We start from the raw sequence: 71723 nt of genomic DNA, 5'->3' as shown, positions 1-71723 counted from the left end.
AGCACACATTATTTCTGTACTTTAAGTCTCTCCGAATGCGAACCTGTGAAAAACACGACGTAGCTTACAATAGATCGTAGCATAGCGTGTCTACGTTTTCTTGTGGGCAGATAACCTTCCTGTCGGCTTTCAAGCGCCCTGCTCAGCCGCCATCTTCTTTGGGCAGGAAAGTAGCCTGCATGATTTTTTACTTCGATCCTGTCTTCGCTAAGCTGTGTACTTTGACGTCTTCGTGAGAATTGGAAGACAGCCTTAGATATGAACATCCGTACTACAATTGCCGCATCGTTTTGCACAAACATACAGCAGAGACTACTGTTGCACACACTGCTATCATGAATTCGGCTTGCCAGTACTTCGCGTTTTTACAGCTAGATGCGGCGTATATGGTTTGCGTTAGCGTTTTGCTCCGTTCCGCTATTCTACGAGACTGGTTTGTGCCGCGCAGCGCAGCCTTTTTTAGCGTTAGCGTTGCGTCACACATTAACGCTAACCTAAGCGTTTTACTCTATAGTAAAACTGTCTATTAAACTAAATTTCTTGAAGGGACGCACATCGAAACGTCGCGCAAAGGTGCTCGCCTTGAACGAGCGTAATGCGACAAGCGCCATTTGAAAACTGTCTATATCCTCCAAATAAATGCCCGTGCTCTGGCTGTCTCAAGAAAATGCGAAAGGATGCTCATGAAACGAAACTGTAAGCCAAGTGGACGCGCGCTGGCGCGCCTCTTGTAGGTTAAAACCGTCATTACTCGCGAGGCATGGTGAACGCAAGGCGCGCGGGCGCGAGCTTTCACGCGCCGCCAAGCATACGTGTAATTTGGCCTCAAATTGCTCTATCAATAAAAAAAAGCTGCGTTTTCTACACTGCACTTGCAACATCCTTAAGAACAACATATGTTAAAACAAAAGCAGACGGAGCCGAAAGTTCCATATTGTGAATACTGGTACTTGATTCGCTGACTTAGGAAGATAACATTGATATAAAGCTGAATAAAGCAGCAAAATTCGTTGTTTCGTTTGACAACATTGCCTCATACCAGTGTTACCCTTGCGTGTCACCTATTTATCCACAATAGAGCTACAAAAGCTCCTAGCGGCAGTGCACCTGCGTCTTGAATTCCTGAAAGCCAAGGCATTTAGATATACATTCTCGCCGATTTTATTTATGCCCATTCCAGTATTCCAAGTGGAGATTGTCCTTCGAGATTGTGGACTGAGATGAAGTGATAGCAGTGTGCGCAACAGTAGTCTCCGCTGTGTGTTCGTGCAAAACGATGCGGCAGTTGTAGAACGGATGCTCATATCACAGTAAAGTACGTGCAAAATGAACAGAGGATGTCTCTCCTTATTAATGCGAAAGCGTCAGCTCGCTCATTGAGTGAAAAAGTCGGTGTCTGTAGCAGCGAACCGGCTCCTAAATTCCCCATTTCCTGCGACGCCTCGGAACGAGCGCGCGTCGACGGAGCAGAGCGTGATAAGGCGAACACCTTCTACCGCAGTAGCGCGGCTGGTGATGCGTGAGGGGAGAAGGCACTACCTCGACGGCCCGTCACCCGCACTCTCGCTCTAGGAAGCCTGTGTTGTCCGCGTGTTCCTTGTCCGCGTAAGCTCTCGCGTGCGTTCCAACTGCGCCTCTGTAAGGCCAAATGAAAACGCGCCAAGTGTTTCAACGCGCTCGATTGCCATTGAGGACTTCGTAACTTGAAGGACCGCTCAGCGGCCTTCGAGTTACGAGTTAATTGGTCATTAATGCTTTCGCTTTATTGACCAATTGACCAACTCATAAGTGCTTAGATGTCCCCCAAACTTCTTTTTTTTTTTTTTTTTTACAGTGGAGCTGTTAGGATCTCGCTCGGTTACTCTTTGCGTCCGCAGCTTCTCCGAGCTGGGCGACAGAGAGCTGAGAGTGAACGCAGAGTATACAAACAGCATCGCGAAGCGTAGCGAGACGGCGAGGGTGGCTGCAGCCTAGCGAGGGAGAAGCAGCGCCGCGGACGCGAGCAAGGAACGCGGCACGGATGCGTACCCTCTCCTCTCATATCGGGTTGAATCTCTCATACCAACACGCGGGTACACTAGTAGAGCAGCAGCTTCCAGGTTTATTTTATGCGGACGACATTGTGTTGCTAGTTAACAAGCAAAATGATTTCCATTGTCTGGCTAAGATCTGTGGACAGGAAAGCAACAATTTAGGTTTGAAATTTAGTGTTAGAAAATCCGCTGTTATGCTATTCAATGAGAACAGTGAACAGACAGTGGCAATCATCATCATAATAATAATAATAATCATCATCAGCCTGGTGACGCCCACTGCAAGGCAAAGGCCTTTCCCATACTTCTCCAACTACCCCGGTCATGTGGCCATGTTGTCCCTGCAAACTTCTTAATCTCATCCGCCCACCTAACTTTCTGCCGCCCTCTGCTACGCTTCCCTTCAATTGGAATCCATTCCGTAACTATTAATGACCATCGGTTATCTTCCCTCCTCATTACGTGACCTGCCCATGCCCATTTTTTTTTTCTTTATTTCAACTAATATATCAATAACTTGCGTTTGTTCCCTCACCCAATCTGCTCTTTTCTTATCCCTTAACGTTACACTTATCATTCTTCTTTCCATAGCTCGTTCCGTCGTCCTCAATTTAAGTAGAACCCTTTTCGTAAGCCTCCAGGTTTCTGCCCCGTACGTGAGTACTGCTAAGACACAGCTGTTATAAACTTTTCTCTTGAACGATAATGGCAACCTGCTGTTCATGATCTGAGAATGCCTGCCAAACGCACCCCAGCCCATTCTTATTCTTCTGATTATTTCAGTCTCATGATCCCGATCCGCCGTCACTACCTGTCCTAAGTCGATGTCCTAAGTCCCTTACCACTTCCAGTGCCTCACTACCTATCGTAAACTGCTGTTCTCTTCCGAGACTGTTAAACATTACTTTAGTTTTCTGCAGATTAATTTTTAGAGCCACCCTTCGGCTTTGCCTCTCCAGGTCAGTGAGCATGCATTGCAGTTGGTCCCCTGAGTTACTAAGCAAGGTAATATCACCAGCGAATCGCAAGTTCCTAAGGTATTCTCCATTAACTCTTATCCACAATTCTTCCCAATTCAGGTCTCCAAATACCTCCTGTAAACACGCTGTGAATAGCATTGGAGAGATCGTATCTCCCTGCCTGACGCATTTCTTTATTGGGATTTCGTTGCTTTCTTTATGGAGGGCTACGGTGGCTGTGGAGCCGCTATAGATATCTTTCAGTGTTTTTACATACGGCTCGTCTACAGCCTGATTCCGCAATGCCTCTATGACTGCTGAGGTTTCGACTGAATCAAACGCTTTGTCGTAATCAATGAAAGCTATATATAAAGGTTAGTTATATTCCGCACATTTTTCTATCACCTGATTGATAGTGTGAATATGGTCTATTGTTGAGTAGCCTTTATGGAATCCTGCCTGGTCCTTTGGTTGACAGAAGTCTAAGGTGTTCCTGATTCTATTTGCAATTACGTTAGTAAATACTTTGTAGGCAACGGACAGTAAGCTGATCGGTCTATAATTTTTCAAGTCTTTGGCGTCCAATTTCTTATGGACTAGGATTATGTTAGCGTTTTTCCAAGATTCCGGTACGCTCGAAGTCATGAGGCATTGCGTATACAGAGTGGCCAGTTTCTCTAGAACAATCTGCCCGCCATCCTTCAACAAATCTGCCGTTACCTGATCCTCCCCAGCTGCCTTCCCCCTTTGCATAGCTCCCAAGGCTTTCTGTACTTCTTCCGGCGTTGCCAGTGGGATTTCGAATTCCTCTCAACTATTCTCTCTTCCAATATCGTCGTGGGTGCCACTGGTACTGTATAAATCTCTACAGAACTCCTCAGCCACTTGAACTCTCATCCATATAAGTAATGATATTGCCGGCTTTGTCTCTTATTCTCTTCTGATCTGATTCTTGCCAATTCCTAGTCTCTTCTTCACTGCTTTTAGGCTTCCTCCGTTCCTGAGAGCATGTTAAAGTCTATCCATATTATACTTTCTTATGTCAGCTGTCTTACGTTTGTTGATTAACTTCGAAAGTTCTGCCAGTTCTATTCTAGCTGTAGGGCTAGAGGCTTTCATACATCGACGTTTCTTGATCAGATCTTTCGTCTCCTGCGATAGCTTACTGGTATCCCCGTCTAACGAAGTTACCACCGACTTCTATTGCACACTCCTTAATAATGCCCACAAGATTGTCGTTCATTGCTTCAACACTAAGGTCCTCTTCCTGAGTTAAACCTGAATACCTGTTCTGTAGCTTGATCTGGAATTGCTCAATTTTCCCTCTTACCGCTAACTCATTGATAGGCTTTTTATGTACCAGTTTCTTCCGTTCCCTCCTCAGGTCTAGGTTAATTCGAGTTCTTACCATCCTATGGTCACTGCAGCGCACCTTGCTGAGCACGTCCACATCTTGTATGATGCCAGGGTTAGCGCAGAGTATGAGGTCTATTTCATTTCTAGCCTCGCCGTTCGGGCTCCTCCACATCCACTTTCGGCTATCCCGCTTGCGTAAGAAGGTATTCATTATCCGCATATTATTCTGTTCCGCAAACTCTACTAATAACTCTCCCCTGCTATTCCTAGTGCCTATGCCATATTCCCCCACAGCTTTGTCTCCAGCCTGCTTCTTGCTTACCTTGGCATTGAAGTCGCCCATCAGTATAGTGTATTTTGTTTTGACTTTAGCCATCGCCGATTCCACATCTTCATAGAAGCTTTCGACTTCCTGGTCATCATGACTGGATGTAGGGTCGTAGACCTGTACAACCTTCATTTTGTACCTCTTATTAAGTTTCACAACAAGACCTGCCACCCTCTCGTTAATGCTATAGAATTTCTGTATGTTACAAGCTATGTTCTTATTAATCAGGAATCCGACTCCTAGTTCTCGTCTCTCCGCTAAGCCCCGGTAGCACAGGACGTGCCCGCTTTTTAGCACTGTATATGCTTCTTTTGGCCTCCTAACTTCACTGACCCCTATTATGTCCCATTTACTGCCCTCTAATTCCTCCAATAGCACTGCTAGACTCGCCTCACTAGATAATGTTCTAGCGTTAAACGTTGCCACGTTCATATTCCGATGGCGGCCTGTCCGGAGTGGCAATACAGGGCCAGGAAATACCTCGGGTAAGAGAATATAAATACCTACTATAAATAAACGAAGGCAATAGATATATGGAAACACAGGAAAAATCAAGAAGAGTGAAGGGAAAAAGAAATTCAGCCATAATGAAGCACAGAGTGCAATGGGGATACAACAGGTACGAGGTGCTCCGCAGTATGTGGAAAGGTGTAATGGTTCCAGGACTTACTCTTGGAAATGCGGTTGTTAGCTTTAAATCAGGGGTGCAATGTGGACTCGATGGGAACCAAAGGTCAGTGGGACGTCTCGCACTGGGCACTCACGGGAAGACTACAAATGAAGCTGTGCAGGTTGGTATGGGCTGGACTAGTTTTGAAGTGAGGGAAGCTCACAGCAAAATTGGTTATAAAGAACGAGTAAGGAATATGGAAGAAAGTTATGGGCTGGGAGAGTGTTGAGATAATTGTACAGAAAAAAAACATTGATTCACAGTGGAGGAAAAGAACTAGGAAGCTTACCAGCAAATACGCGGCCTGTAGGGTGAGCAACACAGCAGAAAAGAACGCAAGCGGAAAGTCAGAGAGGCTGAAATAATCTCATCGGTGGCGACAGTGCAAAAGGGACCTGCCATGAGTAACTAATTAAGCAGAAAACGAAATCAGGAAAGAAAACAATTGATGGTAACTCAAAGGGAAGCTCATTACTTTTCGAAGCGAGATCGGGATGCCTTAGAACACGCACCTATAAAGCGAAATATAAGAAAGAAGAAGAAGCATGTGCTCGCTGCGGTAAAGCTAGGGAAACGATGGAGCATGTTTTATTAGAATGTGAAGATTTTTGCCCAGCGGTCGATCTTGGCACCAATGACCCCCTTTGAGCCCTTGGGTTCAGCGAGAGCAGGGGAAAAGTAAACATGTCCGCAGTAGAGATTAGTAAGAGCCAATTGGAAGATCGGTGGAAGAAAAGTAGGGAAACGACAAAAAACGGAGACGTACAAAAGCAAATTTCGCTATAGGGGATCAGAAAATTTGGTTGTGGAAGTTCATAGTGTTTTTTTAACCTAGGTAGGACATTAAGTAGTATAATAGCAAGAGCTTGGTGGCGCAACCCACCGCCCCTTTCCAAAGGGGACGCTCATAACATCCATCCATCCATTCCATCCATCCAAATTGTGGCGCATGAAGAAGGGGGTCAGGCGAGGCAAGAGAGACGTCCTTCTCCGGCGGCTGCTAGGGTGCCTCGATGTCCTCCTCGCCCACCGCTCCGTACAGAGTGGAGACAACCGTGGCGTCTACTACGGCGCTGGCGTAGCGATTCGCAGACGCCGTAGTAATCGCCTTTTGCGCACGCCGTAGAGACGCGTTGGCGGCGCTCGCGTGTCTTGTGTACGGTTTGGCACTACTTTACTAGCCTTCCCCCAGCTCCACTGGTCCCTAGTGTTTGCGACATTTTTTTTTCATTTATCTGTTCACTTGTCATCGATAGCCTCTGCGGGAAATTTGACAGTCCAATTTGTCTCCTGCAGATAATCTCAATGCCACTCGTACTATCACACTCATAGTGAACTGGACCGTGCTTCGTTTAGGCTCAAGAGCTAAAGAGCCGAACCACGCCTGTCCGGGTACGGGCCAGGTTTTAATTAAAACACCTGACCGGGCTGCGACTTTACAATTGCGAGTAGGCAGAGCGGAGCGCGGCATTTCCGGAGGCGCCAGACGTTTGTGCGTGTGCGTGAGTAAGAGCAGGTGCCTGAGAGAAAATGTAGGGCGTTGCTGCTTGAATATGTGACTCTGCCTAGGCACTACGGAGAAGTTTCTTTGCTCGTGTTCTACGCTTTTGTCCATAGGCGTGCTGGCATTCCGGACTGGGGCCGAGTTTACGCTCGGACGCTGGCTGGCGGTGCAGTGAAGCAGATGAAACAGTGGGCACTGACACCCCATTTGGTGATCGCTGTGAAGGACCGACTCCTTCGCGCCTGCGGCGCTCGTGCTGGGTCAGTAGTGCCAGATTATACCTTTCTGGCGCCTTATGGTGCTCTACCTTCAAAGTAATTTACCTGATTTTACCGGTTTGAGGGTGGGGGAGGGGGGCAGTAGGAACCAAGAGGGTTTTAAAGAAAAGCTGGAGTGATTGCCCCCCGTAGTTCCCTGCGAGTACAGTTAAAGCCAGAGTTTGCCTGTACTTCTACTCTGGAACAGGGCCGCGAAAGCTGAAACTCTTCATAGCTCACGTCCTTTTGGTCAGTTGTTGGAAATGCTAGGCGTATTTCAAAATAAAAGCTCGAAGTTATTGCCAAAAATGTTAGATTTGCCTGCACACTGATATCCACAAAATTAGAAAAAAAATTTTAGGCTTCCTTCTGAAACCAGTGACAGAAAGAAAAACGTCAAACGATATATGTACTGCTAAAGCATAGATGCATCCTAAATAGCGCGGGGTGGGAGGAAAGCACTTCGTATATTCCCCGCTATTTACTAACGTTACTTCTTGCCTGTGGTAAGTTGGCGGCGGTTCGGCTTCACTTTTCAGACCGCATCTTCACTCCAAAAATGTTTTTCAACCTCCTTCGTAGGGACCGTAGTTGAGGGCGGGCCGAATATACTGAAAATCTAGAACGCACAGCGCCCCAGCAACCGCGGTTGAATGCGACCGGCTGGAAGGCCGCTGGTGACGCCCGACGCACCCCTTGCAACCGCTTTGAGAGTACGCCGCGGAAACCTAACGCCTTTTACGCTAACCTAAGCTAAGATGGGCTACGCGCAAGGCCAATACTCCTCACGGTGTGACATCAAAGCTTCACCGGCGGCGTTTCAAGCACTCGCGTTCAACCACGGTTGCTAAGGCAATGTGGGTTTGTTTCACTCAAAGGGGACCACACAACATTCTCACGAAAAGTCGCGGACAGCGGCATACGAAATGCCTGCCAAGAGTGAAGATACTGCTCCAGGAGAGCAGGCCCTGTCTGTACTACTGACCCTATACTGCTCCCCCGGGAAAACAAGTGACGATATTTTGAAGGTAGAGCGCCGTGAGGCGCAACAAAGATATAACCCGGCATGACTGACTCAGAACCAGCGCCACAGGCGCGAGAATGTCTGTCCGACATACCTTTAGCTTCTGGTAGTCGCGCACGTCAGACGTAAAAAATTTTAGACACAGCGTTCACCAAATGGCGCGTCTGTGCCCACTGCTTCACCTCCTTCACCGTGCCGGCAGCCAGCGTCGGAGCGTAAAGTCGACCCCATTCCGCAGTGCCGACACACCTAGGGACAAACGCATACAACACGAGCAAAGAAACTCCTTCTCCGTAGTGCCTAGGCAGAGTCAGACAATCAAGGAGCAAAAGCCACCGGGTTTTTTTCCTCTTGCACCTGCTCTCCCTCGTGCCAGTGCAGAAACGTCCGGCGCCTCGGCAAAGGCCACGCCCCGCTGTGCTTAGCAGTAAATGTAAAAACGCGGGCACGTTGGGGCCCACCGGCGAATAGCACTTCCATGCATTGGCCGACCCCAAGCGATCAAAAAAACGACCACGTGGCATTCGACTTTAGGTGCCCATTAAAGCGCCCCAGCTGATGGAAATTAGTCCGCAACACTTGACTGCAGTTTCCCATTTCGGGCATCAAGCAGCACAATTTATTTTTTTACATTTCTATGGTGGCTGTAAGTGAGTGCCTTCCAAGCAAGGAATGTTTCCTTGTGAGGGTTACACTTAATTTAAGCTGCGATCACAGGAAAACGGCATACGCGCGTTCTGTTTACAAGGAATGGTTTGCCTCCGAAAACAAAAAAAAACAAGCAAGGTAAACATTACCAGCAGGTGGTTGCAGTAGTTGTAAATGCAGCGAGCGCATCTTCAAAGGCCCCCGCGTGCGAGCATTTGTACCTGTACAGAGTGCCATTAATAGCTCTCTTTGGAGAAGGTGACAACCTACCTGAAAGGGATGCGTAACTACGCGAATGATAGATGCGCGCATTCATAGTCGTCGCGTCTTACCGTTAAAAGGGATGCTGGCGCTTTATTAAATGTAACGTCACCTTTGCACACGCAGTTTCAGCCGAGACTAATAAAGCTCAAAGAGTGGAAATGAAAGATTGGCCGTGTAAACGCGAAATTTTTTTTTAGTTTCATAGCGCATACTCGTGTGTTTGCCCAAGCGACATGCATTAGTCTAGCTTAGGGAGCAGTAAGGAACTTACCAGGTCTGAGATGAAATCCAGGAAGACTTCGTGATCTAAAAAGCATGAAAAAGCTGTTTTTTATTAATATTTAGTTACTTAATAGTCTTTCGGCGTCCATCTGGGAGTACCTCGCTCACTTTGTTCGAGACGCGCAAGAAAACATTTCAGGGTTCACGTGAGCTCATCAGGCAGCCCGGCCGCGGATAGAGTTTTGATATATTGTCCAGTACGAGGATTCCGGGCTTGTATAAAACAGCCACCGTGTTTGCCATTGCTGTGGCCGAACGATACACCGCCCGGACAAGGACCATTCATTTGTGCGCTCACCTGGACAAGTACGTAAGTCCGAAAAATGGCTCGCTTCAGCTGTAGGTGTCAAAGCGACATGTGCGCTAAGATTAGCATCAACTTAGCACATTGGAGCGACGGAAGCCTGCAAATGCCGGTAAAAGCAAGCTAAGCGGAATCTGAGACTTGTATACAACACTTGGGGATGTCGTAATTCGAGCATGGTTTATGGTTAAAATCAGCGGACAGCGATTAAGCGACTTAGATGAGCTAGTTGGTTGCTGACTTGATGGAACACGGTTATAATGAGACGCGCAATCTTTACACGTGTCTCCAATCTTGCGCGGAGCAGGCCGTTCAGTAGGGATGCATGACATGATGACCTCCTATTGTGATTGCGCTGACAATGTGCGCGGTGGCTCTGTTTTTTTCTCTTTTTTTTTTCTTTTTTTTTTTACAGCGTTTCTGCGCGGCAACTGCTTGGTTGTGCAATTTTTCCGCAGTAAAGCTTCGTTGAAGTTTGGCGATTGGGGGGAGGGTCCTCCGTTCATTCTTTGTGTCCCGTCCTCACGCTCTCCGCTATAAGCACGTTCCATCAAGTCACGGGAGCGCCATTCAGGGTTTTCAGCTCGTATTGACACACCCGCTGTACGTCATTTGGGCTATATTAGCAGTCAATATAATGCATTCTGTTCTGCATCATAGACACCATACATGATGATGGAAAACAGAGGAAAAATCTGGCGAGATTGACAGCATGATGTAGGCACAGGTCCCTCTATAAGGTACATAGTTGTGTGAAACGCCGAACACCCGGGGAAAAACAAATATTTCGTGGCTGCATCGAGCCTAAAGCAAAGACGATGTGGTCCGCGTTTCTGCCGTATTTGTGGTGCCGTGTGTGCCTACCTTGTCCAGATTTCATTTACGCCAAATAACCTCACTGCGTTTCATGTGCCTATGAAGTAAAACTGATAGTTCATGCTATTGCCTCACGCTCGTGATCACAACGCGGCTACCTCGCGGCGCAAAACTCACGTTCCTGAATATGGCGGTGCAACCGGGTAAGTATGTCTATTACGCACTTCATGCGGTTGGCCGCTTAAGGAAGGACTAAGCTGCCATTGGGAGCCAGTGTGCAGGATACTGCCATCTTAACGCAAGGAGCCCACAGTGCCGGCAGGACGGTAGCGCAAAATGTATACAACTGAGACACAAAAGGCGAGCGATCAGCCTCCTTGGCTCTGTAGTCTTTGTCGCGTTACATTTCGCGTTTGCACCGAGATCTTCATTTCCCAATCGACCCCGTGCTCACGAGAGAGTCGGTCAAATGACACTGTGCACCGCGCTGCAAACATGGTGCCTCTGTTATGTCTTGCACTTTTACTTAGAAGCACGCCAAAATAGTAAGCTCGAACGTATATATGCACGGGTGACACAGCTCTGTGTTACTTCTATAAGACGCGCTGGTGCGCCTCATCAATCTTTGCTGAAGTGATCAGCTTTGGTGCACACAGTACGAGCGACCTTCCTCCTATGCCACTCTTCGACCCTTTTGTTCATTCGTTTATTATTCTTTCGCAACTAATCGTTATTTCTAGTGACTGTCTAACCACACTTGTGAGCCGATACTGAGGATAGGGTCTAACAAAGCATTAAAAAGCGTGCATTGGTACCATGCGCTACCGCACGGTGGCGCGACGATAAGAGGAGGTTTCTGGCATTCTTCGCTCTTGACAGCTAGCGTTTCTTTTTTTTTTTTTTTTTTTCGAGACGCTGTCGTTCGAGACGCTGCACAACTGGTAACAGACGTTGCACGTGGTTCCGAGCTGGTCCTTGAGAAAGTGGCGCTCGATGTAACGCTTGGCCCCCGCGGACGACTAAAGACCAGCGATAAGGGGAGCGCCGCCCATAACACATGCAGTGCAACAAGGGCCAGAAGTGTCCACCTCCAAGAGCCTACCTAAAGACATTCTTGGACAGCAACCTGGTTTGGTCGATCAGTCTTTTTATTTACTTTCATATAATACTCAGTCAGTTTGTTTTAATTCAGTTGATCATCTTTATCGTGCCTTAAACAACCGTCGCAGGAGACTTCGATTTCACCACCCTTCCGAACATTTCTTCCTTCGCCAGAATCGTGCAGCCATGACACCGAGGCGACCTGCAACGACATGCGTACTGCTCGCCCTCATCCTGCTCCTCGGCTTCCTCGCCTCGGCCAACGCATGCGACCAGCTGGAGTGCGCCCACCGCTGCCACACCGCCGCGGCCCATTGGGGCTCCTGCATTCGTGGCATGTGCACTTGCGGAGAGCTGGGGCCGCCCACCACCGCCGTGCACCTGCCGCCTCCGTTCCTCGGAGGGCCGTTGTTTTAGAAGCCGCCGCATGAGCTGGCGCCTTCGTTTGACCGCACTTCAGACGAATAAAATTCGCGCCCAACTCGTCTGCGATGACTCATCCGAGTATGTTAATAGCGTGACTTTGAGAGCACGATCGGCCCTGTTTCTTTACCTTGCTCGGTACTAAGTCCGAAGTGCCAGTTCATCTTTATAGGGGACCTGGATCACACTCGTGCGCTGAAGTTGCGGCTCTAGGGCGTTCGGGTTGCTTCGCGAAAACTGTTATATAGGGACCATAACAGGCCAACTGTCCCAACCTTGGCGCTCGACCATCAGCGATTTCCTTGTAAAAAAAATTGAGGACTACATATGTAAAGCAAGAAGTCTTTCTGTAAAACATTTTTGCGAAAAAAGAACATTTTCAGCACCGCTAGGAACATGTGACGTTTCATAGAAAGCTCGAAAGTATGAGTCAAAAAACGCATTGTCAAAAAATCTTCTCGTAAATAAGACGAGCACACTATTTTCCCTTGAGAATGAACATAGGCTTTTCACTTAAATAAGATGTTATCGATCTTTACGTTCCCGTTAGTTTTTATACGACGCTAAACATGCAAAATTTGGTGCATATTGAAAAATTTTTTACAGAAAGATTACTTTTACCGAAAGGTTATATTTCATAGTAATTAATTGCCAGCAAGTTGTACTGCAAACGAAAAATAATTTGGGACGAATATAGCGTGAAATGGCCTGTACAGCTGACGACAAAGTTCTAAAGAAGTTAGTTTTAGCCTATGTTTAGTCGTAAATTTAGCATTGAGGTGGTCAGGACAAAAATACGCTAAATAGTGTATTTATTAGAAACAGCTATTGTCTATAAAATAAGCAACCTTTATCAAATTACTTTTTGTGTTAGGCAAGAAAAAAGATTTTGAATTTGTGTTATACCGGTCTCTGTGCTTGCACGTGTTTCCCCTTCGTGGGAAAGCGCCCTAGCGGTAAGTAAAACTTGCGCGGACGCAACATTTCCCGAGTCGATGGACGTACATCTAGACAAGATAATCAGCTCCTCAAGTTTTTACTTCAGTGCTTTATTAGAAATTATTAGCCCAGCCAATAAAAAACGCGAGCCCCAATAGAGCGCATTTAACCGGATGTCACCGTACACCGACGGCCTGCATAGCGTCGTGACGCGGCATTGGAAAGTTACGCCGGTGAGTACAGAGTGCAGTAACGTGCAATAAGATTTAGAAATGGGTGAAAACGTTGTGAATAAGGAAACAATATGTCACTTTATTACGACAAATATGTAGCAAATATCAGTCAACACAATCGTGTTTTAGCGACCATGTTGGCAATGAAGTTAGAGGAGGTATGTCGACTCGTCATTAAATGTATTGGCATGTTTAAGTTCAAACTACTGTGCGTGTGTGCGTGATGGACACACACACACACGCACACACACGCGCACGCACACACGTACAGTCAACCACAGAGGTTTACGGACCACGGGATGTCAGAAAACGCTCAGTTGCTAAACAGTAAGTAATAGTAAGCAAAAATGAACATCGCAATATTGCTTATAGAGAGTGTAAATGCGAATACTAGGCAGCGTTGTGAGGCCGCGCACGTATTTAGCTTTTTATCGCATCTCACATTCCCTAAAGTCTTATGGTTGACTGTACACATACGCGTGTTTTCACAGTGTTAGTGCAGCGTTAACCAGATTTGGAGTTACGTGGCAAAACGATAATCTCCGTCACTACGCACAACCGCGTAGTGAGGCGCGCCGTTGTGACGGACTCCGGACTCATTTCAACGACCTTGGTCTTTTTAAGTGCACACAACGCATGGTACACGGACGCCTTTGCATGTCGCACCTTTCGAGATGCGGCCGCCACAACAGGGAATTCATCCCGCGACCTCGTCCGTAGCCGCACAAAGTCGAAGTCACTAAGCAACCACGGCAGATCTTCTTACAGCTTGCAGTTATGATTGAAATGAAACACATAAAGTTGTGGTTTTGCTATTTAGTAAGTCAACGACTGAATGAATGAATATATAAATAATGATTCAATCAGTTAACAATGAATCATTAGCTTTTCCCAGCAGAAATGCATTTCTCGAATCCATCGGAACGGACACCGTTCTGCATGCTAGCTACATAAACACAAAGGAATTCGTCTTGGGCAAGTTGGTGCTTAGATTTCCTAGGTATACTTTGTGGCGCAAAATACATTTCCTCAAATGGACAGAAGAAAGGAAGACAGTGAAGCGCTTCACTGTCTTCCTTTCTTGTATCCCTTTTAAAGAAAGGTATTTTGTGCCACGAACTATACCGATGAAATCTACATAAACCAGTAGCTTCGTTTTCTCTTGTTCTCGACACATGGCCACTGCTTGCGTGACTTCGTCTTCTCTCCTCTCTCCGGTTCGGCCAAACCTTCCGATGGTCAGGTGCCAATGCTATGGCCTACAAAAAAAACCCTGCTATCTGTTAACCCAGTGTAGCTGAAGGAACATTGAGTTTGGGGCTGCCGGCGATGTACGTTATTGCGGCTCGCCACGTGAACACACAGTGTCCACAGCTGTACCACCACATTAAGCGTCGGAATGTCGGCAGGATAAACGACAAAAGCGCCACCACCTTTATGAATTGTGTCGTTTTACGCATGCATTTGTTTCTCCCCGGGCAAGAGGAGAGAAGTTTACTGTGCAAGCCTTCACACTGCTCCAGCCATCAACAGGCAAAAAAAAATAAAATAAAATAAAAGTAAGCGCCGAGTAATATTCGTGCAAAACTGTACGTGCTGCACCGGCATACGTACCGGACACACTTTTATTTTTTGCGAGCAGAAAACAACGTTTATTAATAACATAAAGCTTCCATGCCACACGTACACTTCTGCGGTCGAGAGTTTGAAAACCATGACGTCATATGTCGTGCAAGCTATGCGTGAAATAAAACCCCAGACGTGTGTGAAGTTTTGATATTCTATTCCTTTCGGATATGTGAGTAGTTCCTTTGAAAGAGTTAGCCAGGAAAGAAACATATGCCGCGCCAGATGCGCAGTTCAGCCACAGAAGTAAACGCGTATGCACGAGCGAATTAGGCGTTCTAATGGTGATTCTTGCATACATGTTCCCTACTTTCAATTTAGCCACCTTTATCTCGGGAACACTGGCGATTACTTTGCATCCTGACTTGAGGTCATGCTCCGGTAATTAATGCTTTTTGTACTGCAGGACTTATTTTTTGCTTTAATCATCAAAACACTAACGATTAGGTCGCCTCCTGACTTGGATCATGCTGAGGTGTGTATGGCTTCTGATACAATGACACTTGTGATGCGGTATACATGTTTGATTAGTATGATGCTGAATGAAAACCTGCCCAGGAACTTCCGCAGTGGTGTGAGGCGCAGTGAGGGTGCTGCAAAAGGCAACAAGAAAGCAAAGACGTAGTTGCAAAAATGTATTAAATGTTTTACATATACTCCCCTCGCTAGTACTGTATCCCGAGTTCTTGCGACCATATTCTGCAAGCTAGTATATGACAAATCAGGCAATAACAGTTTGATGTACTGAGTGTAGTGATCTTTATGCATCGTAGTAGGATAGAATGAAGTCTTTCTTGAGTATGCGTTTATTCCGCCCGACGTTCAATCATTTCTTCTTCCATTCCTCGTATTTTAGTTCGACTGGCATGGTAAGAGTCATCATCATCAGCCTGGTTACTCCCATTGCAGGGCAAAGGCATGTCCCATACTTCTCCAGCTACCCCGGTCATGTATTAATTGTGGTCATGTTGTCCCTGCAAACTTCTTAACCTCATACTTCCACCTAACTTTCTGTCGCCCCCTGCTACGCTTCCCTTCTCTTGGAATCCAGTCGGTAACCCTTAAGGACCATCGGTTATCTTCCCTCCTCATTACATGTCCTGCCCGTGCCCATTTCTTTTTCTTGATTTCAACTAAGATGTCATTGACTCGCGTTTGTTCCCTCACCCAATCTGCTTTTTTCTTATCCCTTAACGTTACACCCATCATTCTTCTTTCCATAGCTCGTTGCGTCGTCCTCAAATTAAGTAGAATCCTTTTCGTAAGCCTCCGGGTTTCTGCCCCGTACGTAAGTACTGGTAAGACACAGCTGTTATACACTTTTCTCTTGAGTGATAATGGCAACCTGCTGTTCATGATCTGAGAATGCCCGCCAAACCCACCGCAGCTCATTCTTATTCTTCTGATTATTTCAGTCTCATGATCCTGGTCCACGGTCACTACGTGCCCTAAGTAGATGTATTCCCTTACCACTTCCAGTGCCTGGCTACCTATCTTATACTGCTGTTCTCTTCCGAGGCTGTTAAACATTACGTTCTTTTCTGCAGATTAATTTTAGACCCACCCTTCTGCTTTGCCTTTCCAGGTCAGTGACCATGCATTGGAATTGGTCCCCTGAGTTACTAAGCAAGGCAATATCATCAGCGAATCGCAAGTTACTAAGGTATTGTCCACTAACTCTTATCCTCAATTCTTCCCAATCCAGGTCTCTGAATACCTCCTGTAAACACGCTATGAATAGCATTGGAGAGACGCTATCTCCCTTCCTGATGCATTTCTTTATTGGGATTTTGTTTCTTTCTTTATGGAGCACTACGGTGGCTGCGGAGCCGTTATAGATATCTTACCGTATTTTTACATACAGATCGTCAACACCCTGATTCCGTAATGCCTCCATGACTGCTGAGGTTTCGACTGAATCAAAAGCTTTTTCGTAATCAATGAAAGTAATATATAAGGGTTGGTTATATTCCGTACATTTCTCTATCACCTCATTGATTGTGTGAATAAGCTCTAGTGTTGAGTAGCCTTTACGGAATCCTGCATGGTACTTTGGTTGACAGAAGTCGAAGGTGTTCCGGATTCTATTCGCGATTACCTTATTAAATACTTTGTCGGCAACGGACAGTAAGCTGATCGGTCTATAATTTTTCAAGCCTTTGGCGTCCCCTTTCTCATGGATTAGGATTATCCTAGCATTCTTCCAAGATTCCGGTACGCTCGAGGTCATGAGGGATTGCGTATACAGGGTGGCCAGTTCTTTTAGAACAATCTTCCCACCATCTGATCATCCCACCACCTAATCACCAGCTGATCATCCCCAGCTCCCTCCCCCTTTGCATAGCTCCCAAGGTTTTCTTTACTTCTTCCGGCGTTACTTGTGGGATGTGAAATTCCTCTCGACTATTCTCTCTTCCATTATCGTCGTGGGTGCCACTGGTACTGTACAAATCTCTATAGAACTCCTCAGCTACTTGAACTGTCTCATCCATATTAGTAATGATATTGCCGGCTTTGTTTCTTAATGCATACATCTGATTCTTGCTTGTTCCTAGTTTCTTTTTGACTGCTTTTAGGTTTCCTCCGTTCCTGAGAGCATGTTCAATTCTATCCATATTATACTTCCTTATGTCAGCTTTCTTACACTTGTTGATTAACTTGGTAAGTTCTTCCAGTTCTATTCTATCTGAAGGGTTAGAGGCTTTCATACATTGGCATTTCTTCATCAGATCTTTCGTCTCCTGCGATAGCTTACTGATATCCTGTATAACGGAGTTACCACCGACTTCTATTGCACACTCCTTAATGATGCCCCTAAGAATGTCGTTCATTGCTTCAACACTAAGGTCCTCTTCCTGAGTTAAATCCGAATAGCTGTTCTGGTGCTTGATGCGGAGTTTCTCTATTTTCCCTCTTACCGCTAACTCATTGATCGGCTTCTTATGTACAAGTTTCTCCCATTCCCTCCTCAAGACTAGGCTAATTCATTTCTTACCATCCTATGGTCACTGCAGCGCACCTTGCCGAGCACGTCGACCTCTTGTATGATGCCAGGGTTAGCGCAGAGTATAAGGTCTATTTCATTTCTAGTCTCACCGTACGGGCTCCCCCACGTCCCCTTTCGGCTATGCCGCTTGCGGAAGAAGGTGTTTATTATCCCCATATTAATATTTTCTGCAAACTCTAGTAATAACGCTTCCCTGCTATTCCTACAGCCTATGTCATATTCCCCCACTGACTTGTCTCCAGCCTGCTTCTTGCATACCCTGGCAATAAAGACGCCCGTCAGTATAGTGTATTTTGTTTTGACTTTACCCATCGCCGATTCCACGTCTTCATAGAACTTTCGACTTTCTGGTCATCAGGACTGGATGTAGGGGCGTAGACCTGTAGGACCTTGAATTTATACCGCTTATTATGTGTCACAACAAAACCTGCCACCCTTTGGTTAATGCTATAGAATTCCTGTATGTTACCAGCTGTATCTTTATTCATGAGGAATACGCCCCGGTAACCCCGGAAGTGCTTTTTAGCACCGTATATTGTAACCAGCAGTTACAACAGCCATTTCTACGGAAGCTGATTTATGCTGGGCGAACCTGTGCCCGTCAACAAAAACCGACTGAGCACTTGACAACAACAACAAAAACGTCCCTCGAGCTTTGCTCCTTCGAACGTCATTCTCCTCTTTGTCGCCTCCTGTCGCGTGCCAATCGTCCGATTCTCGCGCACGAGCCACCGGCCTGTCAGCACCGGCCGAGCGTTGCCTTGCGGTGCTTTGCTTGACGCTCGTGGTGTGGCGGCTACGCAGTTGGGATATGTCGGTCGTCTTTGTCTTCTCGCAATGCTGGCGGCAATATGCTTCTTTTGTCCTCCTAACTTCACTGCGCCCTATTATATCCCATTTACCGCCCTCTAATTCCTCCAATAGAACTGCTAGACTCGCCTCACTAGATAACGTTCTAGCCCTAAACGTTGCCAGGTTCAGATTCCAATGGCGCCCTGTCCGGACCCAGCTATTCCTAGCACGCTCTGCTGCGTCGCAGGTCTTGCCGCCGTCGTCGTCAGTTGCTTCGCAGCCGCTGGGGACTGAGGGCCGGGGTTTGATCGTTGTATTCACATAGGAGGTTGTGGCCAAGTACTGCACCAGGGTGGCCAATCCCGCTCTGGTGAAGGAGTGCGTTACCGGTTCTGGTCACCGGGATCAGGCCGCACTCCAGGCCTGTTTATGCAACTTTTATCCACACGCGAATTTTTTTTCTAATCCAGTGGAAAATTCCAGTGGATTAGAAAGATTAGATTCCAGTGGAAAATTCCAGCTAGCAAACGCCGCGGCCAATCGAAGGATGCGCCAAAGAGAACTTTGCTTTAAAAGGCAGAAAGACAATATGTGACAGTTGATTTTTCGAAATGTGTTCAAGCATAAAGAAGACAGGCTGTAAATAACAGTAAACGTATTCATTGGCATATCAACGAATTAGGACTGTTTGCTGCAAACCTCGAGGTATGATCATCATCGTCGGTATACAATGCACGAGCAGTCACCTGCGCACGCAGAAGAAGAGCAAGCGAAGGATGCGGTCATCAGTAACGACGCGGTCAGGCAACGCAATGTTTACAGCCATGCCTCACCGTAGTTTTACCGATAAAGCTCACAGTGGCCTCAGCAGCGGTTCTTTTGGATTCGTCCGGGAGCAAGAACGCACACGCTCGGAGCTCACAGCTGAGAGCGTGGTCATCTTCGGTAATGGTGCATTCCAAGGGCTCCTGGTGGCGTTCGCACAGGTTGCCATGTTTGTGTCCCACACTACGATGTCGGTCCAGGCGGGGACTGCAAAGTCATTATACTACTGGTGCCGGCCCCCGTCCGAGTACTCGTACATGTCCACGGCGCAGTGGTTGAACTCCGGCATTCCGCGGGGGCCCGATGGCAGCTACAGCCACTGCTCAGTCTACGAGCGGCCCCGCTTACCGGGTTCCATGCCTAGAGTCGCCGAGGTGCCCTGCAAACACCGGACCTACAACATGACCTCAAGCGGCTACACCGTAGTCGAAGAGTGGGACTTGGTCTGCGATCGCATTTGGCTCTTAGTGCTCGCCCGTGCCATCTTGCTGTGCGGGAGAGTCGTGTGCGTGCCTCTCATGGGGCTCGCCTGTGACAGGTACGGTCGGCGACCTGTGCTGCACGCGTCAGTCGCCGTACTTTACTGTTCATGCGTGGCTCAGTGCTTCACCTCGACACTGAGCACTTACGTCGGGCTAGGCTTGTTGCAGCCAGCGTCGTCTAGTGTCCTGGAGCTCACCACTAGCATCCTGCTGTTCGAGTCAACGCCTCTACGTACACGTGAGGGGTTTTTCGCGCTCGCGGCAAGCGTCCCTATGGTGCTCGCTCCAGTCTACTACAAAGCGGTGTCCTCGTTAGCGGGCTACTGGAGAATCCTGCATCTGGCCGTGGCTGCGCCGTCAGTGTTACTAATCATCTTTGTATACCTGAGTGGGGAGTCCCTCGATTGGCTCATCGCCAGCGGCAAGTTTGAAGACGCCGAGCGGGCCGCACTGTGGGCAGCGGAACTCAGCCACGAGGAGCCTGAGGTTGTTAAAAAACGGCTGGCCGGAATCACGGCGGGGCTAGCAGATCCCGCCGAGCGACCAGCGAGACCCGGAAGGTTCGCCTTCTGCGCCCTTTTCAGCGGACACGGACGCTACGCGTATTTCATCACCTTCGGCTGCTGGTTAACCATGCAAGTCGGCTACTTCTGCCTGCGCGTTAATGAAGTCGGCCGGCATCTCTAAGAGCTCACATGGACCGCATTGGCCCTCAACATGTTCGGAATGTCCTCGACGTATTTCATCACCAAGAGCTGTGGTTACCGTGACCCGCTCGTCGTGCTGTCGTTCTTGTGCGCAGCTACGGTGGCAGCACAGTTAGTTATGACCGCCTATGGTCTGATGGTTCCATTGGCGTGGGCATTCAGGCTGTCATACGTGATCTTCAACATGTCCTACGTCTCCCTTTCTATCCATACCGTGGAAATTTTCCAGACGCGAATGAGAAGCATGGGCTTTTCTTTCGCCTTCATGTGCGGCTCCCTGGGCGCTGTGATGGGGGCACTCGTGAAGTACATGGAAAGGGTGCTGCCAATACACCTAAAGCTCATCCCGAGAGGCCTGTTTGCGGTGGCCATCGCAAGTTTTTACATAGGTCTCGTACTTGCACGAACAGATGCGAAAGAGTAATCGACTGTGGTTCCCAGTGAAACGGCTTTCGGACGCCAACGATCAAGCTCGCACGTTTCGCTGTGCGAAGAAAGTGAGCAACGGCGGTTATCGGTGCGCGTTGGCGAAACGCTTAAATGTTTTCAACGTAGACCGAGAGTACCGCCGGTTTAGATTTTTCCATATCTGCCACCAGCCATTTATTTGGCATGTAGAACGTGTTCTTTTCGCCAAGATATTTCTTCAATAAACGTGCGTACGTATGGTTTGCATGTTGTAGATCGGAATATATATTTGTACCAATACAGTTATGATGGACGAACTGTCAGCTCGCCGGAAGCGCGATATAGGTCTTTTGAAAGGCAGTGGTTTTCTTTTTTACTTTGCCTTTTGATGCGGAGGATTGCGCCTTCGTATGTAGGTTGGGCAATAGGGTGTGCTACACTCCTACCAGTTTAACCAGTTCTTTACGGAAATCTTGTATTTATGCTGACGCTAAAGCACGAATTATTTCAAGCCTTTGGATGCGCTGTCGCGGCGTTTGGCAAGTTGCCTTAGCTCTTGCCTGCACACTCCCTAAAACGTTTGCGTGGGTTTCCGCTGTGATGGATGGCAACCAGTCAGTTGTACATTTGTGGTACGTTACTTAAATCCACATCCGCCCAGAACCACACAAAACCGAAGACGCTCATAGCGCGACCGTTACGAGCCTAGCCAGCTAGTGATGATGATGCCACAGATTCGCCCCCCCCCCTCCCCCTATATATGCAAAAGCGCTGGAGGACGGCGCTGTCTCATTGAGCACCGCAGAGGTTCAATTCGCAGAGTTGGAGAGTCTTCTCTATGCCCTTCCCAAAATCCCTGACGGGGCGTTACTCTATCGGTGTCGCACAATTCTGGAGCCGAAGCATTCCGACGTCGCCATTGGTCATGAGGCCACCGTTCTGTTCCTTGAGCTGCGTCCATTGTGACCACGTGCTTTCCCTGTAAAACGCGCACGACACCAAGTATCCATTTTTTTCCTTGGCTGGAAACCTCGAGTCCACATACGCTGTTCAACCTGTCATTGCTTCTGACGCTCGGTGCACGGCTCTGGGTTTGCTGCTGCGGTGGTCGACGTGATGCACTCGAGCTTTGTCCTTATTTGATATCACAGCAAGACCTCTGCTGGTGACTTGCCTTTCTTCAATAGCGAGCGAACATAACCGAACAAAAAAGTATCAGGTCTGTGCGGCAAAGACAGCACAGTCACAGCGTAAGCTTGAGGCACTATACATGGCACTATACGGCGCTGTTGATGATGATGATCATTTCTTTGTTTACCCGTTGAAAAGAGGCGGTGACAAGTATTCAGCTCGCCTGCTTGAGTTGCCCAGGTCCAGCTACATCACGCGTGCAGCTGCTACATGCAAGTGCTACATGCCGACCCTGCGTGGCGCGCATCTCACATCCCGTTACAAGTGGCACGAACCGATGCAAACGATCACAATAATGATAATGGCGACAATGATTTATTGACATCCCCTCTCAAACGAGGCAGCGACAAACAGCCTGCTTGATTTATTCAGTTAATAAAATACGTATTTTCAATTCTAGAATTTTTTGTACATCTCCTTACTCTTCTTTTTTCTTTAAGACGTAGTCCTGCGTGACGTCAAGCTAATCAGGTAGTGAGTGAGTGAGTGAGTGAGTGAGTGAGTGAGTGAGTGAGTGAGTGAGTGAGTGAGTGAGTGAGTGAGTGAGTGAGTGAGTGAGTGAGTGAGTGAGTGAGTGAGTGAGTGAGTGAGTGAGTGAGTGAGTGAGTGAGTGAGAGTGTAAGTGAGTGAGTGAATAAACTTTATTGTAGATCCGGCGAGGACGCGAACTCGTCGCGCAACCGGCTAGTCCCACGTCGGGACCGGCAGGTCTGGCCCACCGTCGCGGCACGCCGGACGGCCAGGATTCGCTTTTCTAGAGCGGGGCTACGCAGAAGCGAGTCCCACTCCTCCTTGATGAACTTGGAGTATGTCGACCCGCACTCCCAGAGCATGTGAGGTAGAGTAGAGGTCTGGCCGCAGGACGGGCAGGCGTCGTCGCGATACACGTCGGGGTAAGCCTCGTGGAGAGCGGACAGACACGGATATGTGCTGGTCTGTAGGAGCCTAAGCGAAAAGGCTTGCGCCCTATTCAGCTTGGGGTGAGGGGGCGGAAAGACCCTTCTGGATATTTAATAACCTCGGTGTGAGTAGCGGGAGCGTCCCTGTGACCGTAGAGAGGAGGGGAGTCAGTGCTCCTTATAGAGGAAGCGCGGTCGGTGAGGTCACGCGCAGCCTCGTGGGCAGACTCATTGAGGTTCGGGGGAGCACCCTCGACCGATCCTACGTGAGCGGGAAACCAGTGAATCCAATGGTTTGTGAGAGTATGTGGACTCGTGCCGCTAAGAAGACGAACAGCTTCCTTGGCGATGCAACGCTTCTGAAAAGTCCTAACTGCCGTTTTAGAATCGCAATAGATTTCGGACCCACGACCGTCTAGCAGGGCGAGGGCGATGGCGACTTTCTCGACGACTCCGGGGTCTGAAGTGCGAATCGAGGCGCTATTGGAAATGTTTCCGCTCGAGTCGACCACAACGACGGCAAAGGTCTTCCCGTCACTGTACTCCGCAGCGTCGACGAAGCTTGCGCTAACGTCGTGTCGCTTGATCTGTTTGAGGATGGCTGCTGCTCTGGCCTTGCGTCTGCCCTCGTTGTGAACGGGATGGACGTTTCGGGGCACAGGGGCCACTACGAACTTATCTCGAATGCACCTAGGGATCGGGGTACTGATCATCGAGAATTCCGCAAGGTGGTAACCCAGCTCTTCGAGGATGCGTTTACCTACCGCTGTGGTGGCCAGGCGACTGAGTTGCGCGCGTTCTTGTGCTTCGGCAATCTCCTCGGCGATGTTATTTACCCCAAACTTCAAGAGATCCTCGGTATGGGTCCTGATGGGTAGCCCGAGAGCCCTCTTGACTATTTTGCGGATAGGAACGTTGAGCTTGTTTAGCTCCGCTCTCAGCCAGTTGTGCATAGAAATCGTGTACGTGAGGTGGCAGATTACGAAGGCATTCATCAGCCTGAGAAGATTCTTTTCCTTCATGCCTCGATGCCGGTTTGCGATTCTGCGAACGAGGTGGAAAGCGTTGTCCGTCTCTGCGATGATCTTGCGGGGAGCAGTTCCGTTCCCGCCGTTGAATTCGACAAACATGCCCAGGACCCGAATAACGTCGACCCTGGGTATCACCCCCCCGTCACAAGTGCGAAGTCTGATGCTGCTTTCAGAGACTGGCCTCCAATCTTTGGGTCTGCTTCCCTTCTCTTTTCTGTAAAGTAGGAGCTCCGACTTGGCGGGGCAGCATCGAATTCCGGTGGGGCGGAGATACTCCTCGACCACGTCGATCACCTCCTGCATGGCTTCTTCGACTCTGCCCTCGCTGCTGCGGGAGCACCATATGGTGATGTCATCGGCGTAAATGGTGTGCTTGACGTCCTCGACGCGCGCCAACCTCTCGGAAAGACCAATCATACAGATGTTAAACAGTGTTGGGGAGATGACGGCGCACTGAGGAGTGCCCCGCCCTCCGAGGGGCACATCTTCGGAGCGGAAGTCTCCAATACGAAGCTTCGCCTTCCTGTCAGTTAGAAAAGAGCTGACGTTGTTGTTGCAGTGTCGGTTATCGTAGACGGTGAGGGGATGAAATGTTTAATGAAAAGGCTCTACAAGTCATCCAGAGGAATTTCAAGGTAACGAAACTCAAACCATGTAACGTAAAGAGCCTTGCCATATCTTTGTGTAAGGACCTTGGACTACAAAAGCTCGCTAATAGTGTCCAGAAATGTAGGAAAAACTGTTTAAATGTATTCTTTACTGCAAAAACGCACAAAGGTGATATACCATTCAGATGTATTGTGAGTGAAAGAGGTTCCTGGCAAAACAACGCTAGCCGCTACCTTCTAGAGCAGCTTAACACGTTGGTTATAGATGACCCATTCATGGTAAAGAATAGCCTTGACATCATCGCTTTTTTACGTGACACGAAATCGATAGGATGCTTGTTTTCATTAGATCTTGTTGGTCTTTTTTATTCTATTCCGCAAATGGAATTCTTAGCTGCCATCCTGAGCTGCATTGAGATGAACGAGCAGGTACCCTTTCAGAATACCGCAGGAATTTCTCTCGATAACTTTATAGCACTACTGGAGTTTTATTTGTGCTCAACAGCTGCGTGTTTTCAAGGCCAGTTTTATGTGCAAAAGAAAGGAATTTGAGTTGGCTCGTGCGTGGCTCCCGTACTTTGCAAAATTTTCCTTGCGGGCATGGACAGAGCGCTAGCCAAGGTGTTGTACGGAGGCAAAGAGTTCAAGGTTTTTAGGTATGTTGACGATTTTTTTATTTTACTGACAGAACGATCTCCCATGACTTACTCGCATACTGCTCAGGGCATTTTATCTGATTTTAAACAGCAAGGCAAAGGCTTAGATTTGACTTCTGAACTAGCCAAGGATAACAGCTCACAGTTTTTAGATTTTGACATAACCCTTACTGAAGTGCAGCGGTGGTGTAGAGGTAGAACACCCACCTCGCGTGCAAGAGGTCCGGGGTTCGAATCCCGGTGCCGCGCAATTTTCCATCAGATTAAAAAAAATCCACGTGTTGATAAAATTGCATAAACAGGCCTGGAGTGTGGCCTGATCCCGGCGACCAGAACCGGTAACGCACTCCCTCACCAGAGCAGGATTGGCCACCCTGGTGCAGTACTTGGCCACAACCTCCTATATGAACACAACAATCAAACCCCGGCCCTCAGTCCCCAGCAGCTGCGAAGCAACTGACCACGGCGGCGGTCAGACCTGCGACGCTGCAGAGGGTGCTAAGAATCCCTGGCTCCGGACAGGCCGCCACTGGAATATGAACCTGGCCATGTTTAACGCTAGAACGTTATCTAGTGAGGCGAGTCCAGCAGTGCTATTGGAAGAATTAGAGGGCAGTAAATGGGATATAATAGGGCTCAGTGAAGTTAGGAGGCCAAAAGAAGCATATACAGTGCTCAGAAGCGGGCACGTCCTGTACTACGGGGGCTTAGCGGAGAGACGAGAACTAGGAGTGGGATTCCTGATTAATAAAAACATAGCTGGTAACATACATGAATTCTATAGCATTAACGAGAGAGTGGCAGGTCTTGTTGTGAAACTTAATAAGAGGTACAAAATGAAGGTTGTACAGGTCTACGCCCCTACATCCAGTCATGATGACCAGGAAGTCGAAAGCTTCCATGAAGACGTAGAATCGGCGTTGGGTAAGGTCAAAACAAAATACAGTATACTGACGGGCGACTTCAATGCCAAGGTACGCAAGAAGCAGGCTGGAGACAAGGCAGTGGGGGAATATGGCATAGGCACTAGGAATAGCAGGGGAGAGTTACTAGTAGAGTTTGCGGAACAGAATAATATGCGGATCATGAATACCTTCTTCCGCAAGCGAGATAGCCGAAAGTGGAAGTGGACGTGCTCGGCAAGGTGCGCTGCAGTGACCACAGGATGGTAAGAACTCGAATTAGCCTAAACCTGAGGAGGGAACGGAAGAAACTGGTACGTAAGAAGCCGATCAATGAGTTAGCGGTAAGAGGGAAAATACAGGAATTCCAGATCAAGCTACAGAGCAGGTATTCGGGTTTAACTCAGGAAGAGGACCTTAGTGTTGAAGCAATGAACGACAATCTTGAGGGCATCATTAAGGAGTGTGCAATAGAAGTCGGTGGTAACTCCGTTAGACAGGATACCAGTAAGCTATCGCAGGAGACGAAAGATCTGATCAAGAAACGCCAATGTATGAAAGCCTCTAAACCTACAGCTAGAATAGAACTGGCAGAACTTTCGAAGTTAATCAACAAGCGTAAGACAGCTGACATAAGGAAGTATAATATTGATAGAATTGAACATGCTCTCAGGAACGGAGGAAGCCTAAAAGCAGTGAAGAAGAAACTAGGAATTGGCAAGAATCATATGTATGCGTTAAGAGACAAAGCCGGCAATATCATTACTAATATGGATGAGATAGTTGAAGTGGCTGAGGAGTTCTATAGAGATTTATACAGTACCAGTGGCACCCACGACGATAATGGAAGAGAGAATAGTCTAAAGGAATTCGAAGTCCCACAGGTAACACCGGAAGAAGTAAAGAAAGCCTTGGGAGCTATGCAAAGGGGGAAGGCAGCTGGGGAGGATCAGGTAACAGCAGATTTGTTGAAGGATGGTGGGCAGATTGTTCTAGAGAAACTGGCCACCCTGTATACGCAATGCCTCATGACTTCCAGCGTACCGGAATCTTGGAAAAACGCTAACATAATCCTAATCCATAAGAAAGGGGACGCCAAAGACTTGAAAAATTATAGACCGATCAGTTTACTGTCCGTTGCCTACAAAGTATTTACTAAAGTAATTGCAAATAGAATCAGAAACACCTTAGACTTCCGTCAACCAGGCAGGCTTCCGTAAAGGCTATTCAACAATAGACCTTGTTCACACTATCAATCAGGTGATAGAAAAACGTGCGGAATATAACCAACCTTTATATATAGCTTTCATTGATTACGAGAAAGCGTTTGATTCAGTCGAAACCTCAGCAGTCATGGAGGCATTGCGAGCCGTATGTAAAAATACTGAAAGATATCTATAGTGGCTCCACAGCCACCGTAGTCCTCCATAAAGAAAGCAACAAAATCCCAATAAAGAAAGGCGTCAGGCAGGGAGATACGATCTCTCCGATGCTATTCACAGCGTGTTTACCGGAGGTATTCAGAGACCTGGATTGGGAAGAATTGGGGATAAGAGTTAATGAATAATACCTTAGTAACTTGCGATTCGCTGATGATATTGCCTTGCTTTGTAACTCAGGGGACCAACTGCAATGCATGCTCACTGACCTGGAGAGGCAAAGCCGAAGGGTGGGTCTAAAAATTAATCTGCAGAAAACTAAAGTAATGTTTAACAGTCTCGGAAGGGAACAGCAGTTTAGAATAGGTAGTGAGGCACTGGAAGTGGTAAGGGAATACATCTACTTAGGACAGGTAGTGACTGCGGATCCGGATCATGAGACTGAAATAATCAGAAGAATAAGAATGGGCTGGGGTGTGTTTGGCAGGCATTCTCAGATCATGAACAGCAGGTTGCCATTATCCCTCAAGAGAAAAGTTTATAACAGCTGTGTCTTACCAGTACTCACGTACGGAACAGAAGGCTGGAGGCTTACGAAAAGGGTTCTACTTAAATTAAGGACGACGCAACGAGCTATGGAAAGAATGATTGGTATAACGTTAAAGGACAAGAAAAGAGCAGATTGGGTGAGGGAACAAACACGAGTTAATGATATCTTAGTTGAAATCAAGAAAAAGAAATGGGCATGGGCAGGACACGTAATGAGGAGGGAAGATAACCGATGGTCATTAAGAGTTACGGAATGGATTCCAAGGGAAGGAAAGCGTAGCAGAGGGCGGCACAAAGTTAGGTGGGCGGATGAGATAAAGAAGTTTGCAGGGAAAACATGGCCACAATTAGTACATGACCACGGTAGTTGGAGAAGTATGGGATGGGCCTTTGCCCTGCAGTGGGCATAACCAGGCTGCTGCTGCTGATGATGATGATGATGATGATGATGATGATGATGATGATGACACTGCATGTACCGATCTAGTGCCCGCTAGGAATTGTTGCCGTATGGGTCTACACACTCCAAGACCGTTAAGCATACAATTTCCACTATGTGCCTCGAATCCGCCCTGAAAAAAATCGTGCTGTCACAAAGCACAAGCAAGCTTTGACGACCACATTTTGAAGTTGAGGAAGGGTGGCTTTCCTTGCTTGGTTTTTAGCGCACTTTCGGAGGCGTTATTGAAAATGGTAAAAAAAGAAAGAAAAAGAACTGAAGAAGGTCAAACAGTCGAAAAGATAGCTAAACCAGTGGTGATACCATATTCCAATAAAGTGGCGCATAATCTTATACACGGTGGGAGAGAGGGAGAGACAAGAAAAGGCGACTGCCGATGTCCTCCAGGTGGGTCAGTCTGGAGGTGCCGTCTATGTGATGCCGAGGCCGAAGAGGTGTGTTGCCTCCGCCGGGGGGCCCTAAAGGACCAAACACCCAGCATCGGCTCAACCCCCAGGATCCCCTTTTCCCCAGACACGGCTAAGCCGCGCACGGCTACACGCGGGAGGGTCCAACCCTCGTGTGCTCGGGTACGTGGTGTCGCAATACACCAAACGCCTGCTGACGCAGACGCCGCTGTGACGCCCCAACATGTAAAAAATGCCAAGAACAACTAACAGCCATGCATATACTACTCACATGCCCACACATTGAAGTACAAAGACGAAAGTTTTTGCACAACCTATATCAAATGCACATACCTCTACATCCTGCCTTAATTTTAGGAGATGATTCGATAATCCCATTACCTGACCTGCGTAAATTCCTAGACGACACTGGCTTTTTAAACAAAATATAGATTAACATGGCCTTTCTCCCCTTAAATAGTATTATAAAACACCTCGTGTTTGGCGCAGCATAGCCTTAGCCGCTTTTGCGCCACTAAACCACATTTAACTAACTAACTAACTATTCCTGTGGTTTTTTTCCGCGCCCCGAAAACTTGCTACTTTGTGCCGCCTGATTGGTTCGGATGACTCTAAGGAAGTAGCGTGTTCTATTAAACATACGAGCCCTTTTATTAAGTGTGAAGAAGGGGTCGTATACCGCATACCGTTGAAGTGTGGGAAAGAGTATACTGCCAAACTGTCGATGTAATAATTAACGCCTGCAGGAACATAAGCTTTCATTGAAAAATGGATATGGTTCAAAATTGCCGCTTCATTGCAAGGCCTGCGGGAATGAGAATAAACAAGTACGTGAAGCCAGGCTTCATGATACAACAACCATGTTTAAAAGTAAGGATTCTGTGGCGCGTGAATTGTTGGAGGCGAACCAGATCAAGAAAAGAGGGGACACCTGTGTCAGCACCCCATCTCTGAATACTTATACGAATGAAAGCATGCCCTTAGATAAGTTTTAGATTTAGATTAAACGTGATTCCCTTCGTATATATCTTCAGTGTTCTCGCCCGTGCGAATTCACATAGTCAGTGTTCCTCTTTTTTCATTCCCCTCTTCTCATGGCTGTATAATCAGCCACCTTTGAGTTCAATAAACAGTTGCAAGTAGCGCCATGTCTTGTCTGTATTCCTTCCTGTGTGCCGTCACCATTGGCGTTTCATATATTGAAAGCTATGCACCAACTAGCCCCACAACGTGTTTTACTGCAAGAAACATAATGGGCCTTGCTATTTGAGACTCGAGCTGGTTGCCTAACAACAAAAACATACTGGAGCAAGTATTCGCAAGCAGACAAGGAATGTGTGCTGCAGCGAAAATCCGGAGACCACTCAGCACATCCTAAAAGAATGCGAAGAAATTCACCAAGTGAGAGCCGTAGGTAAAATACACCTTCCAGAAGCGTTTGTATTTGAACTGGACGGAAGCATGAACCGTATTGGTATTGGTGGAAAAAAAGGAGGGAATGATTGATACGACCGGATCCTTTGGAAGCATTGGAAGTGATACAAAGTAAATAGAGGAGCAGAGAAGATTTGAGGAAAAAGGAAAACCTTATGGAGACGTATAGTAGAGCGAAAAACATGTTCAGCATGCCTGAATAAATCAAGCAGGCTAGGTGGCTAATTGTCACCGCCCCGTTTCTAAAGGAATGGCTGTAAGTCATCATCATCGCCACCAGCGCTTTTGCCGCTGCCATAGCCGCTGGTTGACGCAGTCACCAGCGTTTCTGAGCGAGTTGCTAAGCTATTTGCCGCAACACCGGTTTATTACGAAACAGTATACCCCTGGAATTAAAGTAAGCTGCCACACGCTTTCGAGCTTTTGCACTTACTTCGACATTTTGGGCTATTTGTGTGGTTCGACGTCATCTTAAAGCTACAAGGTGATGTCAGCTCGTGCAGTAATCTTATGATAAGTATCTGTTGCTGGAACACATTCTTTCCTCACCTCGCCTTTTATTGCGACAGCAGTTAGGAGCGGGAAACTGAGCTTTCTCCGTTCATCCTTTCCGTTACGAAAAACCGCACACATCTTCTTCATGACGCCATCGTCCTTGCTCCTGTCTTTTCGCTGCATACGGTGAGGGAGCTTGCAACTGATACCAGAGGTGCGATCTTGTACACGTTCCAAAATAGGAAGTATCGCTAAGCTGGTTGTGTTTCTGGCACTATGGGCTATCGCATTAGGTAACATTAGAGCCGGACGAATCTCTGAAACATTTTTTTGTTCGTCTTTTGTTAATGAGCCCACGGTCGATTTGCTTCTAAGGAAATTTGTTTATGGTTACCGATAAAATCTCACTGCATATATTTCTTAGACTACACAATACTAACCACGGACGTCTTATTTCATAAACTGATCTAAATGTTTGTTCATTCACGGTCTACATAATCTGCAAGCAGTGTCCAGTATCATCGCCGAAATAACACAAAATTAACAACAGGTGTCGTCTTTTTATTGCGTAAGCCTTCTTGGCGAGCTCCCTAGCCATGTCACGCAATAGGTATCTGCTGAAGATGGGAAATTCCCAAAGTTAGTACATTTATTCGTTATGGCAGGTTAAATGCGGAAGATTGGTAGCTTTTGAGCGATACGGAGCAATTCCAAGCAAAAATAAATTAATAAATTGTGCAGATCCAACACGCTGTGCGAATCGATGTAAGCGAAGCTTTCCGTGCTGGTTGCTTTGAGTGACGATAATTAACGGTGGTGTTGACGCCTAAAGCTTAATTTCTTCAACGTTTAGGCTAACACGAGAGGGGTGAGTTGATGTTAAGCGTTACCTTGCGTGCTCCACTGCTGTTTGTATGCGTAGTACACACAACACACAGGGAGAGGTGCTTGCTTGAGGCGTTCTTGTGCGCCATATTTTATAACCTCCGAGAGGGCTGAGCGTTGTATTACCTCACATGGCACGTCGCATTGTGGCAGAAGTATAACGTTTGAATTGCATTATGGGCTGTTCGTGCCGGAACCACCGTATGACTATGAGGCACGCAGTAGTGGCGTACTCCGGATCAATTTTGACACCATGATGTTCTATAGCGTGTCCCAAAACCTAAGTGCACGCACGCTTTCTATTTCGCCCTCGTCGAAATTAGGCTGCCGTCATTTGGATCAAATCCACGACCTCTAGCAATGCCATAGCCGCAAAGCTAACGCGATGGGCGCAGAAATGTTGATTTGACGGTCGACCACTTCCATAGTGTCTCCTGGATCCTGCGGTGCGCTTTAATTGATGTGGCTATCCTTGTGCACGCCCTGCGTAAGTTGCCCGCTTGACCTATTTGCATGGCCCTTATTTTTCAGAAATAGCAGCAACGTACTGTACCGTACATTCGAACCTAAGCTTACCCTGTTTCCCCACAACTGCTGTCGTATAGTAGTGGGGTTTCCAAGACTTTTAACGTCACCTCCCCACTCTCTTCCTTGGCAAGTGCCCTTACTCCTCCCTCTCCTTCTTCTCTGCTTCCCCTCTCTACACTTCTATCTGCTTCCGCTCTGGCCTCGCATTTTAGTAGAAGGGGAAGCGCTGCAGCTTTTACAATGCTTCTGAGGGAAATCGCGGATATTTACAGCTGTCCAGAGCCTAAAGTGGCAACGCCTGGGCAGCTCCAGGGGGCATTGCGCACATTCGACGCGGTGGGATGAAAACGACTTTCTCCTGTCGCCTTTCCTCTCTGGCTCACGCCTGTCACCTATATACAAGCTCTGAACTAGCCACCGATGCTGTGTGCGCGGGGGCGAGAGCGACAGCAGCAGCAGCAGAAGTGCGTGCGTGCGTGCGTGCGTGCGTGCGTGCGTGCGTGCGTGCGTGCGTGCGTGCGTGCGTGCGTGCGTGCTTGCGTGCGTGCGTGCGTGCGTGCGTGCGTGCGTGCGTGCGTGCGTGCGTGCGTGCGTGCGTGCGTGAGAAGAAATATCCTTGGGCAGAACGAAATCAAACTATATAGCACCGGGGTAATACACATAGCTTGGAAAGCCCTTTATTCACTAACTGAGCTGATGATGATGACAATGATTGTTATGATTATCAAATCTGTTTTCGGTTGTTAGGTCAAAATTCAACATCTCCGATTTCAGATGCGTGAGGAGACGTTACGAAGGCTCGCCTGTCGAAGTCATTTGAGCTAATACCGGACAGGTCTCCGTCGAGGCAGCAGCAGCAGCAGGAGCAGGGCAAGAGTCGAAGGAAAAGGCACAGACAGCTTGGCTTTAAAAAGCTTCACTTTCAGAAAGAGAATAGCTATACAGATACATAAGGCTACTAAAAATGCATTAGGAAGCTTATAGCAGGGGTAGGCCAACTGAAATTTCAGGATGGGTCAACTTGAAATTTGGTATTGGGTCAACTTGAAGTTTGGAGGTGGGCCAGCTTGAAATGTGGGAGCCAGCCTTGAAATATGCGAGCCAAACCTCCCAGGCGTCTCTACTAGCTATGTTTTGGCTGATCCATGAAAACCGGCACATTATTACTATAGGGTTTTACGTGCAAAAACTACTTTCTGATATGAGGCACGCTGCACTGGAGGACTCCGAAAATTCCGACCACCTGACGTTCTTTAACGAGCACACGAGTGTTTTCGCACTTCGCCCCCATCAACATGCGGCCACCGTGGCCGGGATTCGATCCCGCGACCTCGTGCTAAGCAACCAACACCATAGCCACTGAGCAACCACGGCGGGTATTCCCACATTATGTGGTCTAGCGTACCCCTCCAGCAGCAATCTTTGCATTTGGCGTCATTTTCCTCCCCTGTCTGCGTAAGATAGGCCCGAAATTGGCGGATGTAATTACCGGCTTGCAATCACCTCCATATACTCGTTCGTTGTAGGACAGTGACCAATCCTGCGGTGCGAGGTTTCACCTTTCAAGTTTGTAATGTTCAGTGATTTCATGATATGTGATTACACCCTCGTCTCGGGGCTGTTGCGCCGCACCCCGATGGTAGATAGCTCGGGCGAGCTCGCGTGCAGCCTCATTGCCTGGGACAGATTCATGCGCGAGTACCCATATAATGGATATTTTTCTAATAGTTGGGTTACCTAGAAGTATGCGTCTAGCTCCCTCCGATATTCTTCCTTTACAAAGATTCCGAATAGCTGTTTTGCGATCGCTAATGATTATATTCGCCTGTGTACCAGTGCAAGCGAGCGCTATTGCGACTTCTTCAGCCGTACTTGCATCTCGTGTGCGTGACGAGGCCGTGATTTTGGGTATTTCGTCACCGTCTACGACAGCCCACGCTGCAGCCCCATGTCTACCGCACGCTGCGCCAACGTGAGTTTGATGTCACGCAGGACTACATCTTAAAGAAAAAGAAGACCAAGCAGATCTACAACAATTCCAGGATGGAAAATACGTATTTTGTAACTGATTAAATCAAGCAGGCTAGTTAACTGTTTGTCGCTGCCCCGTTTGCGAGGGGATGTCAATAAATGATCGTCATTATCATCACTGTCATCGTTTGCATCGCATCGGGCCACTCGTCACGGGATGTGAGATGCGCGCCGCGTAGCATGGACAAGTAGCACTTGCATGTAGCAGCTGCACGCTTCATGTAGCTGGACCTGGTCAACTCAAGATGATGAGTTGAATATTTGTCCCCGCCTCTTTTCAAAGGGGAAACAAACAAATGGTCATCATCATCAACACCGCTGTATAGTGTCAGAGGTCAATGGATGCGACATGTGCGACACGTACTCTGGGCACCTGTATCTGCCCTTAGGTGCATGTTACGGCACGTCCTCACGTATTGCCGAAAATGGCGCTGCCATGGAAGCACTCCTCAAGCTTACGCTGTGACTGTGCTGCCTGTGCCGCGCAAGCCTGATACTTTTTTGTTCCGTTAGGTTCGCTCGCCATTGAAGGAAAGCAAGTCACCAGCAGAAATCTTGCTGTGAAATCAAATAAGAACAAAGCTCGAGTGCATCACGCCGACCACCGCAGCAGCAAACACAGAGCCGTGCACCGAACGTCAGAAGCAGTGGCAGCTTGAACAGCGTGTGTGGACTCGAACTTTCCAGCCATGGGAAAAGATGGATACTTGGTGTCGTGCGCAATTTAAGGGGAAAGCGCTTGGTCACAGTGGACGCAGCTCAAGGAACAAAACGGCGGCCTCATGACCAATGGCGACGTCCGAATGCTTCGGCTCCGGAATTGTGCGACACCGACAGAGTAACGCCCCGTCAAGGACTATGGGAAGGACATAGAGAAGACTCTCCAACTCCGCGAACTGAACCTCGGCGGCACTCAATGAGACAGCGCCGTCCTCCAGCGCCTTTGCATCTATAGGGGGAGGGGTGACGAATCTGTGGCATCATCATCACTAGCTCGCTAGGCTCTTAACGGTCGCCCTATGAGTGTCCTCGGCTTTGTGTAGTTGTGGACGGATGTGGATTTCAGTAACGTTCCACAAATGTACAGCAGACTGGTTGTCATCCATCACAGCGGAAACCCACGCAAACGTTTTATGGAGTGCAGGCAGGAGCTAGGGCAACTTGCCAAACGCCGCGACAGCGCATCCAAAGGCTTGAAATAATTCGTGCTTTAGCATCAGAAAAAATACACGACTTCCGTAAAAAACTCGTTATTCTAGAAGTGTAGCACACCCTATTGCCCAACCTACAAACGAAGCGGCTATCCTTCGCAGCTAAAGGCAACGTAAAAAAGAAAACCACTGCCTTTCAAAAGACCTATATCGCGTTTCCGGCGAGCTGAAAGTTCGTCTATCATAACCATATTGGTACAAATATATATTCCAATCTACAAAATGCAAACCATATATAGGCACGTTTATTGCACAAATAGCTAGGAGAAAGGAACACGTTCTATATGCCAAATACATGGCTGGTGGCAGATCTGGAACAATCTAAACCGGCGGTACTGTTGGTATACGTTGAAAACTTTTAGTCTTTTCGCCAACGTGCACCGATAGCCGCCGTTGCTCACTTTCTTCGTACAACGAAACGTGCGAGCTTGATCATTTGCGTCCGAAAGCCACTTCTCTGGGAACCACAGCCGACTCCTCTTTCGCATCTGTTGGTGCAAGTACGAGACCTATGTAAAAACTTGCGATGGCCACCGCAATCAGGCCTCTCGGGATGAGCTTTAGGTGTAGTGGCAGCACCCTTTCCATGTACTTCACGAAGGCCCCCATCACAGCGCCCAGGGAGCCGCACATGAAGGCGAAAGAAAAGCCCATGCTCCTCATTCGCGTCTGGAAAATTTCCACTGTATGGATGCAAAGGAAGACATAGGACATGTGGAAGACCACATATGATAGCCTGAATGCCCACGCCAATGGAACCATCAGACCATAGGTGGTCATAACTAACTGTGCTGCTACCGTAGCTGCGCACAAGAGCGACAGCACGACGAGCGGGCCACGGTAACCACAGCTCTTGGTGATGAAATACGTCGACGACATTCCAAGCATGTTAAGGCACAATGGGGTCCATGTGTGCTCGTGGAGCTGCTGGCCGACTTGATCAACGGGCAGGCTGAAGTAGGCGACGTGCACGGTGAACCAACAGCCGAAAGTGATGAAATGCTCGTAGCGTCTGGGTCCGCTGAAAAGGGCGCAGAAGCCGAACTTTCCGGGTCTCAGTGGTCTCTCGGCCAGCCCTGCTAGTCCAGCCGTGATTCCGGCCAGCCGTTTTTTAACAACCTCAGGCTCCTCGTGGTTGAGTTCCGCTGCCCACAGTGCGGCCCGCTCGGCGTCTTCAAGCTTGCCGCTGGCGATGAGCCAATCGAGGGACTCCCCAGTCAGGTATACAAAGATGATTAGTAACACTGACGGCGCAGCCACGGCCAGGTGCAGGATTCTCCAGTAGCCCGCTAACGAGGACACCGCTTTGTAGTAGACTGGAGCGAGCATCATAGGGACGCTTGCCGCGAGCGCGACAAACCCCTCACGTGTACGTAGAGGCGTTGACTCGAACAGCAGGATGCTAGTGGTGAGCTCCAGGACACTAGAGGACGCTGACTGCAACAAGCCTAGCCCGACGTAAATGCTCAGTGTCGAGGTGAAGCACTGAGCCACGCATGAACAGTAAAGTACGGCGACTGACGCGTGCAGCACAGGTCGCCGACCGTACCTGTCACAGGCGAGCCCCATGAGAGGCACGCACACGGCTCTCCCGCACAGCAAGATGGCGCGGGCGAGCCCTAAGATCCAAATGCGATCGCAGACCAAGTCCCACTCTTCGACTACGGTGTAGCCGCTTGAGGTCATGTTGTAGGTCCAGTGTTTGCAGGGCACCTCGGCGGCTCTAGGCATGGAATCCGGTAAGCGGGGCCGCTCGTAGTGTGAGCAATGGCTGTAGCTGCCATCGGGCCCCCGCGGAATGCCGGAGTTCAACCACTGCGCCGTGGACATGTACGAGTACTCGGACGGGGGCCGGCACCAGTAGTATAATGACTTTGCAGTCCCCGCCTGGACCGACATCGTAGTGTGGGACACAAACATGGCAACCTGTGCGAACGCCACCAGGAGCCCTTGGAATGCACCGTTGCCGTAGATGACCAGGCTCTCGGCTGTGAGCTCCGAGGGTCTGCGTCCTTGCTCCCGGACGTGTCCGAAAGAACCGCCGTGAGCTTTGTCGGTAAAACGGCGGTGAGATGTATGCATTGCAGTGCCTGACCGCGTCGTTACAGATCACCGCATTCTTCGCTTGCTCTTCTTCTGCGTGCGCAGGTGACTGCTCGTGCCTTCTATACCGACGATGATGATGATCAGACCTCGAGGCCTGCAGCAATCAGCTAATTCGTTGATATGCCAATGAATACGTTTACTGCTATGTACAGCCTGTCTTCTTTAAGCTTGAACACATTTCTAAAGATCAACTGTGACATATAGTCTATCTGCCATTTAAAGCAAACTTCTCTTTGGCGCTTCCTTCGACATGGCCGCTGCTTTTGCTGCCTGCTATCTTGCCCATTAGATCCCATACAGTACGCCACCCCTATCTTTATTACGCCTACTTTTGAACATTCCTGTGTTGTTGTATGATTGTCATCTTCGCTAGCTGCAAACTGCCGTCTTGCACGACTGGACGGTAGCGGGTATGGTGCATACAAACACAGGATACAACCCGAATCGAGGCAGCCCACGGAGGCAGTTGATGAACACAAGCGAGGACGTCAGCTTCAACACCAACGCACCGTGGTTGCCATGCAATCGTCGTCATTTCATCACGTATGGTTCATACCCTCTTGTCACAGCGTCGTCGTCCCTGTGTCGTCCATACGTATTCGTCATCATACCTATGTGATGATTCCATCTTGATCATTCCTCTGCCGCTGTCTCTGCGTTGTCTGTGCGTGCTCAACTACCTACGCGGCAGAATAGGGCACGGAGCGCTCTGCATACTCCGCTCCGGAGACAACATAACACAACAACCAAAAGAAGACCCAATTAAGCATACGATAGCATGGACGCCGGGACAGACGGGAGTGGCAGTGAACCAAGAGGCGGACAACATGCTCGAGAGTGCACTTATTACCGAGCATCCAACGTAGGCGACCTCGAGGGGAGCGAACCTGTACCCCAAGACTATTCGGCGACACTAAATTGCTACTGGGGCTACAGAAAGCGGCATTCACCACCGCACAACTCCCTTAGCAGAGAGCAAGCACTCTGCCGCGTGGAGATAGCTACAAACGGGCTCGTACCGGAACCTAAACATACTCAACAAAATGTATCTCGCACAATACAATGACCAATGCCCCTGGTGCCACGAAACACCCACGCTGTATCACATAACGTGGGCATGCCAGAAGATTGACGTGGTACCCGTTATACCAAACCCGAGTGCGGAGCAATGGGAGGGAGTGCTCTCCAGCGATCGCGGGGTCGACCAAGAAGGTCTGATTCAGCGAGCAGAACTGGCAGCAGCATCCAGCGGAGCCTTAGACTAAGGGCAACCGACCGTTGTGCAAGAAGATGGACGAAGCCATCTGAAGACCGCAGAATAAGCGAATCTAGAGCTCAGTAAAGTTTTTCACTCCCTCACTCTGCGTTGTTTTATCGTCATCACTGCGCCGCAAACTTCTGACCGTCCTAGTCATGTCGTCGTCATCATTCCATCGTCTGTAGTATGTCATCATTTTATTGTCACTGCGTTGTTGTAACAGAGCCACTGTCATTACATCGTGGTCATTCCACTGTCGTCAATCCTTTCTCGGCAAGCCGCAGTTGATTTGCCGTCGCCGTCATTGTGTCGTCGTCACTGAGTCGTCGTCATTCCTCCATCTTCATACAAATGTTATGCCGAGGCCGGCATACTGTTGTAATATTACCATCGTAATCCCATTGTCGACACGCCGTCCTCTTCATTCCTGCTGCATATGGCCATCGCCATCATACCAGCGTCAGTATCATGATGTCTTCGTGCTGTCATCGCCCCTCCAGCGTTGTCATCCTATGGTTTTCATACCGCCTTATGACATCGTCGACCTCATTGTGTCGTCGTTGCGTATTTGTGATGATTCCGTCGTCGTCATTACATCGTCGTCATTTTGTCGTGGTGATTCCATTGTTGCCACGTCATCATCGTAATGCAATCGTCGTCATTCCTCCGTCGTATATGGGTCGTTGTCGTACAGTCATCTGGTATTAGTCCTTGGATTACTATGAAGTAACCATGAACTATCGCTATATCCTATATACATCGCGCTATATACGATACATTTGCAGGGACAACATCGCCACAATTAGTACATGACCGGGGTAGTTGGAGGCTGAGTAACCAGGCTGATGATGATGATGATGACGACGACGACGACGATGATGATGATGATGATTATTTACGATATACACTGTCTTTGCGATCACCCCCACTTTACTTTCAGACTAGCTCGCCGCAATCTGCCATGGCCATGACGGCTTGATGAGTGTGGGACGAGGAAACAGACGACGATGGAATGACATCGCTAAAACTGCGAATGTGGTGCGTATGACTACGGCCGCGTGGCGACATTCGGATTGACGCTTCAAAATTATGACAGTTGTATAAAACGGCAGCGTGAGTACGGCGGCAGTGGGGCAACAACACGAAAACTTTGTGACGTCGACGGTGTGAAGACTATTGTGTGGCGACGACGAAAATACGACAATGGCGCCACGCAACTACGGATGACCACAATCGTATGACGAAGCTGGAATGACGATGCAACAACCATGACGGCACCACGGCATCGGTGTTACAATAACTGCATGACCAATGAACGAGGCTGCGCAATGACGATTTAGAAATTATGAAGACGGCTTAACAACTACAGCGTGACAACGACGGAATGAGAACAATCGGATGAGGACAGATGTGCGAAGAAGACTGTGTGACAATGACAGCATGAAGGGAATCAAATCACGAAGCTGAAATGACGACTCTTCACGGATTACGACGGCATCACGACGATGGCTTGACAACAAATGAATTAAGGCAACTGTGAGATACTACGCAATAACGAAGATGGCATGACAACCGCGTTAGTAAAGTGCCATTGGCCTGAGAACGACATCATGACGAGAGCAGTATGGTAAGCCAGGAATCAAGGAAAGGCTAAGACGCAACAGCTACGGCCTCACGACCACAACTACCTAGTGGAGCCAGTTAGTCGACACCTTGCTGCAGTGGGTCGGGGAAAATCGGTAGAGACATGCTAGGACGGAAGGACGGCGGACACACACATACGCAGAGACAAAGAGAGAAAATGTTTGAAGCACCCACACAAACCCATACACCACACAGAGAGAGAAAGAGCAAGAATGTCTGAAGCACCTTAAGAATGCTGCTAGCATTAGAAGCAGAGCTCTCGATCTCACGATGACAGTCTACGGTAATGCGTTAGCATTGACGCACTTGCTGTGACATGGTTACTACCGCGAACAAGGCTCACGATTAACCTTCTCAATGCCTTGTAATGGCTTATTATGAGAGCTTATCGGCTTGGTTGCGCATTTGGTTTTCTCCTATGTGGCACATTCGTACATGCGTTTGTCACTGCATTTATTTGAGCATACGGTGGCTTCTTCGCATTGTCATATGAATAAAGTTCGTCAGTCGAAGTGTAGCGCTCTATCCCATCCCAAGCTTTTTGTTTCGTTTGTTGTCACTAGTAGCTAAGCCACAACAATTGCATCAACACACATTAGCCCAACTCTATATTGAATCAATATAGCGACACAACGTATCGCTGCCGTCGAAACGAGCTACCTGTGGGGCGTGTACTGCAGTGAGACTTCCTTTGCGTGCTTCTCTAAGAATAGTCGGCAACATTTAGCGCCACCGCCACGAAGCCTGCGCGTGGCGTTCGAAATGCACAGCGCACCGATGCCTGCGAACGCTGAGACGCGTGGTGCGGCGACCGGGCGGCGTACTTGCAATTGCTAGTAAGCACAGCAGTGCGTGGCACTTGCGCAGGCGCCGGACGTTTGCGCGCATGCGCGAGTAAGAGCGGGTGCGAGAGAGAAAATGTGGGGTCTTTTGCTCCTTGAATGTATGACTGTGCGTAGGCGCTACGGAGGAGTTTGTTAGCGCCTGTTGTATGCGTTTGTCTCTAGGCGTGCAGGCATTACGAAGTAGGCTCGAGTTTGCTTACGCTCGGACGCTCGCTGCCCGCGCTGCCGGTGAATAACATCGCAGATGTTTCAGTGGCAGCAGTAGGGACCGTGGAAGAGGCCGATCCGCATATACTGAAAATGTAGAAGGCACAGCAGCCGCGGTTGAACGCGAGTAGCTGAAAGGGTGCTGGCGACACTCGACGGCCCCGCAACCACTATAAGAATACGCCGCGCCTTCCTAACGCGTTTTACGCTAACATAACCTAAGTTAACCTAACCTAACCTTAACCTAGCCTGACGTTAAGAGAACCTAACGGGGCCGAGACAGAAAGACAGTAATGTTCACGACGTAACCATTGTGAGAACTGGCCGCGCCACGCCGGCTTTTAATCTAACCTAGCGCGAACCCAACCTAAGGTAACGTTAACCTACCCAAACGTAACATAACGTGGCCGAGACGCAAAGACAATAATCCGCATGGCGTAACCGCTGAGACGCCGCGGCACCCTAACGCTTTTTACGCTAACCTAACGTAACCGAAGCTAACGTAAACCTAACCTAAAAACAACCTAACCTAACCTAACGTGGGCGAGACGGTAAGCCAGTAACCCCCACAGCGTGACACCAAGCAATTGCGTTAAACCGTGGTTGCTAAGACGCTGTGCGTTTATTTCACTAAAAGGGGACCACTCAAAAATGCTTCTGAACAGTCCAGGAGAGCAGGGTCGGGCTCTGCTATGGCCCCTATTGCTCCCCCGGGGAAATCGTTGTTGTTTTTTGTTGTTTCTTTAAGGCAGAGTGCGTAAAGCGCGACAAACCTATTAATGCGGCATAATTGACTCAGCACCAGCGCCGCACGCGCGAGAAAGTTTCTCCGTCGTACCTTTGGACGCAGCGATCGTCAAATGAGGTATCAGTGCGCGCTGGTTCCCCTGTTTCACCGCGCCGGCAGCCAGCATCCGAGCGTTAACAAACTCGACCCCACTCCGCCATGCCGGCACGCCTAGGGGCAAATGCACGCTACACGCAAAAAAAAAACATCTCCACCTTAGTGCCTAGGCAGAGTCACATATTCAAGGTGCAAAGGCCACGATACTTTCTCTCTCGCACCTGCTCTTACTCGCGCCTGCGCAGAAACGTCGGGAGCCGCGAAAACCGCCACGCCCCACTGTACCTACTAGCAATTGTAGAAATGCAACCGGGCGCCTCTGTCGAGCAGCTTTCTGGACATGCTGCGCCATCTAGCAGCACTGCCGAGAAGTCCGGCCATGGTCTCCGAGACGAGAAGCTTGGGGCGCCGCTGCCTAAGAACACTGAGAATTGTTCCCTCACATGCCGCACACGAAGCGGCACATATTCAGCGATTCCAGGCGGCGAGAAGTTCATTGAAGCGCAGCGCTTACCGAGTGTATTCATAACGCAACGCGCTAAAGTGCTGGCGCAAGGAGTCGTGTTTTGAAAAGCAGCACGTACCCATTGCAGTTGTGGCGCAGCCCGCTGATGTGTCTGGCTGCTTTCCCTGAAGAGCCCTTCCGACGCGAGTTCGATTGCGCACAGTACAAGAGAAATTTAAGGAATCGTTTTCGTCAGTGTAGATCATCACATACCCAGTAGCAGATACCTAGTTACCCATGTTGGTGTCGAAGACATCCATTCAAGCGCAGCACACACCTACTGGCAGATACCCAGTGACCCAAGTTTGCATCAAAGAGGCCCATCGAAGGCCAGCACAGACCAAGTGGTCCATGCCCAGTGCGCAGGGTCAGCGTCAAAGTGCTTCTTCAAACAGCGGTGCCGACCAAGTCCGGCATATTACAGTGAGCCATGTCGGCCTGAAAGAGGGTCGTTGAAGAGCGGAACGTATTAAGCAAAAATCAGCCAAAAAAGTACGAACACAGGAAATATAGAAGAAGACAGGAAAGAGGATGGCCTACGAGCGATTTATACGACAGTGCGGAGCTCTAATTTATAAAGGGCACTCTGTCACATGAGCATTGCCCAATCGGCTTATCACAACCAACCGGCAAGGAAAAACCAGCAAATTCCAAAGGCCGCACGCACCTTCTATATTCCAAGGGATTTCACATCTATATTCGCCTAAGCCCAGTGATCAATTTGTTATCAATACCGACATTAGGTAATCGTAGAAAAGCAGAGTCGCGCTATCATAGCAAAAGCACTGAAAACCAATTAAACAACCAAACAAAATCAGCAGTACACAAAAACCAGTAAAACACCACCCAGGAAAACTTACAGCGCCTAATAATACCAACTGACCAAACACATCAAGCAGAGCTGAACATGTCACGCTTAGCGGTTTCCTATTAAGTCCTTACGATCACAAAAAGATCCCATGAAGTCAGTTTCCTTTTTTCGTAGCGCAACAGACAAGCCACTGGAATATGCTTCCCCTTTTTTACCAATACGAAAGGACCCCAGTACATCATGTGCCAACTTATCACCACTACTGCCCAGGATCTTAATACCACCAAGGGCCGCCTTACACTTGCACTCATTGCAATGAAGAGCCAAATGTGACCCAGTTCCCTTTTCTAACGATTTATGGTGCTCCCATGGTCTGTCATTGATACACCAGCCCGTTTGGCCAATCTAGACCCGGCCACATTTCATGGGGATTTCATACACAACACCAACGGCACAGTCTACAACTGGCTCACCATGCTTCTTATGGCACTGGAGCTGCTTCTTGCTTCTGATGCGCGCGCATAATCCTCTCAGCTTTCTTGGGGCCGATGAAACAAGCACTCCATATTTGACCACAACCTTTTTCAGGTTGTGCGGACCGCGATGCCTATAGGGGACCACTTGTGGACGCCTTTGTCCTGGCTTGCATCTGTTTTCTTTCTTCCTTTTATTTTGTGTAATAGGCTCCCTCGCACTGCAGATATGACAGAGCATGGGAAGCCCACCTTTTCAAGTATGCCAATCTAAATTCTCAAGCTAGTCTTAACCATGTGAGCCCAAGAATTGGTCAAATGAGATTTTAGGCAAAGAGAGGCGATACCCTTCTTAACAGTCTTCGGATGTGTGGAGCCATCAGGAAACAATTCTTGCTTTGCTCTGGGAAGATACATCCATCAGACACACCCTCCTAAACCCTTAATGTTAACATAAAGAAAACTGCAAACAATTGTTTACCGGCAATTCACGGGTAAAGGAAAGGCGTTTCCCTAGTTTTCTAAAAAAAAGACATGATTCTTTACACGAAACTGGCGTGTGTCAAGGCATATTCAGTTCCTAAAATCACTAAAAAACCGCCAACATGCCTAAAAATTTGTAGGACTGAGCCATTGTCAACAGAGGATGCCAAGGCACCGTCAATAGAAGGTAAAAAATTACCGACGATTACGTTACTTCCTAATGCGAAATTTGAGCGCAGCAAATAAGCTGTTTCACCTTTTCGATAGATTGAGGCAAAGAAATCGAGCAACACATGTATGCGCTATCACAGAATTTTTTTTTTTTTATTTTTCACACGTATTCCTTTAACAAAGACTCCACTAACAGTTCTTGACAGTCATGAAGGAAGCTTTGTGGTCGGAGAAATAGACTGATATATGTTCGACTTGGTACACCAATGCTTGATTCTCAAAGACGAGATCTATACAAGTGCCTCGCGAGGTTGTCACAGCCGTGGGACGCGTTACGAGCGAGAGGAACGGGATGTTCTCCCGCATAAGTGTTAGGAAATTGCTGTTTGTCTTTATGTCAACATTAAAGTCCCATCGGTCGTCTCGCTCATGGCTCAGAAAGAACTGGCAGATAATTTCGCAGTGGCGAACGGCAGCGGCAATTTCGGCTCGGGCGGTGCACATATACAGATCCGCCGCCACCGATCTGGCTCTCTGATTGCCACCGCACAGGGGTTGCATTGGAGGAGGAGCGAAGACAGGAATTAAGTTAGAGCCGGCGCTTTGACAACCGGAGACTCGCAGGAAGAGGGGGGAGGGGGGCGGCGTGTACACCCAGCGGCAAACGATGGGGGCAGAAGCGCGCGCAGCAAGCGGACAACACGATAAAGGGAGGAGGGAAGAGATAGCAGCGACTGACTGATGCCGCTGACGCCGATAGTGAGTCAACCCCAGCTGCGGAGTTGGTTTCAGGGACAACGCCGCCGATGCCGACACAAACAATAAGATACCCTCGCTTCCGCAGCGCTAAGAACCAGGTCTAGCCGTGGGAAGGTGGTCACGTATTCGTCGACGTGCCGGGGCCTACGTGAAATAACCGGCGCGTCGGCAACTGAAGAGCACCCTATCCGCCACACAAGAACAGGGGGGGGGGGGACCCTTTCCTCCTCTTTCTGCATGGCGGCGACGGTGTTCTATGCAGTCACGTTATCTTGACTCTCTAGCGGCGTCAGCGGCATCCAGCGGTATCAGTCGGTCGCTGCTAGCGCTGGGGGGATGAAAGGGGGGCGGAGCTGGTTACGAGGCCGACGACAACGCCGACGACGACGCGAAACCCAGGAACGGACGCCAAAGAGCTGCGCTCTAAAATATATTGCACATCACTGGGGCAACACTAGAGCCTATGCAAATGCCCTTTTCTGAATGAGCATGTCCGTTTCAAAGGAGACAACTGTGGAGCGAAGGTAGAACTCAATGAGTGGCAAAAACCTTTTCACACTAATCCACCCTGAATTCTGAAAAGATATGGCCCCATTAAACTCAATGCATTTGCGTGCGTCCTCTAACAGTTCTGCATACGGTACAGAATAGAACAAATCCTGAACATCAATTTAACGTCCCTGCCTTTCCTGTATTTTATTTCTCTCTCTCTCTCTGCACGTCAATCGCAAATAAAAACGCAACGTCAGTATGCACTTTTAAAAACGCAGTGAGATCTGTCGAATTCTCGGAGGCGAAGGGATAATCCAAGTCTTCTGAAATGCTCAAGAAGAAGATGGCTCACTTCCTGCCTAGTTTGCTCAGCGGTGCGCACCGTATCTTGAGGGGATCCCCAGATGGCTCATTCCTTTGTGGGTGCTGTGTTCTCGCCGCTCAGCTGGTGTCGAAGCAATAGACAGCACAAAAATCACTTCGCTCGCTGCTGCCGGCGCGCCTCCTCGCGCCAGCACTTGCTCAGCTCGTACCCGGCGCCTGGCGACGACTTCGAGGTCAGTCAATTAACAGTCGTCATGCCACCCGCTTGCGCTGCTGCTCCGTCCTTCTCGCACGGCGCTCGGCAACACGCTCACAAAAAGAACACGGTACCTCCACAGCGCACGCATAACCCGTAGCAACTGCCGTAAGAGATCAGCCCAGCGCGCATTTCGCCTACTCTTCTCGTCTGCGAAGCTTCGCCTCTTTTCTCAGTCCCTGCTTCCCTCAACGCCACCTAGAATTTCCTCTAGGTAGCGTTGGTTTGCCGCACGTTCAGCGCGCTTCTTCGTACTTTAGCCGGCGTGCGATTCTCTTCTGGTCCGCCAGGTGCCTACCCCCTCCGCTTCCTTCGCGGCTTCACACTACCCCTCGACGATTCTCGGTACATCCAGCCATGTATGTTCGCGCCTAAAATGTTCGGTGGTCGAATTCGAACACAGGACTTCTGGTACAGAAACCCGATATTGAAACCGTTACGCAACGGACGCATGCATCGAGAAACGGCATAGAACGCCCTTATGAATTTGTCCCAGGTTAGCCGTCAAATACGTGGTTCGGATGCGTGTTTTGTGTTTTTATTGACACTAAAGCTGTTCTGTATATTGCATGCGTGACTACAAAAAAAATGTTCGCACTTTTCGCTTCACTTTGCCGAGTGCTTGAATCCTGCTTCACCTCTACCGCGGGCCGGCCCTCATTTCTGCTAACGGATGCGGACACGAAAAACTCGGGCCAACTAGGGTCTACCAGCTTCACTGCAGAATATTTCTTTCCGTTCAGATTAACCGCACCCAAATATTTGGTGAGTGCATTCGGCGGGTGCATTCGTTATGGCGGCTGGACTCCGCTGCGCCGGAATCCAGCCGGTGTTGCATTCATCGAAAAGTTCTGACGGCAGACCTACAGCACGAAAACGTTGTAAAGTGGAGCGTCGTTTGCATGTCGCGCTTCCCAATTACATATTATGCAAGGACACGTGCAAGCCAGAAGTAATATTAGCGCCTTTTTCTCAGCACAAGGCGATACATTTGCACAGAGGGCCCTGCTTGGAAAACAAGTGAAAAAAAATGTGTACAACCGCGATCCGGCCGGCTTTCACGGGAGCAAATACGCATAGTCCAACCACCGGTAGCTCACGTGCCTGCTAAAGAGTGCCAGTAACAAGCCTTGTACATGTAAGCAGTAAAAGCGAGTTGATCCGCGCAAGTTGACACATGGAGATCCATCGCATTGCCGTTATTCGGAAAGTTTTCTGGCGTTAACGCCCGCGTATGCGCAAGCCTTGGAAAATGGTAAAAATAAAAACGCGCACTTCCACTACTTCAACTTTACCTTACCTTCTTTTACATTGGAGTGGTTGTTGCAACACGCGACAGCGCATCACACCATTTATTCGACGCGCAGTTGCGGCAGAAAGCGGGTACTTCTCCTCGATAAGGATCGCACCAAGACAGTGGACTTCCCGGTCGACGCCGTTCGCACTTACACACTATACTTTCAGTGATTCAGAACCAACGAACGCAGTCTTTGACTTTACTAATCTGCTTATGCCTGTCGTACACGCTCCTTGCTTAGACACGCACTGCGGTATAATAGGAAGGTAGTATTTTCGACCGCTCACTTTCCAGGATATCACTTGCCGTGATTAGATAAACCAGTGGAAGGGATTCTAACCACTCCAATGGGTCGTCACGTTTATGGTTACGCCGCGGAAGCGCAAGAATGCCGCCGACGTCGTGGACTGTCCTCTGGCCTCGAAAAAAGAAAAGGCTTTCACAGAAGTGCCACTTAGGCGAACACCAACAGTCACTGTTTTGCTTTGACGCTCTTCTAGAAAAACTGAAATGCCCCACTGCAGAAACGCTGAACATCGTAGTCTTGTGCTACCTCTCTCTATTTTTAACTCCCCTTCCTCACGAGTACGTTAGCACAATGGCCAAAGTCCAGTTAACATCGCTGACTTTCCTTTACCTTTTCTCTTTCTGTGCTGGAATCGCAACCTTTGTTTTGATCTGCACAGAGACTGTCCTGACTTTGAACACAACATCATGGAGTAAGAGGTCTATACCGAGAGCACGTAGGGAGCCGTGGTAACATAGCTCTGAATTGGCGGCGATACACACATTGTATAGCAGCTCTTAGTGAGCAGTGGCATTGTTAAGGCCTACCCCGTCACGCTTCAATACATGACACATAGTAGAATAGCACCTTTACCTGGTTCCTGTACCACAATCACTTTTGTAGTTTCCTCTGTATTTGACCACAGCAAGGCAGGGGTTCGCTCCAAGATGGTGTCTTGAAGTGATTAACAGTGCTCTAACAAGGAAATTTAGCTCAAGCCAAAGTTCCAAATAGGCGACGTGTCTTCGTCAGGGCAGTGTTTGCTTGCGTCAGGGCAGTTGCTACCCTGACGAAGACAGTCCGCTTGTCTGAACGTTGATGTCAGCTACATTTCTTGTTCGACCACTCTCAAACGCCTGCGCATCTCAGTCTTCGCAGTTCTTGAAATGCAGACGCAGATATTTCCAGTGCATGCCTCAATCAGCTTGTTTCCATCGTGCGCACTATACGTATTCACACTGCGTCAGCATCGCAGAACATCACTTTATTTTCCGCGAAGAGTTCAACTGGTTACTGAACAACCGCGGACGCGCTCCATCGCTCTCCATCGGATCTGGTAACCTTTAAAAGGCATACCGTGCTCGAGCAGTTCGTACGACTGCCCGTCGATTTAATTTCCTCTGCGCGAATATTTAAAACTACAAGGTATCGCCGTTTCGCTACCACGCATGCGCGTTACTTCTGCAACGATAGTCTACGCAACCTGCTAGTTTGAATAATGAAAATTACCCCACATTCGGGTGCGTGAAGATTACGCCACCACGTCGACCTTCGGGTACTCTGCAAGGCAGACCGTACTGCTTTGCAGAGTATCCGAAGGTCGAGTGGGTGGACCTGCAGTGGGGCCTGCAGGTCCACCCACTCGACCACTCGCGCGCAGTTCTCGATGCGTAGCCGCTCCCTGTAGTCGTCCGTGCGAACGCTTCGTAACGCCGGCAGCAGGGCGAAAACATTATCCAGGTCACACGGAAGTTCCTGCCGTCCGTCGAGGCTGCTGCGGCGGCCCATGTTCGCGTGTAGCTTGAGTCGTTCGATACAGTCGAGAGTCCGGTGTTCGCAGAAGAACCGCGGCAGGCCGACGATGAACGCCGTTGTCAGGGCGTCATTGTACAGTTGCAGCTCGGCCAGACGGGGACACGAGCGGAGAAGTCCGAAGAACGTCCATTCGCTGATGGAACTGCGGATGCGCAGCGTGCGGAGGCACTGGAACACGGTGTTCTCGTCGATCTCCTCGTCGCGCACGACGCATTCGCTGAGACCGAGACACTCCAGGCCGCGACAGCGTTTTGCTATGGCCGACAGGCTGACGTCGCCGATGTTGGTCAGCCATAGGGACTCGAGGGTGAGTCGGCACAGCGCGTCCACGACGTGGGGGTAGAAACGGCTGTAGCTCGACAGCGAGGCGAAGCTGAGAGACAGGTCCGTGACGTTGGAGAAACTTGCGGCGTCGGCCAGGGACCGCTCCGCGGTCGTCGTCAACTGCGAGAGAAGGCGGTGGATCGAGGGCTGATTTGGAGCCAACGCAAGCTCGACGGCATAATTAAAGAAAAAAGTACAATACCCTGGCTTGATGAGGAGGTAAAGAAAAGCAAGTGATTTATTAAAGGCTCAAACGCATCATCAATCAGCATTGTGTCAGGCTGTTCGCGACAGGTGAGTGAACTGGTGTCGGTGGAGCTTCGGTCGTCTGAGAAGGGTGCTCAACATTCTAAATTGAGTAAACTGGCGCTTCTCGTGGTTGAATCAGAAGCGTGTATAGAAATTCAAGCTTGCATACACCTTTCTATTTAGGCAGCAGATAGGTGCAGCGCGAGTTGACGTAATAAGCAGAGCTTAGCTAAATTGAGTTGCACTCATATTCGGGCGTCAGTCTTGTTAAAGGAGAAAGTCTCGTTAAAGGAAGACGCTACCCGCCTCCAAAGTGCTACCGAATCATACGTCTGCTATATAAAAGACGTCTTCGCCTTTTGTGATAAAATCTACACAAGGCCTACAAAGTAGGCACAGTCCTACAAAGTAGGACATATCCTAAAAGGCATTGCGGATCACGCGTTTAGTCTCCTGGTATTTAACAACGTTTCTAATATCGACTCCATCACAAACGAATGCTGCCTCTTCGACAAGCAAAGAATCGCCATGCCGCCCATCAATTTTCCCACCTGCTGAATAGCGCCGCGACAACTTGCATCGACCAAGCCCGCCACCCTCATGCGACAACGTGGCTGGCATTGTGCGTCGCGAACTCCAAGCTGCGTTTCCCGCCTCACCCCTGCAGACGCGCTGGGACAACTCCATCGAAACAATATATTTGATCCAGTTCGTTGTTCGCCAGGAATTCGCTAACCTAGGCTTCCTTACCACCTGCCCTGTTAACCACCCTGACGCTAGTATGGCTCCTAGCTCCTCCTATGGCGATGCCCTACCGCAGCCCACCCTTTCGTTCCCGTTATCTGAATCCGTCTGAATCAGGGGCGTAGCCAGGAAGGGGGGGGGGGGGGGGCTTATGGGACTTCAGCCCCCCTCGAATTTTTTTCGTTCTGTCATGCACCGCCGATCAAAACAACCCCCGGCACCGGAAATCATTCTGGATTTTGTCTACAATGTATTTTTCACGTTCGAAAATACATTTCGGTGCAAAGATTGTGAACTCGAGCTGGATTTCGTGGCAACGCCCATGCACCTAGAGTCACATAACGCAAAGGGCCCTATCCAAGCACAAAGTTTCAAGGCGTTTTGATGGCGAGCGGGCTTGCCGCGGCATCTAGCGGATGACGTGGAATCTACGGAGCGCATGGATTTCAATTCCGAAACAAAATGGGTATAAAGATGACAGACTTTTGATGCGAAAGCTGCATTGACATTTCCAAAGTCGTGCTTTAGATTTTAAATTCCTGATCTTTGTGTGTTTATTATAAACCCTATGACGCCAAAGGTGCATTGACTTTACTAATGTCGTACATCGAACCATGCGAGACAAGCCAAATCAACACACTATCAGACAAGTTGACAAAGCACGCAGCGAGGTCCGATGAGACGAAGCGTTGCGATGGTTGATTTGTGTCGTCACGTCAGAGAAAAGAATATCAGCGTTTTTTTCACCTGCACCAAAGCATCCATGTCAAGACACTAAATCCAGCAAAGGTAACTACGTTCTTATTTATTTTTTCTACTTTACTTTTATTCGCGAGGACACATTGAGCCACTTCAATTTTCTTGTTCACACTAACCGCGTGCTGCCAGAGCCAGTCAGACAACCGCACGGCGCACTTCGGTGTGCGTTTGTTTTTCTGTAGCCGAGTGAATTTTGACCTCAAAGAGTTTTGGACGCTTTCTGGCTAGCAGACGAAAAAAAAACAACAATGGTCGCTCACCGCCGTCACTGTAGGGACTCGACGTATTGCAACGCGTTCGCTTAAGCGCAACCTCTCCGGAAAGTCTTGTCTCGTCGGTGTAGTATACCGAGTAGTATGAGCAGCTGTAGTATACCGAGCAGTTTTCTTCCGATATTCCTTCGGTAGCCACATTAGCTGCCCAAAGTAGGCATTCGATAGTGGCCAACATGCTTGCCCTTGCGTTTCTTCATTTCGGTGCCTCCGCCCCATACACAAAAAAGGAAGTTGTCGCATCGTGAAAGTTCGGTTTTGTTACTTCTTTTGGGGAGAGTAGTGGGCCACGGGACTCTTCAGTTGCCGGATACTCTTATTATTGCGGTAGCAAATATATGGGCACTCCAGGCGCATTCCTGCCGTCGCCGTCTCCCTCACATTTCGTATAAAGTCCAAGGGCGATAACACCGTAACCGCGCGCCGCATATAAAGTCCGAGGGCGATAAGTCCCCGCTGGCGCTCTTCTTTTTCTTCTAGGCGCTTACGCTCTTTATTTTCTTCTAAGCGCTTACGCTCTTCTTCCTTATCCGCAATACTCTCTAGGCATTTCTTCACTTCATCGTCTTCTGCCCTGGTCGCTTCGATTGCCTCAATGATCTCCGGCTTTCTCTTTGATTCGGCAATTTGGAGGCCCAACTCTCTGGCCAAGCCCAACAATTCCGCCTTCTTTAGTGTCTTGAACTTCATGGCTGCCCTTAGTGCTGCTAACTCTTCACTCCGTAACAACCTCCACGTACTCGAAACTTCCGTCAACGGTTAAATAAAAATCACTGCTTTGTACTTCCATCCAAACAATACGCAAAGGCAAGTGATATCTTAGTGAAGAAACGCCGTGCACTCACCATATGCAGTCATGAATCCTGGCACGTTCCTTCCGAACGTTGTCACCAGCACGAAGAGGAGACGATCTCTTATATGTCGTCCAAAGTTGGGGTCTCCGTGGTAGCGTATCCCGCCGCTGCCTCAAGTTGTTGCGTTCTCCAGGGTAGAGTACCCCACCACTGCCGACAGTTGTTGCGTCGCCCGTTTCGCGCAGCTCGACCGGCGTTACAATTGGGTAACCTGGCGTTGTCGGCGGGCTGCAGGCGTCCGGTAGACCATGGCGATCAGGCAGGGACGAGACGATTTATAGTGCGAAACTTCCACGGTTTATTCAATGATTGGTGAAAGATGAGAAGAAGAGAATGAAGTCAAAAAAGTACATTGCGGGGCCCTCTAAATAGGCCCACAAAAATCGTAGGCGGGGTCTTGCTCACGTCAACGTCACGTGACATGCACTGAGTCCCATGGTGCTTGTCGGCGGCACCCACTTCCCCAGGACGATGTTTTGCCGAGCTTGCCTTGGCTGGTGGCAACCCGCGAGTTCTGGGGATCGTAGGCAGCTGATCCCTTCTGTTTCGCGCGTGGTTAGTTCGCGGAAGAGGCGTCTGATTGTGGATAGGCTGCTGATCCCTGTCTCAGGTGACGTTCGCACGTGCTTCCCTCCGCTGGCGGTTACACGTGCGTCGGGGATCGTAGGCGGCGCGGAAAGCGTTCTCCCCTTGGTCGCACACACAAAGGGGCCTGTCATCACTGCGGGGTGCCGGCCAGACCGGCATCCCCGCGAGACAACCATAGCAAATGAGGAATCCATCTTCCGTTTCAGTTGAGCCGGGTCTTTCGAGCATCCTTTTTGCCCGGGGTGGTACACGGCAACCGTAACAGTGGCAATGCCACAATATCATCATGAGGCACGTCGCAGTGCGGGATTTCCGATTAATTTTGACCACCTCGGATTCTTCTACGTGGACCCAATTCGCAGTAAACGGCCTTTTTGCATTTCGCCCGCATCGAAATGCAAAACCGCACGGATCTGATGCGGTGCCCACAGGCTTAGCAGGGCAATCTTCTTTAGAGCGCAGCTCTTGGGCACCCGTTCCTGCGTTTCGCGTCGTCCCTCGGCATCCTCCCTCACCGTAACCGAGCGAGCGAGACAGCGAAGAACGAAAAGGCGAACGCGGAGCGCAGCGGGAGACGAAACAAGGCAATAACGAAGAGAGCACAAGGAGAACAGTGGAGCAGGGTGTAGCGGAAACATCAGGCGGAAAGCGGAGAAAGGTACGGGGACAGCGTGAGATGAAAAGCGTAGTGGAGCGCAAGACGGGCTCTGTGGCGACGACCGCTACGCCATGGCGCCAGAGTAGCGCGCCGCGGCAACACAGCCTTGCATGAGCGGAGGTGTCCGCGGCGCGTGCGTCTATTTGTCGTACAAAAATCCCTCACGTGACCTGATCCTAGGTGCCTAGGGACCGCATCGTTTAGGGATTTTTGAGAAGGCGCGATGCTGGCGCCGAGCGACGCCGTGGCGTGTTCGTCCTCGGCGTGATCGTTCTCTGGACCGCGCGTTGTTCACCATTGCTCATGTAATCGTGCGTGCGTTGCTTGTGTGTTGGTTGTAGGTTCTGTGTTACTTGGCGGAAAGCCGTGAGTAGTGGCGGTGCGGCAATGCGGCTTTGGCCTCGATGAGCTCTGGCACTACAGAATCTGCGTTGTGTGACCCATGCTTTCTTGAGAACCCGGCGGTGGTGACAATTGAAATATCGAAGTGGCCTAGCGCATCGGCAGCGAAGTTCTGCGAACCGCGATGTGGCGTCGCCGTGTCCGACTTTGCTTAACGGACATCGAGGGATGTGCTGCTCGCTGCAAGTCATGTAAATGCAACTGCGTCGACCGCCCACTGTTCAGCGCTGAATGTGTGTTTGGTGTGCTGTGTTTGAAACGAGTGGTGCAGCCGTGCAGAGGGGGTGGCGGAGTAGCAGAGTGGCTCCGTTTGCGCATTCACAGACATGTGCTCCCGTCTTGGTCTCATTAGCGGCTGTCGCGGGACTGTGGTGCGCTAGCTCCTTGCCTAGTATGAAGTTTACGACGCTAACACACAGCATGTTCATGTTTTTCCGCGCTATATGTCATTTTCATGACGGCCGAGTTGAAAACGAGACATATAGTGTTCTTTGCGTTTGTGTGTTGTAAATTACTTTCTATTGTGGAAGTTCTGGGAGTCTTATTACGCAAGGAGTGCGAACGTAAACATAAACACATATGTGTGTAAAATTTTGAATTACCCATAATACCCTTTACGACTGATAAGTGGGCTACACGGCCTGTGTGAATCAGCTACCGTATGTTGCGACGCTCTTCCGTGTGGTAGACTGATGCATGGTGCTCGTTTATTTCTGTTTGTTGTAAAAACCATTTGTTTATTCACTCAATACAAATGTGCGGCTTCTTCGCCGCAGTACGTTTGAGTTACGCGGTGAAGCATACTAAAAGTGGGAGGGGGCCACTATGAGCCAGCATAGTATGTCCACTTAGGCGACCTGAGAGGCGGCGGGTGCGCGAGTGTATAATTTAAGAACTCTTATTATGTCCAGTGACAGTGGCCCCTTTTCACTTTTAGTATGCTGCACCGCAGTACATTGCATAGACTTCACCGCGAAATAATAGTGCATTGCCAGAATGATAATCGTAAAAAGCCTAATTATGCAACGTTTCTTTTGTACCTTGCTACACCGCAATACAGGGGTGTAAATCATCGTGCAGTAAAGCATACTAAGAGTGGAAAGGGCACATAGGTTTACACTGTGCTCATTACTGTCAATTGTGACATTATTTGCAAGTGCATCTGTGCTTGTGGTAAGCTTCATTGACAATTCTTTGTACATTACAAATTAATATTGCAATGAAGCCTACTAAAGCACATTCGCCATTATGGTACGTGTTATTCACCTTCAATGCAGGAGCACAATGCGGATTCTTGCCCCTGCTTTTGGCTGGACTGCACATGCTCTTTGAGAATTGATTCATTGTTCATAAGAGAACGATCCAGAGAACGATCACGCCGAGGACGAACACGCCACGGCGTCGCTCGGCGCCAGCATCGCGCCTTCTCAAAAATCCCTAAACGATGCTGTCCCTAGGCACCTAGGATCAGGTCACGTGAGGGATTTTTGTACGACAAATAGACGCACGCGTCCGCGGCGGCTGCTTGAATCCCGCCCACGCGTCACCCACGCGCTCCCTCTCGCGATCTCCCGATTAACGAGGCAGTCGCGCCGCTCTTCGCTCCGCTTGCATTGTGCCGCACGAGATAGATTCTCCGCACCAACCAATATATCATCAAATGAAAACACATATAGAGCTGCACTCAAATTTCGCATTACGGAGTATCCCACACGCTAAAACAAAAAACACCTTTTGGGTTGTATCTTGCCACACAACAATAATCGGCATCTGTCTTAACCGCATTTCGTTTCTTTAATGCTGCGAGCCTGGTACTTCCTAGTCACGAACGATAAGCGCGTTATCAGCCCACATAGCATTCCTGAGAGGAAAGTAGCGAGCGCAGCGTTTTCAAGAAACGAAACGCAAGCAAGACAGATGACGGTTACTGTGTGGCAAGATACGGCCCAAAGGTTGTATATTTGTTTAAGAGTGCACTGGAGCACAGTCGAAGTTAATCTGTACCCAGTCTAGCTTATGTGAATCGGAACATATAGGACGCATCCTCGCACCTACCGCAGTGATCACACAAGCAATAATTTATATTCTGCTTGTGGTTCGCAAGAGCGAACAGCACCGACATGCGATGGTTCGTTTCTTTAGTGGCCGCTGTTTCCGGTTCCATAGTTCTCAAAATCTTTGTACACCTTCACGAGGAATTGCTTCGGGCGTTGAAGCATGAAGCCATGTAGAGCTGTAACGTATTGTCAGTCATTAACGTGGCTCTAAACGTTGGATGAAACGTTAAGGGCACAACATTAACTAGGCATACGGCTTTATTTTGTTTTCTTTTCAACTGAACAGGCGAGAATTGTGCACATGGGTTGCGTGATTGTGGCAAAAGGTCTCGGTTTTTGAAGCATTGAGCTTTCGGTGGGACCCTCAAGTGCTTCGGTCTAGCCGTGTTTATGGGCCCATCAAGAACATAGTGCAGTCTAACGCGGTGATACCACACAGTGATATGGTACCAGTGTACGGTGGGACCAGTGGCAAGGTGTAGTACCACATGGTGGTGCGCTTGTGATGGGAGCCTTCTCGCATTCTTCCCTCGAGACAGCTAGCATTTTTAGACGCTATGTTTGAGACGCTGCACCTCTGGTCGAAGATGATGACGCTGTCGTTTCAGACACTGCGCCTCTGGTCTCATGGAGGGGGTCGCAGAGGCTTCACGGTGTTCCGAACAGGTCCTTGAGGTACCCGCGTACGGGTACGGCACGGTGGTAATCGGAGTGGCACCGATAACGTATAGTCCAACATAAGCGCATGTTCAGATAGCAGCCGTGGTCGTTTCTTAATGATCTCTATGTAGAAAGTGAACAATGCATTCTAGATTATCAAGCGCAATTGCAGATAGTTGTTTGATCACCGTTGCCGTATTGGTTATAGGGTAACACATTCGCAGCGCTTGGCACCACGCGACGATATATAAAGAACCACTGCTGCTCAATGCGCACTCACAAGATAAATTATACTAATAATAGGTGTTCCCCACGTGCTTCGTGGATCATAGATCGGCTGAGAACATATCGAAAACTAGAAGTACGATTTGTCTGCTCATTGTTTGTCCTGAATGCCAACATAAGAACAGACACCACGGCGCTGTGACTTGGCAAGGCATAAAATACAACGTAGATGATGAAAAAAGGTAGGCGCTACACACGTTCTCATTTTATTTTTATTTTTATTTTTTTGCACCTTTGCAACTAGCTTTATGTGTAGCCATACGTAATTAGCGCGAAGTTCTCCTTTTCGCTGCTGTGATTGTCGCTTTATGTTATTTTCTTGCGACTTGCTGATGAGAGACAGCTGTATTGCTGCCATTGTGTAATGCACCGATCTCTAGCTACTCGTCCAATTTTCTGTCAATGTGGGCGCTGTGGGGGCCGTAACTACGCTGACTGCCTCCGTTTCAGTGTCTCGCCGTACTTCGTCTTTCTGCTTCAAAAGAAGAGCATCGAATACGAACGTCTGGCATCCGACGGGCAAGTTTTGTTCGAAAAACTCAAGAGTATATGTGTATACGTTCTTAGTCTGAAAAAGAAAAAGAAGAAACATTAATTGAGGTCACGTACTACGTTCGCGAATCAATTAGGGTATATAACTGAACGGGCACTTGGATCGGGCTAGTTGACCGTACCAGGACGTGTATACCGTATCGTCAGAGTGTAGGTACGTTCACCGCTGCAAGTGTAGCTAAAACCAACTTCGCACAAAATAATGAAGCGTACGATCTCTGTCGCACACATACAAATACAATTTATAAGTCTTCCCGGGCACTGCACATTAACGAAATAGGAATTAGAAACACACTACATATTAAGTCTTAATGTAGTCCAGAAACTACGTAAATCAAATATCAAAATTTACGTCACCTCCGCCAGAGGAGGAGTGTCAGAGGAAATCGGAGGCTGTAATGATGCAGGTGTCGAGTATCCGCTGCGACTAGGGCCGTCCATAGATGACAGGCAGTTAGAAGACGTGGCAGGACTCGATCAGAGCGTAGGCCAGGAAGGTAGGCCACGAGCACCGAGGCTGTGGTCAATGGTCCGCTAGCCGCCCCGCAGACATACATGCAGCTTCAGGAGTAGATTCGTAAGCGCAGGAGCGCCAGCCACGGACCACCAGTACGCAGAGTCCGACAGTCTGCCTCTTCCGCCGCTGCTGCCTTCTTCTCTTCGTTTCTCCTCTCACAATGGCGCCACTCCCACGTGCCTTGCCCCCGCAACCGCACTCTCCGTGGATGCTTCTTTCTTTTGTTCGAGTTCTTCCGGTGCCATTCCACGATCTTACTCGTGTCTTCGTTGACGTCGCCGTCACGTTCGCCTTTTCTTTGCAAGGCATCACGTGCGCCTCACGACGCATGTATTCTCGCATAATGCTCGAATAATCCCCTCATGCACCACATTGGCCACCAAAAAGTAGAAAATTTTCTCCTAGGGTAATCATCGCACCCTCAGAAATTGCTGCAGTGACTGTCGTCTGCTTGTTTAACCCCGGTGAAATGACAGCGCATGGCAGCCAATCACCGTCTCTTAACCCCTTCTAGCCTGTTGTCGCGATTTCGGGACACGCCAAATCTGAGCCCGCAAATCCAAACAAGGCACTTGATTATGCTAGAGAAATTCTGATTTTCACATTATGAGTGGCCATTTAACAAAAAACGCTTGCGCGTGTCGCCGTGTGGAACTCAGAAAACAACGCTCTGCGCACGAGGCTTCCAATGAGGGTGAACACTCCAAGAAACTCGAGCGGCTGCATCCTTTCAAGTGCCTAAATTCAAGTCACTATCTGTGCGATACCAACTGATTCACACACTGGCATAAGGGGCGAGACTGTTCACTTTCCAAATCTGAGTCTGTTCAGTGCAAAAACATGCTAACACAAAGGCACTGTTTGGTGCAAGGTGCCCGTTTCAGCTTTCTTTAAACGAATGTACAAATCTCACCCGGTGTAGCAAATGGTGCGACGGTATTTTTGGAAATTCTTACCCAATATACAAGTATTTCTAAGTATAATTAGAATGTTCTTTTGAAGACGAAAGAAATGTCAGGCTATAATAGAATAAATGTCGCGCATCTCTCGACTCGAGAAATGGCGATCCGATTAAATCAACAAGCCGCGAAGTTTCCGCCATTTCGTGATTGATGGTTTGCACATGAGTAGCTAATGTCGGCATTGTTTTGTCATGCCGACACTGTTTTGAATTGAGTGGACGTCATTGTTTTGTCATTGTTCATCACAGGGCGATATGGAACCTACAAGGCTGCTCAGAAGCTCAAAAACCGACGACAGCGGCGATTCCTACAGGGATAATGCGGCTAGAGATGAGCCAGCGATTGACCCGCCACATAAGTGCAGTCACCGACTCTTATTAGTTCGGGTGAGAGCCACATTTTTTATTCATTCGTTGACCCTAGATTCAACTACGTGTCCACAAATCAAGGGTCTTTGCAGTTTCTACTTCTGTAGAATGTGTTGTCTATTAGAACGGTATCTCCTATTTGGCATGAATACATTGCTTGAACTCACAGTGGTGTGTGTGGGAACTTCAATATGCATTCACCTTAATTTTCATTTTTTCATTTGGCACCTAGAACACTCTCTGGGAAATATTTTCCGTGCACAATTATCCCCCCACCACCCTAGTTACCTCATCAATCTTCCGAACAAAAACGTGCTAGAATATGCGGGAGAGTATGGTAATAAATCTAGGGAATTTAGGCAGAACTCCTGTTCGTGAAATCACGCCTGCGATTGCTGGATGTTGGTGCTAGGAAAACATGGAAGTTGGAGCGCCGAGAAAAGCCACCGAAGCATGCAAGTGATTTTTTTCAAAATTATGCCCTAATTTATACAATGCAATAGCCTCTGCGAAGTACTTTTGGCTGTATTTTAACAAAACTAATACGGTGCTGGTTCAGCATCACAGTAGAATGACTGAACAACTAAAGTAGAATTCAAGTACAATGACTGAATGGCTGACTGAAGCAAGTAGGAGGACTGAACAGTGACTAAGTATGCTCCATCTCCCCAGAAACTTGCAGCATCGCCGAAGGCATCAGGTGCACACAGGTAATATACTTGTTCAGCGGAATACAGTTCCGAGCGTAAGTGTCGTTCTGAGTAATATTGCGATAGGACTTATATGGACACTCCCAGTTGGCGCATTTTTGCCGTCGTCGTGACGTTCCGTATAAAGTCCAATGGCGATAACACTGCCACCGTGCGTCGCCGGCTGTATGTGCGAGTGAAAGCACGCGAAGGAAGCCGATGATCGCGGCTCAATTAGCGCGCGAACCAGGCACGGACTTGCCCCCCCCCCCCCCCGCCTTTTAAATTATGTGGTATACCACCCTCTCTCCCCCACGCCACCACTCCTGCCACACATTCCTAAAGCGCCGCCAAATCAATCTATAGACATTACAGCTGTTCGGTGGTTAACACTTTGCTGCCTTTGCACTCCTTTTGGATGGCGGTAGTTATCGGCATCTCCTAGGGTGTGAAGACCACTTTTTTTCATCGATTCGGTGTCCGCGCGATTAACTCGAGATGCGTTCAGTTGTCACAATCTAGTCGAGGCATCTCTCCTTTATGCCTCTCTCACTTTCTGTCATCATATATTGCAACGGTCACCCGCGTCACGGTTGCTTCGTTACTTCAACCTTCTTTGACCTTTCACTAATCCAGCGCACTGACACTATTCTTGTTAATGAAGTTAGCAATCGAATGCTTCCAAGTCTACACGGCCGATAAAGCTACTATCCTTGCCACGTGTAGCTGTCTACTAATTTTCTATCGCAATGGATGCCTTGGCTTTCTGGAGAAACCGACTGTTTTCGGCATTAGGGTTTTATTTTTCTTTGGCACATGACACGTTACATCGACACAACACACGTTACCTTCTTCGCGCATGTGTAACGCCTAGTATACACGCATCGTGCGTAACTTGGAACTCCAACCCGTAATCGCCAGCCATCATGGAGCGATGGGGTGAGTGGCCAGTCGTTGAACATGAACAACACAACACTGCGCGCGGGGTTTGCCGTATATTCTTGCTATTGGGCGCACCCTAGTGGCGGCCACCAGAATAACTTTGACCCCCTGGATTCCTACAACGTGCACCTAAAGCTGAGTACACGAGCACTTTTCTATGTCGCCCACTGCGAAGGGAGGCTGTCGTGGTCGCGATCGAACCCACGACCTCGAGCAATGCCATAGTCGCAAAGCTACCGCAGCATGCAAAGCAGTGTTAATTTGACGTGCGACCGCTTCCCTAGTGTCGCCTAGAGGCTACGATTCTTTAATGCGGCTTTGCATCTGCACACCGTGCGCCTGCCGTCCGCCTGACAAATTGGTAAGGTGCTCAATTTTTCAGAAATAGCATAAAGGTACCTCACCGTACCTCCAACTTAAGTTTATCCAGTTTAACGTCACCATGGTGACTGAATTTATTTATTTTTCTTTAACTTTCACTTTTTTTTTCAGTACTGGCTTTGTTATTTCATATTTCGTAGACATTTGCTGTTTGTGAAAAGTAGTGGACTCTTTAGGCGGCGCCGATATATCACTAAATATCATTTTTAAAGCGTAGCTACACTCACTCGTTCTCGGGGATCAATCAGTGGTGGCGCCGGCAAGGTGACACTGATGTTGTACCTTCCCTTCTCGATTAGACAGATATCCCTGTCGTCGCTCAATCTCGCGCTGGGGGTTGTGATGTCGCACATTTCGTAAGCACTGTGAACAAGAAAACGAAAACGGGAACCTGATATTATTCGTTGAAGGCACCTTCCTGCGTCGCCTTAAGCAATTCTCCCTGCCAGGCGGGCACGGGCGCATAATGTTAAGCGCAGCCACCGAAAGTTCCAAAAAATGACTATGTGCCTTTACCTCTTCAACACTGATGATACAATTATAATACGCATATAATGATAATCAAATGGTTGTAAACATAGCCAAAATACCTTCCTCCAAATATCGAACGGTACAATCCCACTTCTACCGCTACGAGAATGCCGCAAAAAGTTAGGCAAAAATGAAATTAAACGAATAATTTGCAAAAGAAAATCAAGCGCGAGGCAGTCATGCGAATAGAGGATGCAGAGTAACAAATACATCTGCCGACTAAGAAAACATACGTGATGCAACTTACGTGAAAAATACCTTGAAAGGTAAAAAACAGTAGCAGAAACGGCACATGTGCCTACACAGCACGTGTGCGTATTTTTTTCACATTTTGTAGTTCAATATATCCGGTCCCTTTTCTTGCCCTTTCCTATTATGCAGTTCAATCACACTCACGATGTTTATTTTACAGCAACGCTCTAACTTTTTTTTTTAGCTTTACAATATGCAAGGCAATCATTAGTGTAACACTTATACAAATTATATATCTTACATCCTCACAGTTCTAGTTACGGGCACCATTATTCCAAACACACTGCATAGCTTCTGCGGTTGCTCAGTGACCGTGTCATTTGAACTTAAGACAATATCACTTGCTCGATTCACGGACGTTGCGGTCCTATTCAAATGACAGTGAAAACAAAATCTCTCCTGTACCGAGCTTTCGGTGAACGTCGGAGAATCAGCCGGTAGTGCAAATGAAACTGGAACCGTCATCTGCGACGTCTCCCATTGGGTTAGTCCCGATCGGATAATTTCACACCGTTGATCAATCAAGAAAACGGCATCTTCATTGTTGAAGAATTTGGTAAAAAAATATTCCCTGCTGTTTGGGGGGCTCCACATGCTTAGACAGAATTTGTCCCGTCGCGGCGAATCTGTCGACTGAAGCGCCACCAGTGAACCTGGCGACGGTAGCACGGCTCGAGCCAGTCAACATCAACAACACGAAATACACTAACCAGCCTGACTCACACGCCAAGGGGATTGTGCCACACCCGGTGGTGCCGCCAGTCTCGACGGCCTCTATAATACCCCTCACGGGACATCTCCCACATACAGGGTGTCTCCAACTATCGCGCATCAAGATTTAAAAAATGTGCAAATGCGACGTAGCTGGACAGAAGCAAGGTAATGCTGTTTGCCGTCGCTGGAGATACTCAGATTATTTATTTCATTCCGCCTATAATTAGATAACAAGTCTTAATTAATTAATAAACTTCTCAAGGAAGCCACACAAATACACGCAAAGTACCGCGAACGGCCAGTCGCGCGGCAATTTCGCATGTATTCGCCGGCGTCTTTCACGCTCGGAAAAGCACTTCTATGTAGCACGTATTGAGCAACAGAAAGCGTTGTCGGGAGTTTTTCTTGTCGCCCTACAATTTTCTAATTGACAGTTTTGATATAATAGTTAACACATTAATTAATTAAGTCTGATTATCTAATTAGGCGTAATTAAAAAATGAAGTATCTCCAAGCACGGCAAAATACATTACCTAGGTTCTGTCCAGCAACGTGGAATTTGCTTATTTTTAAATCTTGGTGCATGATACTTGAGACAGGCTGTATATATCACCTACATCTTGCAAATACACTCTTAAAACGGTTGCACCATTTGGGGTGTATATTTGTCCCACGACAATAATCGCCATCTGCCTTGCTTGCGTTTCGTTTCTTGAAAACTCGGCGCTCGCTACTTTCCTGTCGAGAATGCTGTGTCACACTGATAACGCTCATGGCGTTCGCGACTGGGAAGTATCGGGCTCGCAGGTTCAAAGAAAGGAAACGCGGGCAAGACAGATGAAGATTATCGTTGTGGGACAAGATAAGGCTCAAAGGGTGTACATTTTCCGACGAGTGTGTATTAATAAGCAAAAGGACTAAAAATATCACACCGCAATCTTTCTGCAGCATTACGAAAATGAAAAGACTTCTAGTGCGATCTGTGGTGAAGCTTAACGTTATTCTATTTGCAACAAAGGCAGTCGTTGCTGTGTTGCAACACTGGCAGAATCAATGAAGATACAAGAGCGTACTGCACTGGTAATGTGGTCCCTTAAAAGTAAGTTCCGAAAATTTCCTGCTTATGTACTTACCAAAGTTTTCCGGTGTCTTTGCAGACGTCCCTGTGGTACGGAGGACGGGTCATGTGAATTGCGAACCAGGGACGTTGTCTCAGCGTCCGGGCCACGACTGCTGTGAAATCGAGAGCCAGCTGCGGCTCTGTGTAGGCGATCGAAAGATCTGAAATCTGGAAGTATTCAGCCGCTGGTACACAAAAGGAAACGTCAGTATAGGCTGCATACGAAAATACCACTGAAATTAGCAGACAGACAGACAGACAGACAGCTGGTAAATTACATCTAGCGGCGGTCTCTATTTTCCATCAATATCTGCTTCTACCTATCAATCTCCGTACCACTGCTTCTAAATCCTAAATTATGGCTGTGCGAAAAAATCCCACCAAGCCTCAACTTATCGGGTGATGTAGCCTTGTAGCCTTTGCAGCTAACTGAGCAGCTACGTCTTATTGGTACCTCTTATTCCTAGACAAAATATTGTCATGCAATGCGAATCACGAATCTAACAGCTTATCGCGCGAACCAGTGCCCAGCAGGACTAGTCAGACTCAGAACAACGATGGCGGCGAGCTCACTCGTGGAAATCTGATCAGAGCATCAGACGCGTCGGCTATTTATACACGGCTCAGTGAAGCTTCACGCGGCATCACTGGCAGGCGCGTAAGTACTAGATTGTGCGCCACTGCTCACGTCGCACGCGCGATCTGATTACACAAGGCTCGCCGACAACTTAAACGAACAAGACATGCAGCACTAGCGATAACACTCGAGAAACTAGCGTTACAGAAAAGTGCGTCTTGCGCCTAGCGATAATCTTCGATATTTATTAGGCAGCGAAAGAAGTTCTTCAGAAAAGCTAAGTGTACAGGTGGCGATGTGAACATGTCAGGAAACAGAACGCAAGCCATTTTGGATGCAATGAATACACGCATCAGTACTAATAGGAAATTACGGTAGAACCCACCTCACAATGAATGTCGGCGTTAGTGCGATTGGCATTGAAGCAGTGTAGCGACATGCCATTTTGCCGCCTCAGAGGCGCTTTATGTATGGGACTTGTACGCAGCAGTACTCATCCCTTGCGCATCCCACTGAAGAAGTTGCGTCATTTTTCGATGCCGTCGGGAAATCCAAGCGTGGCGCTCGTCTGAATATAGGTTATGAAAAGGTCGTGACTATATCGGGGGAGGGGGAGGGAAAGCGGGTTCAATTCTGCCCAAGCAGCCGAGAAGTTTTCAATGTATTTTCTGCCATTGAAGTGGGCCACATAACGAGTGTCACATAAGCCAAGTTGGCATCAAATATGTTCCTTAAAGAACGGCAAATACACAACGGTACATACCCAATGACCCAAGCTGACATCAGAGAGCGTCATTGAAGAGAGGCGCATGCCCAGTGAGTCCAAGTAGGTGCCAAAGAGGTTCACTGAGCAATGGCACCCACCTAATGACACGCACCCAGTTACCCAAGTTGCCAACAAAGTTCGTTGAAAAGCTATGCATACCCAATGCCACATACCCATTTCTGGATCCCCAGTGAAATATGTCTGCGTGAAAGTGGTTCTTTGAAGAGTGCCACATACGTGCCCATGCCGCATACCCCCTCACTCAAATTGGTTCGAAATTTGGTAACGAACCCTGTTCCCTAAGCACAGCCAGCCAGATACTCTAACCTTTCCACCATGGAGCACCCAGTGACCCAAATTGGCGTAAAAACAGAGACAGACAGACAGACAGACAGACAGACAGACAGACAGACAGACAGACAGACAGACAGACAGACAGACAGACAGACAGACAGACAGACAGACAGACAGACAGACAGACAGACAGACAGACAGACAGACAGACAGACAGACAGACAGACAGACAGACAGACAGACAGACAGACAGACAGACAGACAGACAGACAGACAGACAGACAGACAGACAGACAGACAGACAGACAGACAGACAGACAGACAGACAGACAGACAGACAGACAGACAGACAGACAGACAGACAGACAGACAGACAGACAGACAGACAGACAGACAGACAGACAGACAGACAGACAGACAGACAGACAGACAGACAGACAGACAGACAGACAGACAGACAGACAGACAGACAGACAGACAGACAGACAGACAGACAGACAGACAGACAGACAGACAGACAGACAGACAGACAGACAGACAGACAGACAGACAGACAGACAGACAGACAGACAGACAGACAGACAGACAGACAGACAGACAGACAGACAGACAGACAGACAGACAGACAGACAGACAGACAGACAGACAGACAGACAGACAGACAGACAGACAGACAGACAGACAGACAGACAGACAGACAGACAGACAGACAGACAGACAGACAGACAGACAGACAGACAGACAGACAGACAGACAGACAGACAGACAGACAGACAGACAGACAGACAGACAGACAGACAGACAGACAGACAGACAGACAGACAGACAGACAGACAGACAGACAGACAGACAGACAGACAGACAGACAGACAGACAGACAGACAGACAGACAGACAGACAGACAGACAGACAGACAGACAGACAGGCAGACAGACAGACAGACAGACAGACAGACAGACAGACAGACAGACAGACAGACAGACAGACAGACAGACAGACAGACAGACAGACAGACAGACAGACAGACAGACAGACAGACAGACAGACAGACAGACAGACAGACAGACCTGGAAAAGCAGACGTACTGTTAGCATGCCCGTCGAATTAAAATACGAGAAATGGAAGAAGAAATGATTGAACGTCGGGCGGAATATATGCACACCGAATAATGACTTCATTCTATCCTATTACGATGCATTGTTTATAGCTAGGTAGTATACCAAAATAGAGACCACTGGACTTAGTGTATCAAACTTATTGCCTGATTTACCATATACTAGCTTCCAGAACAGGGTCCCAAGAACTCGAGAGTTCTTGCGACCATATTCCTCGTTCCTGTTTTTCCTTGTTACCTTTTAGAGCACGCTACAGCGCCTTAAATCACTACGCAACTTTGTGGGCAGGTTCTCATTCAGCATCATACTAACAAAAAATATATACCGCTACAGAAGCATCCCTGTATAAGAAGCCATACACACCTCAGCATGATCCAAGTCAGGAGGCGATCTAATCGTTATTGTAATGATGATAGCAGCAAAAAATAGGCGTTGTACAAAAAGCACTAATTACCTGAGCATGACCTCACGTCAGGATGCAAGGTGATCGCCAGCGTTCCCGAGATAAAGGCGCCTAAATTCAAAGTAGTGAGAATATATACAAGAATCGCCATTTAAACGCCTAATTTCTTCGTGCATACGCATTTACTTCCCTCGGTTAACTGCCCATCTGGCGTTCCATATGTTTCTTTCCTGGCTAACTCTTTCAAAGCAACAACAGACACATTCCAAAGCAATAGAATATGAAAACTTCACGAAGGCCTGACGTTTTGTTTCTCGCACCGCTTGCACGACAAATGACGTCGCGGTTTTCAAACTCTTGACTGCGGAAGTGTATTTATAGCATGAAACCGTTGTCGTATCGATAAGCGTCGTTTCCTGCTCGAAAAAAGAAGTGTGCGGTACGTATGCCGGTGCAGCACGTACAAACTTGCGCGAATATTACTCACCGCTTTTTTTTTTTTTTTTAGTGTTGATGGCTGGGAGCAGGGTGAAGGCTTGCACAGTAAACTTCACTCCTCTTGCCCGGGGAGAAACAAATGCGTGCGTAGTAATAATACATGGGGTTTTACGTGCCAAAACCACTTTCTGATTATGAGGCACGCCGTAGTGGAGGACTCCGGAAATTTCGACCACCTGGGGTTCTTTAACGTGCACCTAAATCTAAGTACACGGGTGTTTTCGCACTTCGCCCCCATCGAAAGGCGGCCGCCGTGGCTGGGATTCGATCCCGCGACCTCGTGCTCAGCAGCCCAACACTATAGCCACTGAGCAACCGCGGCGGGTGAAATGCGTGCGTAAAACGACACAATTCATGAAGGTGGTTGCGTTTTGCTCGTACATCCTGCGGACATTCCGACGCTTTTAATGTGGTAGCGCAGCTGTGAACGTCTTGTGTCCACTTGCCGAACCGCAATAACGTTCAACGCCGGAAGCCCCAAACAGAATACTCCTTCAGCTACACTGGGTTATCAGATAGCAGGGTTTTTTTTTTTTAGTAGGCTATAGCGTTGGCAGCCGAGCATCGGAATATTCGGCCGAAGCGGAATGAGGAGAGACGATGAAGTAACGCAAGCAGTGGCCATGTGTCGAGAACAAGAAAGAAAGAAAGCTGCCGGTTTATGTAGCTAGCATGCAGAACGGCGTCCGTTCCGATGGGTTCGAGAAATTCATTTCCACAGGAAAAAGTGCTTGACTATTAAGTGCTTGACTCATTTATTTATTTATTTATTTATTTATTCAGTCATTGACTGACTAATTAGCAACACCACAGCTTTGTGCGTTTCATTTCAATCATAACTGCAAGCTGTAATAAGATCTGCCGTGGTTGCTTAGAGACTTTAGCTTTGCGCGCCTACGAACGATGTCGCGGCATGAATTCCCTGTTGTGACGGCCGCATCTCGAAAGGTGCGAAATGCAAAAACGCCCGGGTACCATGCGTTGTGTGCATTTAAAAAACCCCAGGTCGTTGAAATGAATCCGGAGTCCGTCACAACGGCGCGCATCACTGCTCGTTTGTGCGTAGTGGCCGAGATTGTCGTTTTGGCACGTAACCCTAAATTTTGTTAACGCTGCAACAACACTTCAAAAACATGCGTATGTGCACAGTAAACTATAAAATTTTAGGGAACACCAGATCTGAGAAAAAGCTAAATACATGCGCGGCCTCACAACGCCTAGTAATCGCATTTACACTCTCTACCAGTATACGTGAGGAACATTGCGATGTTCATTTTTACTTACAGTTTGTTACAGGCTGCTCAGAAATGCGTGTGCGTGTGCGTGCGTGTGTGCGTGTGCGTGTGCGTGTGCGTGTGCGTGCGCGTGCGCGTGCGTGTGTGTGTGTGTGTGTGTGTGTGTGTGTGTGTGTGTGTGTGTGTGCCACAAGAAATGTCCTTAGGCAGAACGAAATCAAATGACATAGCACCCGGGTAACACACATCGCTACAAAAGGTCTTTATTGACTACCTGAGCTGATGATGATGATTATGATTAGGAAATCTGTTTACGTTTTTTACGTCGAAATTCAACGACGTCTCGATTTCATACGTGTGAGGCGATATTACGAAGGCTTGCCTGTCCAAGTCATTTGAGCTAACACCGGGACACGTCGAGACAAAACTCTCCGTTCAAGGCAAGATCACTAGTCTGTGTGATCTTCGTGCGTTTCTCCGACATGGCGGTTCTGGTGCGCTACTCCAGCACCGACCGCAGCGCCATCCGCTTATGTGGTTGGTAGCGCTGATCGACGGAGCAGGACGTTCACAACGGTTTTCGTCAGCCTGGCACGGCCAATATGTCAGCTGGAATACTGGGTAGGGGGGCGTTGAGTAAGTAATGATCGTGCGTGTTCTTTTGCGCTGAAAGCACCAGATGGCGCCACTGCACCTTTTTCCCAGTTAGCGAACGATCGATACGCCTAAAGCTTTAGGTACGCCGGGTCACTTTGGGAGCTTACGACAAAACCACTAACGAGGCGATGCAGGGTGACATAGGTATGGCCTCTTTTGAAGTCGGAGAAGCGCAGAGTAATTAGTTAGTTTTGTAGAAACACCTCAAAGAAAATGTGCCTGAAAATGTAAAAACATATCTGTGCGTGATTAGCGTGGACACAGCACGGAGGAAGAGGTCAAGAAAGTTGGCAACGTAATGCAGGGTAACTGAAAGTGCAAATAGACAAGCAGGCGTCATTAAGAAGAAAGCGAGAGAAAAAGAGAGCGGATTGGATGTAATGAATTGAAACAAAAAAAGACTATTTTAATTTAATATGGGAAGAAAGAAATTGGAGTGTATACTATAACATAAGGGGCAGTGCCTTGCCATTTGAGACTCGAGCTGGTTGCCTAAGGGCAAAAACACACTGGAGCAAGTATTCGCAAGACGAGGAATGTGTGCCGCAATGAAAATCCGGAGACCACTCAGCACATCCTAAAAGAATGCGAAGAGATTCACCAAGCGAGACCCGTAGGTAAAGTACACCTTCCAGAAGCGCTTCGAGTTGAAGTGGACGGAAGCATTAACCGTATTGGTATTGGTGGAAAAGAAAGCACGGAATTTTTTTATACGACCGTATCCGATACAGACATTGGAAGCGATACAAAGTAAGCAGAGAAGTTTTGAGGCAAAAAGAAAAGATTATAGAGATGTATACCAGAATGAAAAACATGTACAGCATAACTGAATAAATCAAGCAGGCTAGGCGACTAATTGTCATCGCCATGTTTCTAAGGGAATCGCAGTAAATCAACATAATCATCACAAGCGGTTTTGCCGCTGCCATACCGCTGATTGACGCAGTCACCAGCATTTCTGAGCGAGTTCTCTAGCTATTGGCCGTAATACCAGTTTATTACGAAACAGTATACCTTTGGAATTAACTTAAGCGCCCACACGCTTTTCGCCTTTGAGCTTACTTCGAGATTTTGAGCTATTCGTGTGATTCGACGTCATCTACTAAAGCTACAAGGTGATGTTAGCTCCATGCTGCAATTTTACGATAAATGCCTGTTGCTTGAACACATACTTTCCTGACTTCGCATTTTATTGCGACAGCAGTAGGAGCGTGAAACTGAGCTGCTTTCTTCGTTCGTCCGTTGTTGTTGTTGTTGTTGTTGTTGTTGTAGCCTGCGATGCGTGTGGCTCCTACCCACGTTGGGGGATTGGCCAAGAAATGGGTGGATTATTCGAAATTATTATGG

At 48.4% G+C, this 71723-nt stretch overlaps 3 protein-coding genes and 1 long non-coding RNA gene across 7 annotated transcripts; 2 read left to right on the top strand and 2 right to left on the bottom strand.

Moving 5' to 3' along the window:
* The first annotated feature begins 9358 nt into the window (after positions 1-9358).
* LOC129380672 (uncharacterized) lies at positions 9359-12045 on the top strand. Its single transcript, XR_008608857.2, has 2 exons — positions 9359-9631; positions 11721-12045. It is a non-coding gene; the product is annotated as an uncharacterized lncRNA (long non-coding RNA).
* A 7345-nt stretch (positions 12046-19390) lies between these two features.
* LOC140213455 (organic anion transporter 3-like) lies at positions 19391-20560 on the top strand. The gene has a single exon (XM_072284691.1). The coding sequence runs from the start codon at positions 19391-19393 to the stop codon at positions 20558-20560; it is 1170 nt and encodes a 389-aa protein (XP_072140792.1).
* A 15526-nt stretch (positions 20561-36086) lies between these two features.
* LOC140213454 (organic anion transporter 3-like) lies at positions 36087-37736 on the bottom strand. Its single transcript, XM_072284690.1, has one exon. It carries the CDS (start codon positions 37734-37736, stop codon positions 36087-36089), a length of 1650 nt encoding a protein of 549 aa, XP_072140791.1.
* An 11558-nt stretch (positions 37737-49294) lies between these two features.
* On the bottom strand, positions 49295-69559 carry LOC129380670 (uncharacterized). Of its 4 annotated transcripts, none has more exons than XM_055062378.2 (4): positions 68038-69559; positions 64845-65016; positions 62442-62577; positions 49295-50395 (listed from the first exon to the last, which is right to left on the bottom strand). In XM_055062378.2, exons 1-4 carry the CDS (start codon positions 68135-68137, stop codon positions 49592-49594), a joined length of 1212 nt encoding a protein of 403 aa, XP_054918353.2. In that variant the 5' UTR covers positions 68138-69559; the 3' UTR covers positions 49295-49591. The 4 variants fall into 4 exon arrangements, with proteins under 4 accessions (XP_054918353.2, XP_054918354.2, XP_072140981.1 ...); XM_055062379.2 differs by having other exon boundaries at positions 64845-64971; XM_072284880.1 differs by having other exon boundaries at positions 64845-64999; positions 68038-68128.
* Between the last annotated feature and the right edge of the window lie 2164 nt (positions 69560-71723).

This window comes from Dermacentor andersoni, chromosome 10 (assembly GCF_023375885.2).
Source record: "Dermacentor andersoni chromosome 10, qqDerAnde1_hic_scaffold, whole genome shotgun sequence".
In the NCBI taxonomy this organism is placed as follows: domain Eukaryota; kingdom Metazoa; phylum Arthropoda; class Arachnida; order Ixodida; family Ixodidae; genus Dermacentor; species Dermacentor andersoni.
Note: the sequence above shows the minus strand (reverse complement) of the source record. Positions and strands in the feature narration are given on the sequence as shown.

Excerpts from the sequence above, each read along its gene's own strand:
- LOC140213455 (XM_072284691.1), top strand. The coding sequence starts at position 19,391 with ATGCCTCACCGTAGTTTTACCGATAAAGCTCACAGTGGCCTCAGCAGC.
- LOC140213454 (XM_072284690.1), bottom strand. The coding sequence starts at position 37,736 with ATGCATACATCTCACCGCCGTTTTACCGACAAAGCTCACGGCGGTTCT.
- LOC129380670 (XM_055062378.2), bottom strand. The coding sequence starts at position 68,137 with ATGGCGATTCTTGTATATATTCTCACTACTTTGAATTTAGGCGCCTTT. Across the intron at positions 65,017-68,037 it reads TGACGTGAGGTCATGCTCAG|CGGCTGAATACTTCCAGATT; the intron begins GTAATTAGTGCT and ends TTTGTGTACCAG. Across the intron at positions 50,396-62,441 it reads TGATTGATCCCCGAGAACGA|TTGACGACGACCGCGGAGCG; the intron begins GTGAGTGTAGCT and ends CTTCTCTCGCAG.